Here is a 55,882-nt window from a genome sequence, read left to right as displayed (position 1 = left end):
GGTACAGGGACATGGTAGAAGGACATGGTAAGGACCAGGGTACAGGGACAAAGGAAGGACTGGGGTAGAGGGACATAGTAGAGGGACATGGGAAGGACTGGGGTACAGGGACATAGTAGAGGGACATGGGAAGGACCAGAGTACAGGGACATAGTAGAGGGACATGGTAAGGACCAGGGTACAGGGACATAGTAGAGGGACACGGTAAGGACCAGGGTACAGGGACATGGTAGAGGGACATGGGAAGGACTGGGGTACAGGGACATAGTAGAGGGACACGGTAAGGACCAGGGTACAGGGACATAGTAGAAGGACATAGTAAGGGACATGGGAAGGACCAGGGTACAGGGACATGGTAGAAGGACATGGTAAGGACCAGGGTACAGGGACAAAGGAAGGACTGGGGTAGAGGGACATAGTAGAGGGACATGGGAAGGACTGGGGTACAGGGACATAGTAGAGGGACATGGGAAGGACCAGAGTACAGGGACATAGTAGAGGGACATGGTAAGGACCAGGGTACAGGGACATGGTAGAAGGACATGGTAAGGACCAGGGTACAGGGACAAAGGAAGGACTGGGGTAGAGGGACATAGTAGAGGGACATGGTAAGGACCAGGGTACAGGGACAAAGGAAGGACTGGGGTAGAGGGACATAGAAGAGGGACATGGGAAGGACTGGGGTACAGGGACATAGTAGAGGGACATGGGAAGGACCAGAGAACAGGGACATAGTAGAGGGACATGGTAAGGACCAGGGTACAGGGACATGGTAGAAGGACATGGTAAGGACCAGGGTACAGGGACAAAGGAAGGACTGGGGTAGAGGGACATAGTAGAGGGACATGGGAAGGACTGGGGTACAGGGACATGGTAGAAGGACATGGTAAGGACCAGGGTACAGGGACATGGTAGAGGGACACGGTAAGGACCAGGGTACAGGGACATGGTAGAAGGACATGGTAAGGACCAGGGTACAGGGACATGGTAGAGAGACATGGTAAGGACCAGGGTACAGTGACATGGTAGAGGGACACGGTAAGGACCAGGGTACAGTGACATGGTAGAGGGACACGGTAAGGACCAGGGTACAGGGACATAGTAGAGAAACATGGTAAGGACCAGGGTAGAGGGACATGGTAAGGACCAGGGTACAGGGACATGGTAAGGACCAGGGTACAGGGACATGGTAGAGGGACATGGTAAGGACCAGGGTACAGGGACATGGTAGAGGGACATGGTAAGGACCAGGGTACAGGGACATGGTAGAGCGACACGGTAAGGACCAGGGTACAGGGACATGGTAGAGGGACATGGTAAGGACCAGGGTACAGGGACATGGTAGAGAGATATGGTAAGGACCAGAGTACAGGGACATGGTAAGGACCAGGGTACAGGGACATGGTAGAGAGACACGGTAAGGACCAGGGTACAGGGACATGGTAGAGGGACATGGTAAGGACCAGGGTACAGGGACAAAGGAAGGACTGGGGTAGAGGGACATAGTAGAGGGACATGGGAAGGACTGGGGTACAGGGACATAGTAGAGGGACATGGTAAGGATCAGGGTACAGGGACATAGTAGAGGGACATGGTAAGGACCAGGGTACAGGGACATAGTAGAGGGACATGGTAAGGACCAGGGTACAGGGACATAGTAGAGGGACATGGTAAGGACCAGGGTACAGGGACATAGTAGAGGGACATGGTAAGGACCAGAGTACAGGGACATAGTAGAGGGACATGGTAAGGACCAGGGTACAGGGACATGGTAGAAGGACATGGTAAGGACCAGGGTACAGGGACATGGTAGAAGGACATGGTAAGGACCAGGGTACAGGGACATGGTAGAAGGACATGGTAAGGACCAGGGTACAGGGACAAAGGAAGGACTGGGGTAGAGGGACATAGTAGAGGGACATGGGAAGGACTGGGGTACAGGGACATAGTAGAGGGACATGGGAAGGACCAGAGTACAGGGACATAGTAGAGGGACATGGTAAGGACCAGGGTACAGGGACATAGTAGAGGGACACGGTAAGGACCAGGGTACAGGGACATGGTAGAGGGACATGGGAAGGACTGGGGTACAGGGACATAGTAGAGGGACACGGTAAGGACCAGGGTACAGGGACATAGTAGAAGGACATAGTAAGGGACATGGGAAGGACCAGGGTACAGGGACATGGTAGAAGGACATGGTAAGGACCAGGGTACAGGGACAAAGGAAGGACTGGGGTAGAGGGACATAGTAGAGGGACATGGGAAGGACTGGGGTACAGGGACATAGTAGAGGGACATGGGAAGGACCAGAGTACAGGGACATAGTAGAGGGACATGGTAAGGACCAGGGTACAGGGACATGGTAGAAGGACATGGTAAGGACCAGGGTACAGGGACAAAGGAAGGACTGGGGTAGAGGGACATAGTAGAGGGACATGGTAAGGACCAGGGTACAGGGACATAGTAGAGGGACATGGTAAGGACCAGAGTACAGGGACATAGTAGAGGGACATGGTAAGGACCAGGGTACAGGGACATAGTAGAGGGACATGGTAAGGACCAGAGTACAGGGACATAGTAGAGGGACATGGTAAGGACCAGGGTACAGGGACATGGTAGAAGGACATGGTAAGGACCAGAGTACAGGGACATAGTAGAGGGACATGGTAAGGACCAGGGTACAGGGACATGGTAGAAGGACATGGTAAGGACCAGGGTACAGGGACATGGTAGAAGGACATGGTAAGGACCAGGGTACAGGGACAAAGGAAGGACTGGGGTACAGGGACATAGTAGAGGGACATGGTAAGGACCAGGGTACAGGGACATGGTAGAAGGACATGGTAAGGACCAGAGTACAGGGACATAGTAGAGGGACATGGTAAGGACCAGGGTACAGGGACATGGTAGAAGGACATGGTAAGGACCAGGGTACAGGGACATGGTAGAAGGACATGGTAAGGACCAGGGTACAGGGACAAAGGAAGGACTGGGGTACAGGGACATAGTAGAGGGACATGGTAAGGACCAGGGTACAGGGACATAGTAGAGGGACATGGTAAGGACCAGGGTACAGGGACATAGTAGAGGGACATGGGAAGGACCAGGGTACAGGGACATGGTAGAGGGACACGGGAACGTGGTGTGTTGTGTTGGAATGTATGAAATGTGGGAGAACCGGCTGCTCCGGTTGGGTGGGATTGGTGGGTGGGCGGTGCCGCGGCGGTGAACCGTTGAGGTTCATCACTCAGTACAGGATTATTATTTTCTGTTCTTTTCATTTCATATGAACTCATCGCAGGTCACATCCTCCTCTCCTCTGTAAATCCTGGATGTAGGGAATGGGAACCTACAGGAAGATAAAGCCATAAAGTGTCGGTTCTCTTTGTACGGAGATCTCATCTCCTCTTCTAGTACACACACACAAGGACTTTCCGACAACAAATGTTGGCTGTGAGCTTGTTGTCGGGAAGTCTGGCGGTGTGTGCGCTCCGTACAACATCTGCTGTCAGAATTTCCGACAAAATTTTCTCAAATTTTCCAACAATAAAACTTGTAGTTGGAAATTCCAGGCGTGTGCTCACAATTCCGACGCACAAACGTCCGCGCATGCTCGGGATCAAGCAGAAGAGCCGCACCGGCTACTGAACGTCGTTTTGCTGGTCGTCCGTTACCGCGTTCTTGGCGTTCGGAATTTCCAACAACATTTGTGTGACCGCGCGTGCGAGACGAGTGTGAGCTCAGAGGAATCTTAATATATCGCCGTCTTTCCCCGAAGGGTCCCCAACACACAACCCAACCTATAATACAAGCAGAGCCTCCTCTCCACCAGGTTCTCTCCATACAAGCAGAGCCTCATCTCCACCAGGTTCTCCCCATACAAGCAGGGCCTCATCTCCACCAGGTTCTCCTCATACAAGCAGGGCCTCATCTCCACCAGGTTCTCCTCATACAAGCAGGGCCTCATCTCCACCAGGTTCTCCCCATACAAGCAGGGCCTCATCTCCACCAGGTTCTCCTCATACAAGCAGGGCCTCATCTCCACCAGGTTCTCCTCATACAAGCAGGGCCTCATCTCCACCAGGTTCTCCCCATACAAGCAGGGCCTCATCTCCACCAGGTTCTCCTCATACAAGCAGGGCCTCATCTCCACCAGGTTCTCCCCATACAAGCAGGGCCTCATCTCCACCAGGTTCTCTCCATACAAGCAGGGCCTCATCTCCACCAGGTTCTCCTCATACAAGCAGGGCCTCATCTCCACCAGGTTCTCCTCATACAAGCAGGGCCTCATCTCCACCAGGTTCTCCTCATACAAGCAGGGCCTCATCTCCACCAGGTTCTCCTCATACAAGCAGGGCCTCATCTCCACCAGGTTCTCCTCATACAAGCAGGGCCTCATCTCCACCAGGTTCTCCTCATACAAGCAGGGCCTCATCTCCACCAGGTTCTCTCCATACAAGCAGGGCCTCATCTCCACCAGGTTCTCATCATACAAGCAGGGCCTCATCTCCACCAGGTTCTCCCCACACAAGCAGGGCCTCATCTCCACCAGGTTCTCCCCATACAAGCAGGGCCTCATCTCCACCAGGTTCTCTCCATACAAGCAGGGCCTCATCTCCACCAGGTTCTCCCCACACAAGCAGGGCCTCATCTCCACCAGGTTCTCCCCACACAAGCAGGGCCTCATCTCCACCAGGTTCTCCCCATACAAGCAGGGCCTCATCTCCACCAGGATCTCCCCATACAAGCAGGGCCTCATCTCCACCAGGTTCTCCCCATACAAGCAGGGCCTCATCTCCACCAGGTTCTCTCCATACAAGCAGGGCCTCATCTCCACCAGGTTCTCCTCATACAAGCAGGGCCTCATCTCCACCAGGTTCTCTCCATACAAGCAGGGCCTCATCTCCACCAGGTTCTCCTCATACAAGCAGGGCCTCATCTCCACCAGGTTCTCCCCACACAAGCAGGGCCTCATCTCCACCAGGTTCTCTCCATACAAGCAGGGCCTCATCTCCACCAGGTTCTCTCCATACAAGCAGGGCCTCATCTCCACCAGGTTCTCCTCATACAAGCAGGGCCTCATCTCCACCAGGTTCTCCTCATACAAGCAGGGCCTCATCTCCACCAGGTTCTCCTCATACAAGCAGGGCCTCATCTCCACCAGGTTCTCCTCATACAAGCAGGGCCTCATCTCCACCAGGTTCTCTCCATACAAGCAGGGCCTCATCTCCACCAGGTTCTCTCCATACAAGCAGGGCCTCATCTCCACCAGGTTCTCCTCATACAAGCAGGGCCTCATCTCCACCAGGTTCTCCTCATACAAGCAGGGCCTCATCTCCACCAGGTTCTCCTCATACAAGCAGGGCCTCATCTCCACCAGGTTCTCCTCATACAAGCAGGGCCTCATCTCCACCAGGTTCTCCTCATACAAGCAGGGCCTCATCTCCACCAGGTTCTCCTCATACAAGCAGGGCCTCATCTCCACCAGGTTCTCCTCATACAAGCAGGGCCTCATCTCCACCAGGTTCTCCTCACATAAGCAGGGCCTCATCTCCACCAGGTTCTCCCCACACAAGCAGGGCCTCATCTCCACCAGGTTCTCCCCACACAAGCAGGGCCTCATCTCCACCAGGTTCTCCCCACACAAGCAGGGCCTCATCTCCACCAGGTTCTCCCCACACAAGCAGGGCCTCATCTCCACCAGGTTCTCCCCACACAAGCAGGGCCTCATCTCCACCAGGTTCTCCCCACATAAGCAGGGCCTCATCTCCACCAGGTTCTCCCCACACAAGCAGGGCCTCATCTCCACCAGGTTCTCTCCATACAAGCAGGGCCTCATCTCCACCAGGTTCTCTCCATACAAGCAGGGCCTCATCTCCACCAGGTTCTCTCCATACAAGCAGGGCCTCATCTCCACCAGGTTCTCCCCACACAAGCAGGGCCTCATCTCCACCAGGTTCTCCCCATACAAGCAGGGCCTCATCTCCACCAGGTTCTCCTCATACAAGCAGGGCCTCATCTCCACCAGGTTCTCTCCATACAAGCAGGGCCTCATCTCCACCAGGTTCTCCCCACACAAGCAGGGCCTCATCTCCACCAGGTTCTCCCCATACAAGCAGGGCCTCATCTCCACCAGGTTCTCCTCATACAAGCAGGGCCTCATCTCCACCAGGTTCTCTCCATACAAGCAGGGTCTCATCTCCACCAGGTTCTCTCCATACAAGCAGGGCCTCATCTCCACCAGGTTCTCTCCATACAAGCAGGGCCTCATCTCCACCAGGTTCTCTCCATACAAGCAGGGTCTCATCTCCTGGGAATGTTCTGGGTGAGGAGTGGAAGAAGGGCCGCGCACTCGCCCACAAGCCATGCCGTCCTCATAGGAATGACAAGGGGGTCTCTCTGGAGCTCCTCAGAGTCTCATCCTCCTCCAGTCATTGGTGGAAATGTTGGGAGGATCAGACATACAGGGGGGGGGGGGGAGGGGGGTCAACAAATCTCCTCATTTTGGGGAAACATTTCTTTCTGCCTACAACAAAATGTGAATCTCTATTGTCACGGCTTCTGTCGCAGGGATGATATCGGGGTCCCTATCCAAGATGAAAGGATCACCGCTGGAACCCCCCACCTGTCTTCTCTACCGCCTGGTTTCTCTACTTTGTCTCCTGAGGGGGAAGATGCTGCCTACCTCACCTTATAGCTAGTAATAACCCGGGGCGTGCCTTGTCCTTGTGTATGACCATCGCGTCCAGTCCTCCTTCCACACCCCCCAACCCATCGCACTTCTTGGTTTGGTGCTGCATAAAATAGGGGTCTCCAAACAACAGCCCTCTACAAGATTTTATCTGGCCCATGGCGAGGGCCAGTGCCCTATCCTCCATGGGCATTCAGGGCAGCAGAAGCTACCTACTGTCTCTGCTTTGTCCCGATGAAAGGGAGATTCTGATGAGAACCCTGATGTTAGAGGGGGCTCTGATGTAATCGGCACTCTGATGGGGACCCTGATGCAAGGGGGGGCTCTGATGGGGACCCTAGTGTAAGGATGGACTGTGATGGAGGCTCTAATGTAAGGATGGACTGTGATGGAGACCCCCGATGTAAGGGGGGCTATGATGAGGACCCTGATGTAAGGGGGGCTATGATGAGGACCCTGATGTAAGGGGGGCTATGATGAGGACCCTGATGTAAGGGGGGCTATGATGAGGACCCTGATGTAAGGGGGGCTATGATGAGGACCCAAATGTAAGGATGGACTGTGATGGAGACCCCGATGTAAAGGGGGCTCTGATGAGGACCCTAATGTAAGGAGGGACTGTGATGGGGACCCTGATGTAAGGGGGGCTCTGATGAGGACCCTAATGTAAGGATGGACTGTGATGGAGACCCTGATGTAAGGGTGGCTCTGATGAGGACCCTGATGTAAGGGGGGCTCTGATGAGGACCCTAATGTAAGGAGGGACTGTGATGGAGACCCTGATGTAAGGGGGGCTATGATGAGGACCCTAATGTAAGGGGGGCTATGATGAGGACCCTGATGTAAGGGGGGCTCTGATGAGGACCCTAATGTAAGGGGGGCTATGATGAGCACCCTAATGTAAGGGGGGCTATGATGAGGACCCTGATGTAAGGGGGGCTCTGATGAGGACCCTAATGTAAGTGGGGCTATGATGAAGACCCCAATGTAAGGATGGACTGTGATGGAGACCCCCGATGTAAAGGGGGCTCTGATGAGGACCCTAATGTAAGGAGGGACTGTGATGGGGACCCTGATGTAAGGGGGGCTCTGATGAGGACCCTAATGTAAGGATGGACTGTGATGGAGACCCCCGATGTAAAGGGGGCTCTGATGAGGACCCTAATGTAAGGAGGGACTGTGATGGGGACCCTGATGTAAGGGGGCCTCTGATGAGGACCCTGATGTAAGGATGGACTGTGATGGAGACCCTGATGTAAGGATGGCTCCGATGAGGACCCTGATGTAAGGGGGGCTATGATGAGGACCCTGATGTAAGGGGGGCTCTGATGAGGACCCTAATGTAAGGGGGGCTATGATGAGGACCCTAATGTAAGGGGGGCTATGATGAGGACCCTGATGTAAGGGGGGCTCTGATGAGGACCCTAATGTAAGGGGGGCTATGATGAGGACCTTGATGTAAGGGGGGCTCTGATGAGGACCCTAATGTAAGGGGGGCTATGATGAGGACCTTGATGTAAGGGGGGCTCTGATGAGGACTCAAATGTAAGGATGGACTGTGCTGGAGACCCTGATGTAAGGAGTGACTGTGATGGGGACCCTGATGTAAGGGGGGCTCTGAGCCAATTTGGAGACCCCTTTAAGGCTGTAAATGTGAGAGATGGAAACATGAAGGGGTCTCTGTGATTGAACGATTCATTTCTCACTGTAACACATGAAGGAAGCAGCTCAGAGTCATCCTTTGAATTGAGTTTTTTAAAAGGGCCGACACAAAAGGCAACGCCGAGGGGCTCAGTAAGTTGCAGTGATGTCACAGACGCATCACATCAGAATGTAGAGGACAGGCGACCCGACTTGTATTGCAAACAGATTGCTAACCTTGTGTAGAAGACCTGGGAGGGTGCTGGGCTCTCTGGTCCATCATGTCTGGCTACATAACAATGTCCCTTGCCATATAATCCCCATGACTTTTTGCTGAATCCAATCCGGAGCCGGGGCCCTTGTCTGTAATGTTGTAACACACCCCAAACATCCAGTCCCCACACCCGCCACGTGCCCGCACAATCGCCCCGGAGGAAAATGTTCTCGTTATTATGGAACGTCTCTGCCTCACCGGAGGACTGATCTTTGTAGAACCAGGTTGTCATTTTTAAGTATTTTATAATCGGGATGTCGTTGGCGGCAGTGGTTACATCTGATAGTAAATAGGAAGCTTCCGGCACCTACAACCAATCATTTTCAGTAGTTATACTTTTAGATAAACCTGAATTGTCTCAAAGATTAGACCAGGGGTCTCAAACTTGCAGCCCTCCAGCTGTTGCAAAACTACAAGTCCCATCATGCTTTTGCCTATGAGAGTCATGCTTGTAACTGTCAGCCTTGCAATGCCTCATGGGACTTGTAGTTTTGTAACAGCTGGAGGGCCGCTATCTACGTCACCAGCACCATATCTCCAACTGTCTTCTGTATCTCCATCATCAGGACTGAAAGGACCCCGGATATCTGACCCTTGGTCTTTTAACCCAGTCAGTGGGGTGGATTTACTAAAATTGGAGAGAGTGCAAACTCAGGTGCAGCTCTGCATAGAAACCAATCGGAAGGAGACAACAGCAAGTGAGATGAAAAAAGACAAAACAAATTATACAGGGGTGATAACCCTTCCCTATGTTTTCCAAAAAGCTTAAAGATAGTTTTTTTGACTGGAGCTACACTTTAAAAATGTACCAGTTGAAAATGACAAACAGATTCAACTTAACACAACAAACCTACACAGTCCCTGTCTTGTTTGCACCGCCTGTATACTGCTGTTCTGAGTATATAGGGCCTGAGGGCCTCACGCCTTTCCTTTTTTTAATATGGGTACGGGGTTCCCCTTAATATGCGTACAAGACCCAAATAGGCTGGTAATGGGCAGGGAGGGCTACCCATGCCATTTTTCTCAATGATTTTCATCCATATTGCAGGAACCGGATATAACATTAAAACCGCAAGCAGTTGTAAATGGTGTTATTTCCATTTAATGTCATTTTGTGCAGGGACTGTTCTAAACACGGGAAACACGTGGCACTTCACAGGCATACTACAGACACCCCCCAGGCACCATATTTAAAGGAATATGACTTTTTTTTTTTTCACTTTAATCGTCATTAAAATCAGTGCTCCCGCCAAAACGGCCATTTAAAAAAAAATTGTTTGCATTGACCCATGTCCCCTGAGGCAGGAGGCCGGGTCCCCAAACCCTTTTTAGGACAATATGGGGGGGGGGGGGGAACATTAGAGTGTAAGCTCCTCTGGTACAGTGAACTCTGTACAGCACTGCAGTATGTGTCAGAGCTATATAAATGTATAATGATAATAGTGTGTGACTATGGGGGACATTAGAGTGTAAGCTCCTCTGGTACAGAGACTGATGTGACTGGCTCAGTGTTCTCTGTACAGCTATGCGGTATATGTCAGAGCTATATATGTTAAATGCAATGAATTCTGGGTATAGATCAGGTGGCCTGCAGGGTATTCTGGTATATTGGTGTAGACCACACATAGAAGCGAAAGTAGTAGTGCGGGTTAGTGACATACTAACTAGTGGCACCAACATCCCTCAATAAGGCACTGGATTTTTGGCAGTGCCTTAAACAAATAGTACCAGAATATATATATATATATATATATATATATATATATATATATATATATATATATATATATATATATATATATATTTATTTAATATATATATTTTTATATATATATTTTAAATGTAACATATTTTATTTTAACATCAATAAAAATCTTGCATGGACCCTGGTCTTCGACATGCTTTTACTTTGTTTTGTTTTTTCTTTCCTTTTCCTAAATAATGCTACTTAGGGCCGGTTCACACTGCGACGCGAGGCGAGGCGACACGGCTCGCCTCGCTCCCGCAAGTCGCCCCCGTTCAGTACTATGGAACCGTTCTGAGAGGAGCGACTCGAGTCGCTCCGACTCAGAAAAAAGGTTCCTGTACTACTTCTGGGCGACTTCGGGGGCGACTTGCATTGACTTCTATACAGAAGTCCTCTGCAAGTCGCCGCTGAGATCCCCGCAGGTCGCGGCGAGGCAAGTCGGAGACGCCTCGCCGCGCCTCGCTGTGTGAACCGGCCCTTACTGTATTTGTAATTGTTCAAGCCTACAAGGTCTAAACACAAAATGTTCCTATTATGGACACCGCTGCATCGTGTACCGTTGGTTTATCTGCAATGTTGGCAATATACTTGTTCCTGTATGTATGCTACCCTGATTATTACAATAAAATATTTTGAAAAAAAAAAAAATAAATAAATAAATAAAAATCTTGCAATATAAAAATAATTGGCAGACATTTAATCACATCATAGGTGACATTTTTGAGGTAGAAGATAACATGATCTTTTTATCCCGACATGTTTCGCGCGTGAGGGCTTCCTCAGGTAATATATTAAAAAGGTCACTGTTCAGAACAAGAAGAGAACCAATGCCATAATAATATCAGACAATATACAGTTAATAGTGCCTAAAACATACAAAAAGGAAATTATGCACTGATGAAAACAGTAATTACTTATATTAAGCATTTGCCATGCATAGCCAATCAATAGCTTACCCAGCGTGGTCAACCAAAGCATGCCAAACCAGGGCCACCAAAATGCTGCAGAAGACAGGACAAAGCGTGCTGCCACAGAGGGCACACAGAGACCAAGCTACAATATGTAAATAATGATATGATAATTAAACAGCGTCCAGTGGTGAACACCAAAGAAAAATATATATCTTGATGACACACCTAAACCAATCAACGGGTATATATATATATATATATATATATATATATATATATATATATATATATATATATATATATATATATATATATATATATATATATATATATATATATATATATACATATATACACATATATACACTCACAAAAGGGCTACCAATATAAGATTAAACAAGGGTGTCAAAGGAGGGACCTTTTCAATTAAGTCCCTGAGGAAGTCCTCACGGGTGAAACGCGTGGGGATGATAATATCATGTTATCTTCTACCTTGAAAATATCACCTATGATGTGATTAAATGTTTATCTGCCAATTATTTATATTGCACAATTTTTAATGATGTTAAAATAAAATGTGTTAAATAAAAAAATATTTTCTGGTACTATTTGTTGAAGGCACCGCCAAAAATCCCATTAACAAACCTCTTTCTGTATATGTATATAGCCTTGTTCCTGTTTGCCTCCAGTGACCCCCCCCCCCCCCCCCCCAAACTGCTTTAATCCACACAAAGCACAATGTTTTTTTTCTTTGTCTCCTTTTTATTAGGTAGCACAGCATTACATACAATTCTTTTATTATGATAACAATTTTCCTTTATATTGTTGTACAGTAAAGTTGGTGTCACGGTGTCCACAGCCAGAGGTGCAGAATCCAAGTGACAGTTGGTCTTTTCCAGAGCTCTTGATGGTGGAGATGGCCCAGGAATCCCGAGTGCTCCCAGTTTTCTTCTCTGCTAGCTGTCACCAGGTTGCAACCCTTTGGATCGACCCACCATGGAGGTAGCTGGAAGGGCAGGGCTATGTTTTGGAGACTACATGAAATGCTAGGAAGAGGAGTAGTCAGGTCCATGCAGAGGTTATGGGCACGTGGCAGGCAAGAGAATAGTCAGGACAATCCAGATCAGCAACAAGTAAAACAAACAATCAGTAAGTATATTAGGCTCTTGTTCACAAAAGGAGAGCTGGCGATAGAAGAACTGGGGCTTAAATAACCTTCTGGTTGGAGGACAGGCCCATAGTTGTTTCAGGAAATCCTTTACTTCTTGGTTCTGCGAGTGGCAGTGGAGGTCCTGGCAGGGCCTTTGTGAGCCCCACTGGAAGTCTTAGCATGGATTTTGAAAGAAGGTGTTCCGGAGGTCTTGGTAGAGGTTTTTACAGAAGGTGTTCCGGAGGTCTTGGGAGAGGTTTTTATAGAAGGTGTTCCGGAGGTCTTGGGAGAGGTTTTTACAGAAGGTGTTCCGGAGGTCTTGGGAGAGGTTTTTATAGAAGGTGTTCCGGAGGTCTTGGGAGAGACTTTGAAAGAAGGAGGTCTGGAGATCCTGGAAGGGGTTCTACGAGCACCATAACAAATGGTTTTAATCAGCGGATATTCTGGGGACCTTCTAAATAACATCAGGTTGGCAGAATTCTTTGTAAAAACAGGTCTCTGCACTGGAGGGAAACAGTCTACTCCTTCACAGCTGCTTTTCAAACTTGGGTCCACTGAGCCAGAGTAATCCCCCCGCCTGTCATATGACAAGGATATGTTTGGGTGAACCCCACCTGCCTGTCACAGGACAATGACAAATTGGGGTGACCCTCCCCGCCTGTCACATGATAGTGATACACTGGGGTATTCCCCCGCGTGTCACATGACAATGGTAAAAAAGGGTAACCCCCCCGCCTGTTACATGACAATGATACATGGGGGTAAATCCCCCGGCCTATCACATGACAATGACATAACAGGGTAATCCCCGCATGTCACATGACAATAGTAAAAAAGGGTAACCCCCCTGCCTGTCACATAATGACATAACAAGGTATCCCCCTGCCTGTCACATGACAATGATACATTGGGCTAATCCCCCCCACCTGTCACATGACAATGACATAACAGGGTGACCCCCCTGCCTGTTAAATGACAAAGACATAACAGGGTAACTTCCCCCCCACCTGTCACATGACAATAATACATTGGGGTGATCCCCCACCTGTCATTTGACAATGACATAACAGGGTAACCCCCCCCTGCTTGTCACATGACAAAGACATAACAGGGTGACCCCCCTACCTGTCACATGACAATTATATATTGGGGTGATCCCCCTGCCTGTCACATGACAATGACATAACAGGGTAATCCCCCAAGTGTCACGTGACAATGGTAAAAAAGGGTAACCTCCCCTGCCTGTCACATGACAATGATATAAACGTGGTAATCCCCCCTGCCTGTCACATGATAATGACATAACAAGGTATCCCCCTGCCTGTCACATGACAATGATACATTGGGGTAATCCCCCACCTGTCATATGACAATGGTATAACAGGGTAACCCCCCTGCTTGTCACATGACAAAGACATAACAGGGTGACCCCCTGCCTGTCACATGACAATTATATATTGGGTTAGCCCCCCGCCTGTCACATGACAAAGACATAACAGGGTAACTTCCCCCCCTGTCTGTCACATGACAATGACACATTGGGGTGATCCCCCCCGCCTGTCACATGACAATGATACATTGAGGTAACCCCCCACCTGTCACATGACAATGGCATAACAGGGTAACCCCCCTGCCTGTCACATGACAATGATAAATTGGGGTGATCCCCCGCCTGTCACATGACAATGATAAATTGGGGTGATCCCCCCTGCCTGTCACATGACAATGATAAATTAGGGCGATTCCCCCTGCCTGTCACATGACAATGACATAACAGGGTGACCCCCCCTGCCTGTCAGATGACAATGATACATTGGGGTGATCCCCCCCGCCTGTCACATGACAATGGTAAAACAGGGTAACATCCCCCCACCTGTCACATGACAATGACATAATGGGGTAATTCCCCTGTCACATGATAATGACATAACAGTGTAACTTCCCCCCGCCTGTCACATGACAATGACATAATGGGGTGATCCCCTGCCTGTCACATGACAATGACATAATGGGGTGATCCCCCTGCCTGTCACATGACAATGACATAATGGGGTGATCCCCTGCCTGTCACATGACAATGACATAATGGGGTGATCCCCCTGCCTGTCACATGACAATGACATAATGGGGTAATTCCCCTGACTGTCACATGATAATGACATAACAGTGTAACTTCCCCCTGCCTGTCACATGACAATGACATAATGGGGTGATCCCCCTGCCTGTCACATGACAATGACATAATGGGGTGATCCTCCCCACCTGTCACATGACAATGACATAATGGGGTGATCCCTCCGCCTGTCACATGACAATGACATAATGGGGTGATCCCCCCGCCTGTCACATGACAATGGTATAGATGATGTGGTCTGCACTGATGACTTCTAATACAGTCATAGTCTGTCAGACACTATTCACTGGAATCCAATGAGTAGTAGGGAGCACCGACCCCGACTACTCCGTACACCTAAAAATAAAAGCTTTTCTGTCATCTAGCTGATATTTAACACCATGTATTGTCCAACCTTGTCATCAACTGACAGGATGGCCAGAGGAGATCGAGAACTGCATTACAGAGGAGATCGAGAACTGCATTACAGAGGAGATCGAGAACTGCATTACAGAGGAGATCGAGAACTGCCTTACAGAGGAGATCGAGAACTGCATTACAGAGGAGATCGAGAACTGCATTACAGAGGAGATCGAGAACTGCATTACAGAGGAGATCGAGAACTGCCTTACAGAGGAGATCGAGAACTGCCTTACAGAGGAGATCGAGAACTGCCTTACAGAGGAGATCGAGAACTGCATTACAGAGATAGAGATCTGCATTAGAGGAGATGGAGATCTGCATTACAGAGGAGATCGAGAACTGCATTACAGAGATAGAGATCTGCATTACAGAGGAGAAAGAGATCTGCATTACAGAGGAGATAGAGATCTGAATTACAGAGGAGATAGAGATCTGCATTACAAAGGAGATAGAGATCTGCATTACAGAGGAGATAGAGAACTGCATTACAGAGGAGATAGAGATCTGCATTACAGAGGAGATCGAGATCTGCATTACAGAGGAGATAGAGATCTGCATTACAGAGGAGAGAGAGATCTGCATTACAGAGGAGATAGAGATCTGCATTACAGAGGAGATAGAGATCTGCATTACAGAGGAGATAGAGAACTGAATTACAGAGGAGATAGAGAACTGCATTACAGAGGAGATAGAGATCTGCATTTTCCTGTCTGAATTCTCTTCTGAACTCACTCCAGTGTTTCCCAAAAATTCACCGCAACCGCAGGTCAGGGAAGTGCATTGTGGGAATGTCTGCAGATATTCCATGTATAACGATAATTAATCACAATTAATATTCTACAACTACACCCTATACACCATACAACCCCTTCTATAGGGGGCAGAAGGCCCTGTTCACATCTGCACATTTTAGGTGTGTTAGAAAAAGTCATCTTGCCATGTCTTTGATTTGGTTTCCATAAAAATGCTCATTATATAGAGATCACTAGTAACACATGTAAAACACGCCTAAAACATGCAACATGCATAGCAGGCACCGCAATGTGCAGACATGAGGAGCCCTCTGTATGAATGATACCAACTATAGAACGAAAACCACAAAGGAATCTATAAAAATATGCAAGCAGAATTACAGCGTATGTAAAGATAAAACCTTCCATGGATGGAGTATGGAAGGGTTTGGTCCTCTGTCATGTTTTTATTGCTGTCTTGTGTGAGATTCACCCTTTCCTGTGAGATTCACCTCCTCTATCTGTCCTGGTGGCCATTGTTACAGAGACACAAAGTCATGGGAAATCCAACTGTTTTGTGTTGTCACCAGAAGAGGAAAAGAGGGAAGATCCTCCAATGGGACAACTGTCTATGAAGATATATCCTCTCACACCAAAGAGCCCTCCCCTTACTTCCTGCTGTGCATCTGGGACAGGAAGTAGATGGAAATCTCCCTCCTAGGACAGAGAATAAGAAAAAAAAATGAATGGGCTCCTAACCCAGATAGTCATGGGAAATCCAACTGTTTTGCGTTGTCACAGGAAGAGGAACAGAGGAAAGATCCTCCAATGGGACTTCCAGTGACAACTGTCTATGAGGTGGACATCCTCTACCTTCAAAGAGACCTCCCCTTACTTCCTGCTGTGTATCTGGGACAGGAAGTAGATGGAAATCTCTCTCACAGACAGAGAAAGGAAAAAAAAAAAAGACAGAGTCCCAACCCTTCCGTACCAAAACTATAAAACAATGGCTTTGGCTTACTTTACACATTAAATCTGCCTGATTTTAGGATTTCTCTATCCCCGGTAAGAGATAGACTAACAATCTGATCACATGAATTATACACCTACAATGATTACCATCCCATAATCCCATAATATTACCACCCTGCGAATGATTCCCAGCTCCCGCTAACAGCTACAGGTGGTAGGACTGGCACAGAGATAGGACGGTTTTACTGGAGAACATCCAGAAGGCGGGGAAGACGAGTTGGGTAAAGCGGGCATTAAATTTGTAAATCTGGCTAAATTTTTTGCCGATACAGTAGAAGGCCACATAGCCGTCGTCAATGTTCAGCAGCACCCCGTATTTGTTGGTGTTGGGGGTGGTGAGGTCGGTCTGCTTGTCATCGTGCCATGCCTGTAGCTTGCCATTGCACCACTCGATGCACCAGGACACTTTGTTGCGCCCGAGGCGGCTCTCTGTTCCGATGCGCGCGATGCTCTGGTAGGCCACGCCGAAGCCGCTGAAGTTCCCCACTTCCTTCTCCACCTCCCAGTAGTGAATGCCGCTAGAGAAACCATGGCGCCCCAGCACCTGGGAGCAGCTGACAAACCTTAAGGGGTCGTCCGGGTAGTTTAGGGGGACGTCGCTGACCATCATCTTGGTAAAATTGTCCTGCATGGCGATCTTCTTGTGCGCGGTGCGAGCATCGACAAACAAGACCTCGGCATCTGAGGAGGAAACAGACCAAGTGATAGATGAGGGGAGATCTGACCACACAAGGGGTGTCAGCGTGGAACTTACATTTCAGGAGTTGATCTCTGGAGTCCAGCACGGCAGCGGCAGCGGGGCGTGGAGCTCTTTGTGGCTTGGCTGAAACATAAAGGGGGTCTCATTAGGATCTTCATTATGTGTAACTGCTATAAAATAACAGAAGCTTTGGTGGCAGCAATAGTCACATGTCTCATACCCTCAAAACCAGGACCCCCCTGTTCTTGACCTGCTGGACCCTACAAGAGGTTCCACCATGAAATGACTGCCTTCTACAAACCTTCCTGCAAACACCGATCAACAAGTCACAACTTCTAAGCTGCATACTGAAGTCATTCAGAAAATCTCTGAGGAACGTTTCCAACACCTTGTTCTATCTATGCCACCAAGAATGACGGCCAAAGGGGGTCCAACCCGGGGTTAGCAAGGGGGACCTAGTAAAAGGGGTCCAACCCACTACTAGCAAGGGGGACCTAATAAAGGGGATCCAACCTGCTACTAGCAAGGGGGACCTAATAAAGGGGATCCAACCTGCTACTAGCAAGGGAGACCTAATAAAGGGGATCCAACCCACCACTAGCAAGGGAGACCTAATAAAGGGGATCCAACCCGCTACTAGCAAGGGGGACCTAATAAAGAGGATCCAACCTGCTACTAGCAAGGGGGACCTAATAAAGAGGATCCAACCCGCTACTAGCAAGGGGGACCTAATAAAGGGGATCCAACCTGCTACTAGCAAGGGGGACCTAATAAAGGGGGTCCAACCTGCTACTAGCAAGGGGGACCTAATAAAGAGAGTCCAACCCGCTACTAGCAAGGGGGACCTAATAAAGGGGATCCAACCCGCTACTAGCAAGGGGGACCTAATAAAGGGGGTCCAACCCGCTACTAGCAAGGGGGACCTAATAAAGGGGGTCCAACCCGCTACTAGCAAGGGGGACCTAATAAAGGGGGTCCAACCCGCTACTAGCAAGGGGGACCTAATAAAGGGGGTCCAACCCGCTACTAGCAAGGGGGACCTAATAAAGTGGCCAGTGACCTAATATTTTTAGCAGAGGCCCTAGAGAATAAATTGGTGGGTGTTTTTTTATGTCACATGGCATTTGGGCAGTATTTTTCCAAATGCAAATTGTTTGGAAAAATAGGATTTTTATAACAGCATACCTGTAAAATCCTTTTCTTGGAGTACATCACGGGACACAAGGCACCATTGTGATAACTATATGGGTTATACGCCACCTATAGGTGAATGGACACCGGTACACTCAAAAAACAGGAAGTGTCCCTCCCTATACAACCCCTCCCACACAGGGAGTACCTCAGTTTTTGTAGCAAATATATACACATATCCCAATAAGAGGGGAGGGACCTCTGTGTCCCGTGATGTACTCCAAGAAAAGGATTTTACAGGTAAGGTGTTATAAAAATCCTATTTTCTTTATTGTACATCACGGGACACAGAGCACCATAGTAATCACTAAGTGGGACGTCCCAAAGCAATGCCCTCTGAGGGGAGGGAGACACAAAGCAAAAACAGCTGCCGCCAGGCATGAGGACCTATACTGCTGCCCGCAGCACACTGCGCCAGAAGGCAGAGTCCTCCTGCCATCTTACATCCATTTGATAGAATCTCATGAATGTATGTACTTACGACCAAGTATCGGCCTTTCAAATCTGAGCCACAGAGGCTTGGTGATGCACTGCCCATGAAGCACGGACTGCCTGGGTAGAGTGCACTTTAATCTTAAAGGGAGGAACCTTTTTCAGACCATAAGCCTGACTAATCACCTGACGAATCAACGTCGCAATAGTAGATTTCAGGGCTGCCTGGCCCTTTCTAGGGCCTTCTGGCAACACAAACATCAGTTTTCCGTATCTGAGCAGTCGCTTTCAGATAGGCCTTAAAGCGGAGGCCCACCCTAAAGTGGACCTTCCGCTCATTGGAATCCTCCCCCCCTCCGGCGCCACAATTGGCACCTTTCAGGGGGGAGGGGGGTGCAGGTACCTGTACAGTACAGGTATCTGCACCCACTTCCGGGATAGCTCTCTGCAGAAAGGGGCGTAGATCTACGCCCCTTTCCGAAAGTCCCCCGCTGCCTGCTGGGAAACACACAGATCCCAGAGGCAGCGGGTCCATCCTTATTGCGCAGCGCGACTCGCGCATGCGCAGTAGGGAACCGGGAAATGAAGCCGAAAGGCTCCACTTCCTGATTCCCATACCCAAGATGGCGGCGGGAGCACCCCGAGAGACGATCGAGAGATCGGTTTCGGGTGCCGACATCGCGGGCGCGCTGGGCGGGTAAGTGTGCTTATTTTAAAAGTCAGCAGCTGCAGTATTTGTAGCTGCTGGCTTTAAAAAAAATAAAAAATGCGGAACTCCCGGCGGACTCCCGCTTTAACTGCTCTCCCTACATCAAGAGGATCCAATAAGTTTTCTTCTGCAGAGCGAGGTTCTGGAAAAAAGCAAAGTTGAGAAACATCTTGATTCAGATGAAAACCAGACGCTACCTTTGGTAAAAATACCTCCTGCCCCCTCTGGTTCCAATACCGGAAGGTCAAGGGTGAGAGAGGGGGATCTGACGCGTTTTCTCCCCCCCGGGAGGAAGATGTGAGCATATCAGCTATTTTCTCGTCCAAACCAGCCAGAGCTAAAGCCAAATCGTCCTTAGTGGTGTATGCAGAGGCTGAAATGTTGGAGGTAGCCACAATGCCTGAGAGTCTAGATGGCTCAGACTGGCCAGATGCTCCAGGTCTTCCAGGGGAGGACTGAACTGTGGAGGCGCGGCTCGGAGACTCAGACTCTGACCGCAGCGACCTTGCACTCCCCCCTGTTGTATTCCCCTTTTTTACGGGAAGACATAGTCCTAAGCACAAAAAGCAGAGGTACTAACACAGTGCATCTTCTGCCGAGCCTTAGTCCAGCAAACGAATAATGCCGCTATAAATGCCCAGTCTAAATGCTGAGTAAAATCTGCCCCCCGTATGCTCTGTGTTCCTCCAACAGCCAACCAGACACTTCCAGAGTCAAATGCTTTTAAAGCTAGTAATCTTTGCGCCTGCGCCATGTATCAGATGCACGCAGTTTCCATGTGCATGCCGGGGGGGCGTCTAAGCCACGCCCCGTGTTCTTAGGCCCCACCCCTTTTTTTAAAAGTCAACTTTTCCTGTACGTGTGTGAGAGGACAGGCCGGTCCCATGGTGGGGGGGGGGGGGGGCAGAACCCCTATTGATGGCTGACAGAGCTGGGAGGGAGCAATGCTGTCCGCAGAAACCTTTGCTGACACTGAGCCCAAAGCAGGGAAGCCTGGAACGTTGGAAGCCACGTATGTTGCTTTTACACCCTCTAGTGGCAAAACACAGGCAAGGCAACGCATAATCGCAGAAGAAAGTCCAAAAGTGAATATATATATTCCTTAGGATCTTTCTGATAACCATCCCACCGCAGGACTGCTGGAGACTTTCACAGACAGATCCAGCCTTCACCAATCACGGCGGGCCGTGTCATGACAGACCTTTAAGGACCGGGTCCACCTTTATGGGGTCCACTCCCTTGGACCTGTACAGCACCCTGCCGGAGAACTCTTTGGTTGTATAAACATGTCCGAGCTGCCGGATCCCGGGGTCCAGCTCTCAAAAGAGAATGTATTACAGGCAGAAACCTCGTTTCTTCTTCCACGAGGCCCGGGTACCATCCATTTTGGCTTTCAGGCACTTTGGATGGATCCGTTTGCACAGCTCCTTGATCCCGTCAGGGATTACTTAGCGGAGCTCTCTTAGCACTTCATCAACTGTGACCAACACCTCAGACACTGGCAAAAAAACGGAGGTACTCCCAGTATGGGAGGGGGCTATATAGGGAGGGGGACATTTTGAGTGTACCAGTGTCCATTCACCTATAGGTGGCGTATAACCCTCATAGTTATCACTACGGTGCTCTGTGTCCCGTGATGTACGATAAAGAAACATAAACATTAATGAATGTTAATGCACACAAAAAAGTTTTACATTTCTTTTCTTTTTTTTTTTTTACTTTATTGCTATTACAAAGGATGAACAACACCCCTTGTAAAAGGATGGGCCATGACAGATCCTCTTTATGGAAAGATCTAGGGGGTCGATTAGAATCCAGTGCAGCCAATCAGACACAGATCCACCTGATTGGCTGATACCCTGTCCAGGTAAACAAGCAACCGAAACAGGAAGTGACAAAATCATCATCACTTCCTTATTTCTGACATCACATAACGGGAGGGACAACATCCGTTCCTCTTTACGCATGCGCCTGGGACCAACGTGCGCGTTTCGCCTTTGTGTGCGTACATCCGGGGGGGGGACAGGAAAAATTAAAAAAATATTTTTTTTTCTTTTTTTTTCATTTTTACACTCTTTCATTATTATTTTTTTATCACTTTTATAGGCAGTGGCAGGGGTCTAATGTCTCCTCTCCTCTCAGATCGCACCAAGATCAGTGAGATACTTTCCAAATGTAAAAATGGCGCTCTTTACGGGGACACAGGAAGTGACCATAATACGCGTTGCTCCCGGTTTCCTATACCATAGAGGTCACCAGAGACCTTCCAGTCCTCAACGAGCTCTGTGTGGTAAGTCAGTGGAATCGCCGGCTTTCATTCTGGGCTCACCAGCGGGGGCAGTAGAGGCACCGGCAGGCGCTCGGAGAAGGGGGACAACCCACTCCTGCCATCCAGCAGCTAACCTGTAAAAGCAATCCTCCAAACATGGACCGGAGAGGAGAGAGGGCTTGATCTGGTCCTCCTCCCACCCTTACCCCTCTGTCTGCCCACTCACACTCCAATCCCCGATATTCTGTGCTCGGGAAAGGGGTGCATGGGCTGGAAATATGAAGCTCAGCACCCGGCAGATACATGGTGGATGAAAGGTGTCAATGCTTGAGCCTCCATCCTCAGGTGAATGAGCTCACCATCCATTTTCTGAAGTCCCCCCCCCCTCCCCCAACTCCCTTCTCTCTCCTGCCTATACTAAGATAAAAGGGACTCAGATATAAGGGGTGCCCTGTGGACTCTGATGTAAGGAGGGCTTTGGGAACTCTGATTTAAGGGGAAATACTGAGAACGCTAAAGTGGGAACATTTGGTGAGCAGAACCCCCCTCCCCCTTACATCAGAGTCCTTCTTTACACCAGGGTCCACAGGGTCCCCCCTTAACATAAATTGTGTGCGGTGCTAAAGTGTTCAGGTTTGGCTTGAAGAAAAGATGGTACGCGATTTGGTGGTGGCAGATGACTATTGGCAGATAGACTGGCCAATCGTCTTTTGTTCTTGGGTTCCACACACAACGAAGGGGGGGGGGCTGCAGATCATTATTGCCCCACCCTGTTATATGGCACGCCAGCACCACACTCCTTCCCCCTCCCAGGAAATGGTGGAAGTCCTCAGACCTCCGTTGTACGTACCGTCAGGTGGGTGGGGCTCGGCAGCGGTCGGCGGGACGTTTCCAAAAGGCGTCGGCTTACCTGGAAAACAAGGACACAAGTGATGGAGGGTCAGATAAGGGGTCTCCTCTAGGGGCCTGCCCAGGTTTGTCTCTAACCCCGCAGGAAGATCTTTCGTATGCCCTCATGTAGGGGCCACAAGGGTGGCATCTCCGCTAACTGGAAAGTGAACAGCACACATCCCTATTAAAGGGTCACTCCACCCAGGACTAATATCTCAGTGTTTTCTGTTAGATGCTGTACATCAGGGATATACAATTAGCGGACCTCCAGCTGTTGCAGAACTACAAGTCCCATGAGGCATAGCAAGACTGACAGCCACAAGAATGACACCCAGAGGCAGAGGCATGATGGGACTAGTAGTTTTGCATAATTGCTTATCCCTGCTGTGTGGGCACCCCAGGGAGAAGGACAGGACTGGGAAAGAAATTACTGCTAGAATCCCAACCAGTAGGTGTGTTACACACTCCTGACCCCTGCACTCAGTACATTACTCCCTCCTCACCCCTGTACTCTGTACGTTACACACTCCTTGCCCCTGTACTCTGTACGTTACACACTCCTGACCCCTGTACTCTGTACATTACACACTCCTGACCCCTGTACTCTGTACATTACACACTCCTCACCTCTGTACTCTGTACATTACACACCCCTCGCCCCTGTACTCTGTACCTTACCCACTCCTCACCCCTGTACTCTGTACATTACACACCCCTCGCCCCTGTACTCTGTACGTTACACACTCCTCACCCCTGTACTCTGGACGTTACACCCTCCTCACCCCTGTACTCTGTACGTTACACACTCCTCACCCCTGTACTCTGGACGTTACACCCTCCTCACCCCTGTACTCTGTACGTTACACACTCCTCACCCCTGTACTCTGTACGTTACACACTCCTCACCCCTGTACTCTGTACGTTACACACTCCTCACCCCTGTACTCTGTACGTTACACACTCCTGACTCCTGTACGTTAAAACACTCCTGACCCCTGTACTCTGTACGTTACACCCTCCTCACCCCTGTACGTTACACACTCCTGACTCCTGTACGTTACACACTCCTCACCTCTGTACATTACACACTCCTCGACCCTGTACTCTGTATGTTACACACTCCTCACCCCTGTACTCTGTACATTACACACCCCTCGCCCCTGTACTCTGTACATTACACACCCCTCGCCCCTGTACTCTGTACGTTACACACTCCTCACCCCTGTACTCTGTACATTACACACTCCTCACCCCTGTACTCTGTACATTACACACTCCTCACCCCTGTACTCTGTACATTACACACTCCTCACCTCTGTACATTACACACCCCTCGCCCCTGTACTCTGTACGTTACACACTCCTCACCCCTGTACTCTGTACATTACACCCTCCTCACCCCTGTACGTTACACACTCCTGACCCCTGTACGCTGTACATTACACATTCCTCACCCCTGCACTCTGTGCATTACACACTCCTCACCCCTGTACTCTGTACGTTACACACTCCTTGCCCCTGTACTCTGTACGTTACACACTCCTGACCCCTGTACTCTGTACGTTACACACTCCTCACCTCTGTACTCTGTACATTACACACCCCTCGCCCCTGTACTCTGTACGTTACCCACTCCTCACCCCTGTACTCTGTACATTACACACCCCTCGCCCCTGTACTCTGTACATTACACACCCCTCGCCCCTGTACTCTGTACATTACACAGTCCTCACCCCTGTACTCTGTACATTACACACCCCTCGTCCCTGTACTCTGTACGTTACACACTCCTCACCCCTGTACTCTGTACATTACACCCTCCTCACCCCTGTACGTTTAACACTCCTGACCCCTGTACTCTGTACATTACACACTCCTCACCTCTGTACATTACACACTCCTCGACCCCTGTACTCTGTACATTACACAGTCTTGACCCCTGCACTGTATAAGTTATGCCCCCTTACCCATGCACCCCAATATTGACACTTACTCTTCTTTTGCCGCTTCTTAGTCTTGTCCTCAAAGGGTTTTGGGGTGAAAGGAGGTTTCCATTTATTGAATTCCACTGTATGGAGAGAAAGGAGGATGAGAGGTTATAAAGTGGTGCCAGTCCTGACATATTCCCTATTAGGTGCCAGCCATGTGAGGGCAGCACATCGCCCCCTGTAGGCTGGTGACCGGTATTACATCGCCTTCTGAGAAGCTCCAATAGGAATGGATGGAGAACAAAGAAGAGATCCTATAAGAGGTGACAGAGATCTCCTCCCAGGAGGTGGAATCATCGTGGATGAAATGACGATTATAAGAATAAAATCAAAGATTTAGGATTTGTAGTGATATAGAGAATCCCCTCCCCCCCCCCCATATCACATCACAGTGCCCCTACCTGGCTCCGGATTGGGCCCCGGCTCCGGCGTCCTGGACGGTCTCCATTCTGGTGCTTCCTCTGTATGGAGGGAGAGGAAGAGGTCAGTGACCGGTATTATAGGATGGACTGTACCACAGTCAGCCCGACACCCCTTGGAAAGCGCCATTGTACAACCCACAACCAGGGATGGCAGGACTACAAGTCCCAGCCAATTAGAAGGGAGAATGGGAGAAAGGTGGAGGACGCTACAACTAGCTTAGGATGAGACCCGTTATCTGCAGAGACCGCCGATACAAAAATCTTCAACCTGATAGATCTGCCGGACACGTGCAACTCGCTGCCGTCCCAATTCAACAAATTCGAAAACTCAAAAATCTGAAATAATAACTAATAATAACTATTCAATTCTAGGTATTGGGATTTCCTTTCAAATTTGGCTGTTCATGAATGTAACCAATACGAATTTATCCGAAATAACGAATGCACTCCATGCGCTACTTACTCTTCACCTCTGCATTCCATCCATTGCTTAATCTCTAGACCTGCATTTTGTGCATTACATACTTCTGACCCCTGCACTCTATGCGTTACATACTCCTGACCCCTGTGCACTCTGTGCATTACATACTTCTTACCCCTACGCCATGTGCGTTACATACTTCTTACCCATGCACTCTGAGTTACACTCCTGCGCTCAGTGCATTACATATCACTGACCCTGCGCTCTGTGTGTTACATACTTCTTACCCATGCACTCTGTAAGCTACTTAATTTCGTTTAAGTTACTTAAGCTCCTTTAAGTCCCCCAACCCTCCACACACCCTTCTTATATCTTTATGAGGGGCTTCAAGGAGTAAGGTTAAATACCCCTTAACCATTTAGAGGAGCCCCCCTGGGAAGATCTCACAGCGGATTTACTGGTGACACTTACTCTTCTGGTAGGGCTTCTCATAGCCATCCTCAGACTTCTGGGGGGAAGGTCTCCATTTGCTGAACTCCGCTGTATGGAGAGAAAAGAGGATGAGAGTCCTGACATATCCCCTATTAGGTGGCAGCCGTGTGAGGGCACCACACCGCCCCCTGTAGGCTGGTGACCGGTATTACATCGTCTTCTGAGAAGCTTCAATATGAATGGATGGAGAACAAAGAAGAGATCCTATAAGAGGTGACAGAGATCTCCTCCCAGGAGGTGGAATCATTGTGGATGAAATGATGATTATAAGAATAAAATCAAAGATATAGGATTTGTACTGATATAGAGAATCCCCCCCCCCCATATCATATCACAGTGCCCCCCTCCCCCCCCATATCATATCACAGTGCCCCCCTCCCCCCCCATATCATATCACAGTGCCCCTACCTGGCTCCGGATTGGGCCCCAGCTCCGGCGTCCTGGGTGGTCTCCATTCTGGTGCTTCCTCTGTATGGAGGGAGAGGAAGAGGTTAGGTGGTTTCTGGGTTCTTGGAGAGAGAGTGAGGTCAGTGACCAGTATTATAGGATGGTCTGTACCATATTTACTAAAATAAGATAAGTTTATGGCGCAAACACCGCCAGCAACCACAGAACAGTTCATAAGTCCATATAATGACCGCTTGCTTGGCCCAGAGAGGCTCCTTACCAGACTGATGGCAGATGACGGGGACGTGGCTACGCGATTCAAGGCGGTGACACCTTTTTCTCAAGACTGTGGCAGGCTTAAGAAAGTGGCGTTACCACCTTGAAATGTGTGGCCACGCCCCCTCCATGCCCCCGACATCTGACATCATCCTGGAATACTACCTTGCAGTCCAACTGGCTCTGATGATGATGTAGCCCTATATTCTGCAGGCAGCTTCTGCCTGCACCTCCTGGATAGTGATGGACGAACTTCCGACGGGACGTTTCGCGAACGCGAAATGCGAACGGACCCAAACGTTCGCGAAACCGACCGTTCGCCGCGGGCCCCATTGACTTCAATGGGAGGCGAACTTTGCAAACCTTCATGTCGAATTTGCGGCCACGTGGTAATTATTAGGGGGTAAAACGTAGTCCCACCATCTGGACAATGACATAATACATGTATGAGGTGAATTTGGGATCGATAACTACAAGCATTTTTATTTTATTTGGGAAATTGTTCTAACAATTCAGGACTATGGAGTTAATGAAGGCAATGGAGGAGAGGGAAGGTCAGGGACCAGGGTAGGCAAAGAAGAGGGTGCAGGAGATGATCACCAGCAGCGTGACATACCGGAATGACACATGCACCGTGATAGAGGCATCTGACAGCAGCACCGTAATACAGAGCACTGACAGCAGCACCGTGACATACAGCGCTGACAGCAGCACCGTGACATACAGCGCTGACAGCAGCACCGTGACATACAGCGCTGACAGCAGCACCGTGACATACAGCGCTGACAGCAGCACCGTGACATACAGCGCTGACAGCAGCACCGTGACATACAGCGCTGACAGCAGCACCGTGACATACAGCGCTGACAGCAGCACCGTGACATACAGCGCTGACAGCAGCACCGTGACATACAGCGCTGACAGCAGCACCGTGACATACAGCGCTGACAGCAGCACCGTGACATACAGCGCTGACAGCAGCACCGTGACATACAGCACTGACAGCAGCACCGTAAGCAGCCCCAGGAGGAAGTCAGCACAGCACAGGGATGGTGTGATCCCCTCATAATAAGAACCCCCAGGAGGAAGTCAGCACAGCACAGGGATAGTGTGATCCCTTCATAATAAGAACCCCCAGGAGGAAGTCAGCACAGCACAGGGATATCATAAGCAGCCCCAGTAGAAATATGACACCGCTCAACCTCTTCAAAGAGGAGGGTAGGGGCATATAGTACGGTGTGCTTTTTTGGGTCAAGGAAGTGAGCCAAATGAATTAAGAAGGTCTGTGTGCTTGATTAAAAAAATAGTTTATAGACATATACATGGTCTACTGGTCACATGTGTTGAATTCCTCCGAGATCCATGCCTCATTCATTTTTAGAAATGTGAGGTAGTTAACACTGTGGTGAGCTAGGCGAGTACGCTTATCGGTCACAATCCCCCCTGCTGCGCTGAACGTCCTTTCGGACAGGACACTGGATGAGGGGCAAGCCAACAGTTCGATTGCAAATTGGGCAAGCTCTGGCCAGAGGTCAAGCCTGCCCACCCAGTAGTCTAGGGGTTCATCACTCCTCAGAGCGTCCACATCGGCCGTTAACCCAATGTAGTCGGACACCTGACGGTCTAGGCGTTCCCTGATGCTGGATCCGGATGACACCTGTCGATGGGTCGGCTGAAAGAATGACCTCATATCCGAAGTCACCAACACATCTTCAAACCGGCCTCTTCTTGCAGGCGCTGTTGGATTGGTACCCGCAAATCCTTCTCTGGGAGTGGGAATTGCTCCTCTGCCAGCGCACGCAAAAGCAGAATGCAGCATTTCTCGAAGCAAGGCCTGGAAGTGCTGCATTCTGACAGCCCTCTGCGACGGCGGTAACATTTCCGCCATTTTGTGTTTGTACCGGGGGTCTAAGTACGTTGCCACCCAGTACTGGTCCTTGACCCTCATGCTTTTTATACGGGGGTCCCTATTAAAACACTGGAGCATGAAGGCCCCCATTTGCACTAAAGTGGAAGCGGTGTGGTGGCCTGGCTCCTGCTCATCATCCAGGATAATGTCGTCCTCTTCATTCTCCTCTCCCCATCCTCGCACAACAGGGATCCCAGAAAGGTTTAAAGCATGCTCTTCTTGCTCCTGCTCATCCGCCCCGGCACCATCCTCCTCTGACTCCTCATCAGACTCCTGTTGTTGACTTGTCTCAGATAGAGTAGCCCCCCCTGGGAATTCATCCAGCATTGCGACTTCCTCATCTTCCCGCTCCTGCTCCTCCACAGCCTGATCAATGACACGACGCAATGCACGCTCCAGAAAGAAGGCATAAGGTACCATGTCACTGATGGCGCCATGGCTGCGACTGACCAGTTTGGTGATCTCCTCAAATGGCCGCAGAAGTCTGCATGTGTCGCGCATGAGCAGCCACTGGCGCGGTGAAAAAAAACCCAGCTCCCCAGAACCGTTTCTTTCGCAGAGTTCATACAGGTAGACGTTAACTGCACGTTTCTGCTGGAGCAGCCTATCAAGCATATAGAAGGTTGAGTTCCATCGCGTCGGGCAATCGCAAATAAGACGTCTGACCGGCAGATGGTGTCGCCGCTGAATGTCAGCAAGGCGAGCCATGGCCGTGTAAGATCTTCTGAAATGGGCCGAGATTTTCCTTGCCTGCCGCAAGATGTCCTGGACCCCAGGGTATTTGACAAGGAATCGCTGCACGACCAAGTTTAAGACGTGTGCCATGCACGGCACGTGCGTGATTTTGCCCTGTTTCAATGCGCTAAGCAGATTGGCACCGTTGTCACACACCACTTTACCAACTGTCAAATTGAGCGGTGTTAGCCACTCATCTGCCTGTGAACGCAAAGCTGAAAGGAGTGCCGGGCCAGTGTGGCTCTTTGCTTCCAGGCACAACAGACGCAGCACGGCATGGCAACGTCTCACCTGGCATGTGGAATAGGTTCTGGGGAGCTTGGGCGGTGCAGTGGAAGAGACGCTAGCAGCGGAAAAGGAGGAGGCAGCTGAGGAGGAGAGGGAGGAGGATGGAGTAGGAGGAGGAGAAGAAGAGTCAGGCCTGCATGCAATCCGTGGCGGTAAAACCAAATCTACACGGGTGCCACGGGTTACATGCTTGACGGCCGTCAGAAGGTTCACCCAGTGGGCAGTAAAACTGATATACCTTCCCTGCCCGTGTTTGCTAGACCACGTGTCTGTGGTCAGATGTATCTTGGCACCGACACTGTGTGCCAGAGATACATTCACTTGCCGCTGAACATGGCCATATAGCTCTGGGATGCCCTTCTCTGAGAAATACTTCCTTCCTGGGACCTTCCATTGTGGTGTTCCAATGGCCACAAATTTGCGAAAGGCCTCCGAGTCCACCAGTTTATATGGCAGTAGTTGGCGGGCTATGAGTTCTGACAAGCCAGCCGCCAACCGTTGGGCAAGAGGGTTATCCGGCATCATCATTTTTTTACGCTCAAACATTAGGCCCACGGAAGCCTGCCTTTTTGCAGAAAAATGTGAGCTTGGCGTGATGGAAGGTGGAGTGGAGGACAATTGTGAGGAGAGAGGAGAAGGAGAAGTAGAAGACGAGGCTGGACGGTGAGAGCCTGCAGTGTGGCTTTGTGTGTTCCGTTGCTCCCACTGGGCTCGGTGATGGCTGCTCATGTGCCTTCTTAAGGCGGTCGTCCCTAGGTGAGTATTGGGCTTACCGCGACTAACGCGTTGACTGCAAAGATTGCAGATGGCAACGCTATTGTCAGCAGCGGACACGTTAAAAAAAGCCCACACTGCGGAGCCATGTGCCGGTGTCCTGGGAGCGCCAGATGTGACCGTACATGGTCGATGACTCGCTCCTGATACATTTGCAGTCTGCTTTGTCCCTGCTGTGCAATGTAAGTCATTGCTGCTTCTCCTCCCTATCTGCTGGTCCATATCTCCCTCTGAACTCCCCTCCTCTTCCTCTCTTGTGGGCACCCACGTGACATCACTAGACACGTCATCATCAACGTCACCTTCCCCACCGCTATAAGTAGAGATCTCGGAGTAGGCAGCAACACCGGGGACCAACCTCCTCCTTGGGCTGATCTGGGTACTGGCGTCAGACTGCTGAGTAGCGCTTGTTGCTACCTCCTCTTCCTGATCCAATACCAAGAGTGGCTGCGCATCAGAAATGTCCTCTTGATATGGATCGGAATATAATTCCAGTGACTCAAGCGGAAGGTATGTGGTGGTGGTGGTGGTGGTCGTGTTGTTGGTGGTAGTGTCTTTGGGGGTGCACATAGCAGAGAGTGAAGAAGAGGGTGCAGATCGAGAGGATGAGGAGGGTGCAGAAGAGTAAGGCTGAGCGAGCCACTCAACCAAGTCTGGTGCATCCTTTAAAGTAATTGAACGCACCTTCTGCAACTTCCCACTTTGGCTCAAGCCTGTTGCTCCTGCCCTACCCCTACCACCCCTGCGGAAGGGCCTGCCTCTTCCTCTGCATGTCATTTTTTAAATGACCCTGTGACAAAACTCTTAGTCCCTATACCGCTGAAGGACTGCTGCAGTATAGGTGAGCGGTCAGCAGTGGTGCACGTCAACCCTATCTATTGTGGACCTATAGCGGTCCTTACAGAACAGCAGACTGTACCGCACTCAAGCCTATGTACCGTAGCACCCTATACCAAGTTACCAGTCCTTATAAGAACTTTTGTGGACCAAGCAGGTTGTGTATTAGTGTTTAGCAGACTGTACGTCAGTCCCTATACCGCTGAAGGACTGCTGCAGTATAGGTGAGCGGTCAGCAGTGGTGCACGTCAACCCTATCTATTGTGGACCGATAGCGGTCCTTACAGAACAGCAGACTGTATCGCACTCAAGCCTATGTACCGTAGCACCCTATACCAAGTTACCAGTCCTTATAAGAACTTTTGTGGACCAAGCAGGTTGTGTATTAGTGTTTAGCAGACTGTACGTCAGTCCCTATACCGCTGAAGGACTGCTGCAGTATAGGGCAGCGGTCAGCAGTGGTGCACGTCAACCCTATCTATTGTGGACCGATAGCGGTCCTTACAGAACAGCAGACTGTACCGCACTCAAGCCTATGTACCGTAGCACCCTATACCAAGTTACCAGTCCTTATAAGAACTTTTGTGGACCAAGCAGGTTGTGTATTAGTGTTTAGCAGACTGTACGTCAGTCCCTATACCGCTGAAGGACTGCTGCAGTATAGGGCAGCGGTCAGCAGTGGTGCACGTCAACCCTATCTATTGTGGACCGATAGCGGTCCTTACAGAACAGCAGACTGTACCGCACTCAAGCCTATGTACCGTAGCACCCTATACCAAGTTACCAGTCCTTATAAGAACTTTTGTGGAACAAGCAGGTTGTGTGTTAGTGATTAGCAGACTGTACGTCAGTCCCTATACCGCTGAAGGACTGCTGCAGTATAGGTGAGCGGTCAGCAGTGGTGCACGTCAACCCTATCTATTGTGGACCGATAGCGGTCCTTACAGAACAGCAGACTGTACCGCACTCAAGCCTATGTACCGTAGCACCCTATACCAAGTTACTAGTCCTTATAAGAACTTTTGTGGACCAAGCAGGTTGTGTATTAGTGTTTAGCAGACTGTACGTCAGTCCCTATACCGCTGAAGGACTGCTGCAGTATAGGGCAGCGGTCAGCAGTGGTGCACGTCAACCCTATCTATTGTGGACCGATAGCGGTCCTTACAGAACAGCAGACTGTACCGCACTCAAGCCTATGTACCGTAGCACCCTATACCAAGTTACCAGTCCTTATAAGAACTTTTGTGGAACAAGTGAGTTGTGAATGTTTAGCAGACTGCAGCAGAAGGGCAGCAGTCAAGTATAATATCCTTTCTATATTTGGAAGAAAGAATATTATACATGTACAAGCCTATTACTGTACCACTGATACCAGTCCTGAAAAGAACCTTTGTGGAACTAATAATAACAGCAAGTCTTTAAAATTACCCTCACTGCCTGACAACACTGCTTCCTTCCTGTCCCTATACAAATTGGCAAAAAAAGAGAACGATTAGTGGTTACTGGAACAGCTCTTTTGTGGACCTTGATAGTAACAGCTAATGATGATGATGATGATGATGATGATGAAAGACTAATCTGGCTGTCCCTGTAGCATACACCGTCCTTTCCCTTTCTCTAAACTAACAAAAGACACTCAGGCTGCTGCAAGAATCAGCAGCACAGCAAACCTATCAACACCTAACACCTATACCAGTCCTGAAAAGAACTTTTGTGTACCAAATAGCTAGTGGTTTATCTCTCCCTACTCCACACAGGAACCTGTCCCTATCTTAACAGAAGAAAGAATGTAAAATGGCCACCGGATCGGGTGTATTTATAGGTTAGGGGGAATGTACAAGTGTCCATGTGCTGTCATGTCTCAATTGGCTGTCCTGTATCACATGATAAACGTGTCACCAAAGGTTAAAGCTCTTGTATACATTAAACACGTAAGTCCGCCGCGGCGAACGACGGAAAAAGGCGTTCGAACGTGCGGACCGCGAATGTCGGAAATTCGCCGCGAAACGACCGCCGGGCGAACCGTTCGGCCATCACTACTCCTGGATTGCTGCACTCCGGCCTGGGTCCCCGAGAGGTCTTCCCTTAATTTTAGGATGTGCCTTCTTTCATCTAACTAAATGTGATGTGTGTCAGAGGGACACACCAATGTCGGGGTTACTACCAGACAGGGATGGTCAGAGGGACACGCCAATGTCGGGATTACTACCAGACAGGGATGGTCAGGAGAACAAGCCAAGGTCGGGATTACTGGCAGACAGGGATGGTCAGGAGAACAAGCCAAAGGTCAGGGTCACTGGCAGACAGGGATGGTCAGGAGAACAAGCCAAGGTCGGGATTACTGGCAGACAGGGATGGTCAGGAGAACAAGCCAAAGGTCAGGGTTACTGGCAGACAGGGATGGTCAGGAGAACAAGCCAAGGTCGGGGTCACTGGCAGACAGGGATGGTCAGGAGAACAAGCCAAGGTTAGGATTACTGGCAGACAGGGATGGTTAGGAGAACAAGCCAAGGTCGGGGTTACTGGCAGACAGGGATGGTCAGCAGAACAAGCCAAGGTCGGGGTCACTGGCAGACAGGGATGGTCAGGAGAACAAGCCAAGGTTGGGATTACTGGCAGACAGGGATGGTCAGGAGAACAAGCCAAGGTCGGGATTACTGGCAGACAAGGATGGTCAGGAGAACAAGCCAAGGTTAGGGTCACTGGCAGACAGGGATGGTCAGGAGAACAAGCCAAGGTCGGGATTACTGGCAGACAGGGATGGTCAGGTGAACAAGCCAAGGTCGGGATTACTGGCAGACAGGGATGGTCAGGAGAACAAGCCAAGGTCGGGGTCACTGGCAGACAGGGATGGTCAGGAGAACAAGCCAAGGTCGGGATTACTGGCAGACAGGGATGGTCAGGAGAACAAGCCAAGGTCGGGATTACTGGCAGACAGGGATGGTCAGGAGAACAAGCCAAGGTCGGGGTTACTGGCAGACAGGGATGGTCAGGAGAACAAGCCAAGGTCAGGGTCACTGGCAGACAGGGATGGTCAGGAGAACAAGCCAAGGTCGGGATTACTGGCAGACAGGGATGGTCAGGAGAACAAGCCAAGGTCGGGATTACTGGCAGACAGGGATGGTCAGGAGAACAAGCCAAGGTCGGGGTTACTGGCAGACAGGGATGGTCAGGAGAACAAGTCAAGGTCAGGATTACTGGCAGACAGGGTTGGTCAGGTGAACAAGCCAAGGTCGGGATTACTACCAGACAGGGATGGTCAGGTGAACAAGCCAAGGTCGGGGTCACTGGCAGACAGGGATGGTCAGGAGAACAAGCCAAGGTCGGGATTACTGGCAGACAGGGATGGTCAGGAGAACAAGCCAAGGTCGGGATTACTGGCAGACAGGGATGGTCAGGAGAACAAGCCAAGGTCGGGGTTACTGGCAGACAGGGATGGTCAGGAGAACAAGCCAAGGTCAGGGTCACTGGCAGACAGGGATGGTCAGGAGAACAAGCCAAGGTCGGGATTACTGGCAGACAGGGATGGTCAGGAGAACAAGCCAAGGTCGGGATTACTGGCAGACAGGGATGGTCAGGAGAACAAGCCAAGGTCGGGGTTACTGGCAGACAGGGATGGTCAGGAGAACAAGCCAAGGTTGGGATTACTGGCAGACAGGGTTGGTCAGGTGAACAAGCCAAGGTCGGGATTACTACCAGACAGGGATGGTCAGGAGAACAAGCCAAGGTCGGGAATTACTGGCAGACAGGGATGGTCAGGAGAACAAGCCAAGGTCGGGGGGTCACTAGCAGACAGGGATGGTCAGGAGAACAAGCCAAGGTCTGGTCAGGAGAACAAGCCAAGGTCGGGATTACTGGCAGACAGGGATGGTCAGGAGAACAAGCCAAGGTTGGGGTCACTGGCAGACAGGGATGGTCAGGTGAACAAGCCAAGGTCGGGATTACTACCAGACAGGGATGGTCAGGAGAACAAGCCAAGGTCGGGGTCACTAGCAGACAGGGATGGTCAGGAGAACAAGCCAAGGTCGGGGTTACTGGCAGACAGGGATGGTCAGGAGAACAAGCCAAGGTCGGGATTACTACCAGACAGGGATGGTCAGGAGAACAAGCCAAGGTCGGGGTCACTAGCAGACAGGGATGGTCAGGAGAACAAGCCAAGGTCGGGGTTACTGGCAGACAGGGATGGTCAGGAGAACAAGCCAAGGTCGGGGTTACTGGCAGACAGGGATGGTCAGGAGAACAAGCCAAGGTCGGGGTTACTGGCAGACAGGGATGGTCAGGAGAACAAGCCAAGGTCGGGATTACTACCAGACAGGGATGGTCAGGAGAACAAGCCAAGGTCGGGGTCACTAGCAGACAGGGATGGTCAGGAGAACAAGCCAAGGTCGGGGTTACTGGCAGACAGGGATGGTCAGGAGAACAAGCCAAGGTCGGGGTTACTGGCAGACAGGGATGGTCAGGAGAACAAGCCAAGGTCGGGGTCACTAGCAGACAGGGATGGTCAGGAGAACAAGCCAAGGTCGGGGTTACTGGCAGACAGGGATGGTCAGGAGAACAAGCCAAGGTCGGGGTTACTGGCAGACAGGGATGGTCAGGAGAACAAGCCAAGGTCGGGAATTACTGGCAGACAGGGATGGTCAGGAGAACAAGCCAAGGTCGGGAATTACTGGCAGACAGGGATGGTCAGGAGAACAAGCCAAGGTCAGGGGTTACTGGCAGACAGGGATGGTCAGAACAAGCCAAGGTCGGGGTCACTGGCAGGACGCTGCACCAAAAGCCTAAACACAACTGTTGCTCGTGCACAGCTGGCTTGCAGTGCATGGCGTTTAATAGCGTTTCCTGTTAGACGGTGGGGGTGGAGCCATGCCGAGAGAAGATTACTTAACACGAGGGTCCTTTAGGCCCCTTTCACACCGGGGCGGTGGCGGCGGTAAAGAGCCTCTGTTTTTAGCGACGCTTTACTGTCGTATTCGGTGAGGTATTCAGCCACTAGTGGGGCGCTTTAAAACCCCGCTACCGGCCGAAAAAGGGTTAAAACCACCTGCAAAAGAGCTTTGCCGGCGGTACAGCCGCGCTGCCCTTTGATTTCAATGGGCAGGAGCGGTGGAGGAGGGGTATACACGCCGCTCCTTCACCGCTCCAAAGATGCGGCTGGCAGGACCTTTTTTAGCGTCCTGCCAGCGCACCGCCCCGGTGTGAGCCCTCGGGGGCCTTCACACCGGAGAGACAGGAGCGGCTCTTTCAGGGCGCTTTGCAGGCGCTATTTTTAGCGTTGTATCTCCTGCAGAGCGCCCTCGTGTGAAAGGGGTCTAAAGGGGTTGTAAACCCTCATGTTTTTTCACCTTAATGCATCCTGGCAGTGATCACCCCCCCCCCCCCCCATATTTCCCTCTGCAGAGAAGCGCTGTCCCTCTCTGCACGGAGTCCTGGCTCTTGATTGGATAAATTGATAGCAGCACCGCCATTGGCTCCCACTGCTGTCAACCAAATCCAATGAAGCGGGCACCCCGGGGGCGGGGCGGAGTCCGGGATTCGTGTCTATGGACACCCTCAAGGTAACCCCCGCCAGAGCGCTTCTCCCAGGGGGTTATCTGATGTGGGGAGGAGCTGCCGGGGGACCCCAGAAGAGGAGGATCGGGGGGGCACTCTGTGCAAAATGGAGGGAAGTGTGACATGTTTGTTATTTTAACCACTTAAGGACCGAGCCTCTTTTTTAGATTTGTTGTTTACAAGTTAAAATCCGTTTTTTTTTTTGCTAAAAAATTACTTAGAACCCCCAAACATTATACTTTTTTTTTTTTTCGAACACCCAAGAGAATAAAATGGCGGCTGTTGCAATACTTTCTGTCACACCGTATTCGCGCAGCGGTCTTACAAGCGCACTTTTTTTGGAAAAAATACAGATTTTTGTAATTAAAAAATAAGACAACAGTAACGTTAGACCAATCTTTTTTTATATCATGAAAGATAAAGTTATGCCGAGTAAATTGATACCCAACATGTCACGCTTCATAATTGCGTCCCGCTCGTGGAATGGCGACAAACATTGACCCTTAAAAATCTCCATAGGCGACATTTAAAAAATTCTACAGGCTGCATGTTTTGAGTCACAGAGGAGGTCTAGGGCTAGAATTATCGCTCTCGCTCTACCGATCGCGACAATACCTCACATGTGTGGTTTGAATGCCGTTTTCATATGCGGGGCGCTGCTCACGTATGCGCTCGCTTCTGTGCGCGAGCTCGGCGGGACGGGGCGCATTTAAAAAAAATATAATTTTTTTTCTTAATTATTTTACATTTTATTTTTACACTGTTTTAAAAAAAAAGAAGTGTCACTTTTCTTCCTATTACAAGGAATGTGAACCTCCCTTATAGAAAATAATAGAAAAAGGCATGACAGGTCCTCTTTAATATGAGATTTTTTTTGGGGGGGGGGGGGGGGTCCTCACATCTCATATTTACACTAAAATGCAATAAAAATAAATAAAAAAAATGTCCCTTTCAGAGCTGTGGGCGGGAGTGAGGTTTTGACGTCACCTCCGCCCTGCAGTGTCATGGATACGGGTGGGGGCCGTCTTCCCCTCACTCGTTGCCATGCAGGGCCACGGGATGGACCCAATCGCCTCCACCGCTGCCGACGGCTCCGGTAAGTGGCGGAGGGCACCAGAGCGTGGACAGGTCCCCCTCCTCAGGAAAACACATGTACAGGTCCCCCTCCTCAGCAAGACACATGGACAGGTCCCCCTCCTCAGGAAAACACATGGACAGGTCCCCCTCCTCAGGAAGACACATGTACAGGTCCCCCTCCTCAGGAAGACACATGTACAGGTCCCCCTCCTCAGGAAGACACATGTACAGGTCCCCCTCCTCAGGAAGACACATGTACAGGTCCCCCTCCTCAGGAAGACACATGCACAGGTCCCCCTCCTCAGGAAGACACATGCACAGGTCCCCCTCCTCAGGAAGACACATGCACAGGTCCCCCTCCTCAGGAAGACACATGCACAGGTCCCCCTCCTCAGGAAGACGCATGTACAGGTCCCCCTCCTCAGGAAGACACATGCACAGGTCCTCCTCCTCAGGAAGACACATGCACAGGTCCCCCTCCTCAGGAAGACACATGTACAGGTCCCCCTCCTCAGGAAGACACGTGTACAGGTCCCCCTCCTCAGGAAGACACGTGTACAGGTCCCCCTCCTCAGGAAGACACGTGTACAGGTCCCCCTCCTCAGGAAGACACGTGTACAGGTCCCCCTCCTCAGGAAGACACGTGTACAGGTCCCCCTCCTCAGGAAGACACGTGTACAGGTCCCCCTCCTCAGGAAGACACGTGTACAGGTCCCCCTCCTCAGGAAGACACGTGTACAGGTCCCCCTCCTCAGGAAGACACGTGTACAGGTCCCCCTCCTCAGGAAGACACATGTACAGGTCCCCCTCCTCAGGAAGACACGTGTACAGGTCCCCCTCCTCAGGAAGACACATGTACAGGTCCCCCTCCTCAGGAAGACACGTGTACAGGTCCCCCTCCTCAGGAAGACACATCTACAGGTCCCCCTCCTCAGGAAGACACGTGTACAGGTCCCCCTCCTCAGGAAGACACATCTACAGGTCCCCCTCCTCAGGAAGACACGTGTACAGGTCCCCCTCCTCAGGAAGACACATGTACAGGTCCCCCTCAGGAAGACACATGTACAGGTCCCCCTCCTCAGGAAGACACATGTACAGGTCCCCCTCCTCAGGAAGACACATGTACAGGTCCCCCTCCTCAGGAAGACACATGTACAGGTCCCCCTCCTCAGGAAGACACATGTACAGGTCCCCCTCCTCAGGAAGACACATGGACAGGTCCCCCTCCTCAGGAAGACACGTGTACAGGTCCTCCTCCTCAGGAAAACACATGGACAGGTCCCCCTCCTCAGGAAGACACGTGTACAGGTCCCCCTCCTCAGGAAGACACATCTACAGGTCCATCTGAAGTCTTCGAATGAACATCTAAATGATTCAGAGAAGGATTGGAAGAAAGTTCTGTGGTCAGATGAGAACAAAATGAAGCTCTTTGGCATCAACTCGAGTCACCGTGTTTGGTCACATGATGCTTTGGGGCGGTTTCCCTGATAAGGTACAGACCGACTTTTCCGCACTGAGGGTCCAATGGACGGGACCTTGTTTTGTAAAATCTTGGGTAAGAACTTTCTTCCCTCATCCAGAACACTGAAGATGGGTCATGGATGGGTCTTCCAGCATGACAATGACCCAAAACATACCGCCAAGGCAACAAAGGAGTGGCTCAAGAAGAAGAACATTAAGCTCATGGAGTGGCCTAGCCGGTCTCCAGACCTTAATCCTATAGAAAATGTATGGAGGAGCTGAAACTTCGAGTTTCCAAGAAACCTTCAGGATTTAGAGAAGATCTGTAGAGAAGAGAGGAGAAAATCCCTCCTGAGATGTGTGGAAACCTCATCACCACCCACAAGAAACGTCTGACCTCTGTGATCACCAACAAGGGTTTCTCCACCAACTACTAATGCCGCGTACACACGGGCGGACTGTATGAAGTACTTAGTCCGTCGAAACACATTTCAGCGGACAGTCCGCTCGTCAGTATGCTAGTTGGACGGACTAAGAATGGCGCATGCCCAGAAAGGATTTACACGGCGGAAGGTTGCATTGCTGTGTATTGGACTTCCTATTTCTAGTCCCGTCGTACGTGCTGTACACGTCATCGCGCAAACTTTCGACGGACTGTTTGTGTATCCGTGTGTGGTCAAGTCCGTTCAGTGGAAAGTACGACGGACTGTCCGTCGGATTGTATGACGAACTAAGTACGCCATACAGTCCGCCCGTGTGTACGCGGCATAAGTCATGTTTTGCTTGGGGATCAAATACTTATTTTACTCACTGAACTGCAACTCCATTTATAACATTTGTGTGTTTTCTGGATTTTGGTTGATCTTCTGTCTCCATCATATAAAACACACCTCTGATAACAATGATAGACCCTTCATTTCTATGTTAGTGGGGAAAACACTTCCACCATCTGCAGGGGAGACGATCGTTATTTCCCCCACTGTATGGTCACCCCATGTAAAGATATATTTTACACACGACACAAAGATGAGAGGTTTATAAAACATAAAGATGAAAACTTTCTCTTTACCTGGAGCTCAATGTTTTAGAGAACTGTAGACACCTGTATTGGCCGTGGTGCCGTGGTGCCGTGGTGCCGTGGTTGGTTGATTGGTGGAGAGGATACAGATTAGCTCTATTTAACCCCATTCCTAAACAACAGCCACGTTTTCATCTGAGCCATGTGGTTCTGCAGGCCAAAATCAAGTCCACTGGTGCCCAAGGTGTTGTAGCCCCAGTAATGCCCCCTGGAGGGGTGTCACAGAAAGGTGGCGATGAGCAGAGCCCTTACCTGGGTTGGCGATCTTATATTTGACGGTCTGTTTGAGGGATTTGGCGTTGTTATATATTTGTTGCAGCAGCTTCTCATCGAAGACGATCTTTGGCTTGTATGGCTCCTTGGATACGGTATCTGTCATTTTGGTGACTCTCTGCCATAAAAAAAACACAATAAAACACATAATCCAGTTTGGTTTATAGGGTTCACCCCCCCAAAACTGCCATTTATAGGAATTTGGGGGTGGGGATACTAAATCACTCGCTGGCTTCTTACATCTCCCATGTCCTCAATTAATCAGACCTCTGCAGCCAAGTACCCACGCCGGGGGCAACTTTAACCGCTGGACTTTTCCTTTACAACCTGTTTAAGGGGAGACCAGTAAAGAGGGAACAAGGCTTGTGGGGGTAAGAGATACAGTATAGGGAAGGGACCGACAAAGAAAATGTGAGTCATTGGAGGACAGACATAGAGAAGAGGACTCCTGGGGGGACAGACAGACAGAGAAGAGGACTCCTGGGGGGACAGACAGACAGAGAAGAGGACTCCTGGGGGGACAGACAGACAGAGAAGAGAAGAGGACTCCTGGGGGGACAGACAGACAGAGAAGAGGACTCCTGGGGGGACAGATATACACAGAGAAGAGGACTCCTGGGGGGACAGACATACAGAGAAGAGGACTCCTGGGGGGACAGAAATACAGAGACGAGGACTGCTGGGGGGACAGATATACAGAGAAGAGGACTCCTGGGGGGACAGACATACAGAGAAGAGGACTCCTGGGGGGACAGACATAGAGAAGAGGACTCCTGGGGGGACAGATATACACAGAGAAGAGGACTCCTGGGGGGACAGACATAGAGAGACGAGGACTCCTGGGGGGACAGACATAGAGAGACGAGGACTCCTGGGGGGACAGACATACAGAGAAGAGGACTCCTGGGGGGACAGACATAGAGAAGAGGACTCCTGGGGGGACAGACATACACAGAGAAGAGGACTCCTGGGGGGACAGACATACAGAGAAGAGGACTCCTGGGGGGACAGACATAGAGAAGAGGACTCCTGGGGGGACAGATATACACAGAGAAGAGGACTCCTGGGGGGACAGACATACAGAGAAGAGGACTCCTGGGGGGACAGACATACAGAGAAGAGGACTCCTGGGGGGACAGATATACACAGAGAAGAGGACTCCTGGGGGGACAGACATACAGAGAAGAGGACTCCTGGGGGGACAGACATACAGAGAAGAGGACTCCTGGGGGGACAGACATACAGAGAAGAGGACTCCTGGGGGGACAGACATAGAGAAGAGGACTCCTGGGGGGACAGACATACAGTTGGCAGTGCTCATGGAGGGACAGATGTACAAAGAATGGGACTCACCAGTGGACTGGCATATAGAAAATGGGACTCAAAGGAGAACAGACATGCAGAGGTCAGTATTTCTGGGGGAGGGGCAGACATTAAAGTGTATGTTACCCCAACATATCATATTCCTGATATGTGTCTGTGTGTACCACATACTTGTATGAATAAATCTCCTGTTCTATTTTTATTGCTTCCTTGGTGTGAAATACCTGCTAGTCTCTCTGTATTCCTAATACAAACTGACCACACTAAGCATGGAAGCACATCCATCCCAGTGTGGTTAGTTTTCTTCTTTGCATTCTACTTGGGAGCAAAGCATGCATGTCCTCCAATGGTCAGACTTGTACTGACATGCCTTCTTCACAGCTCTTCACTTGGAAGATCAGTGTACTGCTGTTTCTCTGCCTCCTTCTGACACGCCTCCCCCACAGTCTCCACACCCAGCTTTCTAAGCCCCTTATGCAGCTAACAACAGAGGTCATGTGATCCCCTATAAATATTTTTTCTTAACAAAGTACATATATATATATATATATATATAGATGTAGCACCCTGATGTTTAGGAAGGGTTGCTCTTAAATGTATACGCCGAGTGATCGTTGCCTTGTCCAATTATTAGGAGGTCAACTGGCTTTGCCCTAATTCTGGAATTGCTGCACTTCTCTCTTCTGTCACTAGGTGGCCGGGTATCTGCTGCCATTAGATAAGACAAGGGCATTGCAAGGACAGATTAGGAATGAATGGGGTGTCTCAGCCAATGATGGGCAGGGATTTTCCTGAGTCCCTTGACCTGCTAGGAGAGCCTATATATTTGGGTGAGGTCAGGTGATCGGGGTCCTGTGCCACCTGGACGGCTGTCTGGGTGGGCATGTGTTATACTGCCCCGGGCTGCTAGGCCAGAGACCTGAGGCCTATCCTGGGGACATCTGGTTGCCAGGCTGTGTGAGGGCCTATTCAGAAGTAAGAGGGCAGCACGGGGTTGGGATTGCGGCTTGCAGTCCAACCAAAAGTGACGGTTCTGCCGGCCGGAGAACCTGTCATGGTCGGAGGTAGAGGGGAAGCTGTCGCCACTAAGGGACCGTCCACCTTTTTACCGGGGGCCACTGTGAATAGCTGAGGCAAGTACCGGAGCAGAATTCCCACCAACTGAATTGGGAAACTTCAGCAGATGTCAAGCCAGGGACCCAATCAGAAGAGGGGACGCTTGCAGAGCAACATTGTTTGCCAAGCCAGGGACCGAGGAGGCCAGTGGGGTGACACTTGAGGAAGATACTGAATGAGGAGATTGGAAGAGCTCAGGAGATCCAGTGGCGAGTGGATCAGCAAGTCTAGTAAAAGACTGGGAGCTCAGGTGAGTGAAGACCTACAAAAGGAGATTGTAGAAGAAATTCATTACAACCTTTGTTAGAAACTGTTTCAAGATTGTTGCCATAGGAGACGGCGGTCCTACTCATGCAGATGTGGTGTCTGGCTGGATGCCTTTCCCTGCAGGGCTGTCTGCCTATAGAACTCTCGGAGTCTGCTAAATTGACATTGCAACTACTTAAAGGGTGTCCTGGCCCTAACCCTCTCTCCCACAGTTCTGTTAAGAGACAATAAATCTATCTGCATTCAAGAAGTGTCTGGTGCCCATTAATCTACTTTGCATAGCACCCAGCATGCCTCGTAACCCTACATAGAAGGAAGTCAGCTGTCCATAACCCTGGAGGTCACCATTAGGCCTGGAGAGGTCCTGGACTTTGCTCTCTCTCTCTCTCTCTCTCTCTCTCTATATATATATTCACAGATGCGTTGCCTTGTATGTCTTTATACGATAAGGGAGGAGATTGTTACCTTCAGGAACTGTAGGTCGTCTTGCTCCTGCAGAAGATTATCGATTTTGCTGCTCATGGACTCAAACTCCTTTTTTTTCTTGCTCAGGACTTTCTTGGTGAAGTTAAACTTGCTCTGAAGCTTCTTCTCCTCCTCCTCAATCTTTGCCATGGCCTTCACCCGCTCATCTTCAATCAGGGCCTTTATTTCCTCAAACTCACCTTCCAACAACTCCTTCTTCTTCTTGGCATTTTCCTGCATGTGAAAAAGTGGAAGTAAAAGCTAATTAGAAGGGTTCTAAAAATGCGACCTCCCCCCTCCTCCCACCTACGCTGCATGAAACATCTCTGGAAATGTTTTAATCTGGTCCGTTGTGGTCATGTGATGGAGAAGCTCTGACTACCCTGTGTCAGGATCCTCTACATTGTGGTCACGTGATGGAGACGCTCCGGCTTCCCTGTGTCAGGATCCTCTACATTGTGGTCACGTGATGGAGACGCTCCGGCTTCCCTGTGTCAGGATCCTCTTCATTGTGGTCACGTGATGGAGACGCTCCGGCTTCCCTGTGTCAGGATCCTCTACATTGTGGTCACGTGATGGAGACGCTCCGGCTTCCCTGTGTCAGGATCCTCTTCATTGTGGTCACGTGATGGAGAAGCTCCGGATTCCCTGTGTCAGGATCCTCTTCATTGTGGTCACGTGATGGAGAAGCTCCTGATTCCCTGGGTCAGGATCCTCTACATTGTGGTCACGTGATGGAGCCGCTCCGGATTCCCTGTGTCAGGATCCTCTACATTGTGGTCACGTGATGGAGAAGCTCCTGATTCCCTGGGTCAGGATCCTCTACATTGTGGTCACGTGATAGAGACGCTCCGGATTCCCTGGGTCAGGATCCTCTACATTGTGGTCACGTGATGGAGAAGCTCCGGCTTCCCTGTGTCAGGATCCTCTACATTGTGGTCACGTGATGGAGACGCTCCGGATTCCCTGGATCAGGATCCTCTACATTGTGGTCACGTGATGGAGACGCTCCGGCTTCCCTGTGTCAGGATCCTCTTCATTGTAGTCACATGATGGAGAAGCTCCGGCTTCCCTGGGTCAGGATCCTCTACATTGTGGTCACGTGATGGAGACGCTCCGGATTCCCTGTGTCAGGATCCTCTACATTGTGGTCACGTGATGGAGACGCTCCGGATTCCCTGTGTCAGGATCCTCTACATTGTGGTCACGTGATGGAGACGCTCCGGCTTCCCTGGGTCAGGATCCTCTTCATTGTGGTCACGTGATGGAGAAGCTCCGGCTTCCCTGTGTCAGGATCCTCTTCATTGTGGTCATGTGATGGAGAAGCTCCGGCTTCCCTGTGTCAGGATCCTCTACATTGTGGTCACATGATGGAGAAACTCCGGATTCCCTGTGTCAGGATACTCTACATTGTGGTCACGTGATGGAGACACTCCGGCTTCCCTGCGTCAGGATCCTCTACATTGTGGTCACGTGATGGAGAAGCTCTGGATTCCCTGTGTCAGGATCCTCTACATTGTGGTCACGTGATGGAGAAGCTCCGGCTTCCCTGTGTCAGGATCCTCTACATTGTGGTCACGTGATGGAGAAGCTCTGGATTCCCTGTGTCAGGATCCTCTACATTGTGGTCACGTGATGGAGAAGCTCCGGCTTCCCTGTGTCAGGATCCTCTTCATTGTGGTCATGTGATGGAGAAGCTCCGGCTTCCCTGTGTCAGGATCCTCTACATTGTGGTCACGTGATGGAGAAGCTCCGGATTCCCTGTGTCAGGATACTCTACATTGTGGTCACGTGATGGAGACGCTCCGGCTTCCCTGTGTCAGGATCCTCTACATTGTGGTCACGTGATGGAGAAGCTCTGGATTCCCTGTGTCAGGATCCTCTTCATTGTGGTCACATGATGGAGACGCTCCGGCTTCCCTGTGTCAGGATCCTCTACATTGTGGTCACATGATGGAGACGCTCCGGCTTCCCTGTGTCAGGATCCTCTACATTGTGGTCACGTGATGGAGACGCTCCGGCTTCCCTGTGTCAGGATCCTCTTCATTGTGGTCACATGATGGAGACGCTCCGGCTTCCATGTGTCAGGATCCTCTACATTGTGGTCACGTGATGGAGACGCTCCGGCTTCCCTGTGTCAGGATCCTCTTCATTGTAGTCACATGATGGAGAAGCTCCGGCTTCCCTGGGTCAGGATCCTCTACATTGTGGTCAGGTGATGGAGACGCTCCGGATTCCCTGTGTCAGGATACTCTACATTGTGGTCACGTGATGGAGACACTCCAGCTTCCCTGTGTCAGGATCCTCTACATTGTGGTCACGTGATGGAGAAGCTCTGGATTCCCTGTGTCAGGATCCTCTTCATTGTGGTCACATGATGGAGACGCTCCGGCTTCCCTGTGTCAGGATCCTCTACATTGTGGTCACATGATGGAGATGCTCCGGCTTCCCTGTGTCAGGATCCTCTACATTGTGGTCACGTGATGGAGACGCTCCGGCTTCCCTGTGTCAGGATCCTCTTCATTGTGGTCACATGATGGAGACGCTCCGGCTTCCATGTGTCAGGATCCTCTACATTGTGGTCACGTGATGGAGACGCTCCGGCTTCCCTGTGTCAGGATCCTCTTCATTGTAGTCACATGATGGAGAAGCTCCGGCTTCCCTGGGTCAGGATCCTCTACATTGTGGTCACGTGATGGAGACGCTCCGGATTCCCTGTGTCAGGATACTCTACATTGTGGTCACGTGATGGAGACACTCCAGCTTCCCTGTGTCAGGATACTCTACATTGTGGTCACGTGATGGAGACGCTCCGGATTCCCTGTGTCAGGATCCTCTACATTGTGGTCACGTGATGGAGACGCTCCGGCTTCCCTGTGTCAGGATCCTCTTCATTGTAGTCACATGATGGAGAAGCTCCGGCTTCCCTGGGTCAGGATCCTCTACATTGTGGTCACGTGATGGAGACGCTCCGGATTCCCTGTGTCAGGATCCTCTACATTGTGGTCACGTGATGGAGACGCTCCGGCTTCCCTGGGTCAGGATCCTCTTCATTGTGGTCACGTGATGGAGAAGCTCCGGCTTCCCTGTGTCAGGATCCTCTTCATTGTGGTCATGTGATGGAGAAGCTCCGGCTTCCCTGTGTCAGGATCCTCTACATTGTGGTCACATGATGGAGAAACTCCGGATTCCCTGTGTCAGGATACTCTACATTGTGGTCACGTGATGGAGACACTCCGGCTTCCCTGCGTCAGGATCCTCTACATTGTGGTCACGTGATGGAGAAGCTCTGGATTCCCTGTGTCAGGATCCTCTACATTGTGGTCACGTGATGGAGAAGCTCCGGCTTCCCTGTGTCAGGATCCTCTACATTGTGGTCACGTGATGGAGAAGCTCTGGATTCCCTGTGTCAGGATCCTCTACATTGTGGTCACGTGATGGAGAAGCTCCGGCTTCCCTGTGTCAGGATCCTCTTCATTGTGGTCATGTGATGGAGAAGCTCCGGCTTCCCTGTGTCAGGATCCTCTACATTGTGGTCACGTGATGGAGAAGCTCCGGATTCCCTGTGTCAGGATACTCTACATTGTGGTCACGTGATGGAGACGCTCCGGCTTCCCTGTGTCAGGATCCTCTACATTGTGGTCACGTGATGGAGAAGCTCTGGATTCCCTGTGTCAGGATCCTCTTCATTGTGGTCACATGATGGAGACGCTCCGGCTTCCCTGTGTCAGGATCCTCTACATTGTGGTCACATGATGGAGACGCTCCGGCTTCCCTGTGTCAGGATCCTCTACATTGTGGTCACGTGATGGAGACGCTCCGGCTTCCCTGTGTCAGGATCCTCTTCATTGTGGTCACATGATGGAGACGCTCCGGCTTCCATGTGTCAGGATCCTCTACATTGTGGTCACGTGATGGAGACGCTCCGGCTTCCCTGTGTCAGGATCCTCTTCATTGTAGTCACATGATGGAGAAGCTCCGGCTTCCCTGGGTCAGGATCCTCTACATTGTGGTCAGGTGATGGAGACGCTCCGGATTCCCTGTGTCAGGATACTCTACATTGTGGTCACGTGATGGAGACACTCCAGCTTCCCTGTGTCAGGATCCTCTACATTGTGGTCACGTGATGGAGAAGCTCTGGATTCCCTGTGTCAGGATCCTCTTCATTGTGGTCACATGATGGAGACGCTCCGGCTTCCCTGTGTCAGGATCCTCTACATTGTGGTCACATGATGGAGATGCTCCGGCTTCCCTGTGTCAGGATCCTCTACATCGTGGTCACGTGATGGAGACGCTCCGGCTTCCCTGTGTCAGGATCCTCTTCATTGTGGTCACATGATGGAGACGCTCCGGCTTCCATGTGTCAGGATCCTCTACATTGTGGTCACGTGATGGAGACGCTCCGGCTTCCCTGTGTCAGGATCCTCTTCATTGTAGTCACATGATGGAGAAGCTCCGGCTTCCCTGGGTCAGGATCCTCTACATTGTGGTCACGTGATGGAGACGCTCCGGATTCCCTGTGTCAGGATACTCTACATTGTGGTCACGTGATGGAGACACTCCAGCTTCCCTGTGTCAGGATACTCTACATTGTGGTCACGTGATGGAGACGCTCCGGATTCCCTGTGTCAGGATCCTCTACATTGTGGTCACGTGATGGAGACGCTCCGGCTTCCCTGTGTCAGGATCCTCTTCATTGTAGTCACATGATGGAGAAGCTCCGGCTTCCCTGGGTCAGGATCCTCTACATTGTGGTCACGTGATGGAGACGCTCCGGATTCCATGTGTCAGGATACTCTACATTGTGGTCACGTGATGGAGACACTCCAGCTTCCCTGTGTCAGGATCCTCTACATTGTGGTCACGTGATGGAGAAGCTCTGGATTCCCTGTGTCAGGATCCTCTTCATTGTGGTCACATGATGGAGACGCTCCGGCTTCCCTGTGTCAGGATCCTCTACATTGTGGTCACATGATGGAGACGCTCCGGCTTCCCTGTGTCAGGATCCTCTACATTGTGGTCACGTGATGGAGACGCTCCGGCTTCCCTGTGTCAGGATCCTCTTCATTGTGGTCACATGATGGAGACGCTCCGGCTTCCATGTGTCAGGATCCTATACATTGTGGTCACGTGATGGAGACGCTCCGGCTTCCCTGTGTCAGGATCCTCTTCATTGTAGTCACATGATGGAGAAGCTCCGGCTTCCCTGGGTCAGGATCCTCTACATTGTGGTCACGTGATGGAGACGCTCCGGATTCCCTGTGTCAGGATCCTCTACATTGTGGTCACGTGATGGAGACGCTCCGGATTCCCTGTGTCAGGATACTCTACATTGTGGTCACGTGATGGAGACACTCCAGCTTCCCTGTGTCAGGATACTCTACATTGTGGTCACGTGATGGAGACGCTCCGGATTCCCTGTGTCAGGATCCTCTACATTGTGGTCACGTGATGGAGACGCTCCGGCTTCCCTGGGTCAGGATCCTCTTCATTGTGGTCACGTGATGGAGAAGCTCCGGCTTCCCTGTGTCAGGATCCTCTTCATTGTGGTCATGTGATGGAGAAACTCCGGATTCCCTGTGTCAGGATACTCTACATTGTGGTCACGTGATGGAGACACTCCGGCTTCCCTGTGTCAGGATCCTCTACATTGTGGTCACGTGATGGAGAAGCTCTGGATTCCCTGTGTCAGGATCCTCTACATTGTGGTCACGTGATGGAGAAGCTCCGGCTTCCCTGTGTCAGGATCCTCTACATTGTGGTCACGTGATGGAGAAGCTCTGGATTCCCTGTGTCAGGATCCTCTACATTGTGGTCACGTGATGGAGAAGCTCTGGATTCCCTGTGTCAGGATCCTCTACATTGTGGTCACGTGATGGAGACGCTCCGGCTTCCCTGTGTCAGGATCCTCTTCATTGTGGTCACATGATGGAGACGCTCCGGCTTCCCTGTGTCAGGATCCTCTACATTGTGGTCACGTGATGGAGACGCTCCGGCTTCCCTGTGTGAGGATCCTCTTCATTGTGGTCACATGATGGAGACGCTCCGGCTTCCATGTGTCAGGATCCTCTACATTGTGGTCACGTGATGGAGACGCTCCGGATTCCCTGTGTCAGGATCCTCAATTCTGGTCACATGATGGAGAAACTCTAGTTCCCCGTGTCAGGGAGCGTGCAACAACAGTTCTGAACTCCCGGAGCCGTGACATCACCCACCAACTCTCATCTCTTATTTCTTGTTGGCCCTTCTCCATCAAAAAGGAGGTCAAATGCCCCGGTCACTGAGCGATGAGTGAGGAGAGATGCATTTCAAAGGCAAGAAATATGCAGCTGCCTATCAACACAGACCCCTATGGTGTTGCCGTTGGGGAACTGACCCCGTAGGTTTTGTTGTTTTGCAAAATGGTAGCAAAGGATGAGCAAGCTCAGTGATGGGTGGCCCCCCGCACAAACACATTTGGAGTATTTTGCTTCCTGTCACTGTGACAGGAAGGTACAGGGATAAAACATATATGCGGTCCAAGGCCCAGGGTACTGTGGCCTCATGCTTGGGGCAGCTGTAACCTTAGAGGAGAGACCGGTGCTAGGACCTAGAAGAACGTCCAGTGGGAACACTGACCTGAGGAGCGGGTTATGGGGTGAAATATTGTTATCCATCCGATTGGCTGGACACAAAGGAGGTTCTATGAGTTCCTCGCATCTTCCAAAAGTCAACTCACCATTACTTTGCGTTGCTCATAATTCACATCTTCAGAAGTGTTGGTGACTTTTTCCATCTTCTGGTTCAAAGATCGCAGCAGCTCTGTGTAAAAAAGCTGAAAAAGAACATTATTTAGTGGAAGCAAATATCCTACAAAACTGACGTCCATCAATATCCCCACCTCTCAATACACAACCAACCAGGGCTGGACTGGACTGGGACAAAAATTTAGCCCTGGACATCATCCAGACTGGCCCACTTTGATCACAGTGTCCCCATCGGCGCCCCCTTAGATCAGCGTGTCCCCATCGGCGGCCCCCCGTAGATCAGCGTGTCCCCATCGGCGCCCCCCATAGATCAGCGTGTCCCCATCGGCGGCCCCCCGTAGATCAGCGTGTCCCCATCGGCGCCCCATAGATCAGCGTGTCTCCATCGGCGCCCCCGTAGATCAGTGTGTCCCCATCGGCCCCCCGTAGATCAGCTTGTCCCCATCGGCACCCCCGTAGATCAGCGTGTCCCCATCGGCGCCCCCGTAGATCAGCGTGTCCCCATCGGCGCCCCCTTAGATCAGCGTGTCCCCATCGGCACCCCCGTAGATCAGCGTGTCCCCATCGGCGCCCCCGTAGATCAGCGTGTCCCCATCGGCGCCCCCGTAGATCAGCGTGTCCCCATCGGCGCCCCCGTAGATCAGCGTGTCCCCATCGGCGCCCCCGTAGATCAGCGTGTCCCCATCGGCGCCCCCGTAGATCAGCGTGTCCCCATCGGCGCCCCCGTAGATCAGCGTGTCCCCATCGGCGCCCCCGTAGATCAGCGTGTCCCCATCGGCGCCCCCGTAGATCAGCGTGTCCCCATCGGCGGCCCCCCGTAGATCAGCGTGTCCCCATCGGCGGCCCCCCGTAGATCAGCGTGTCCCCATCGGCGGCCCCCCGTAGATCAGCGTGTCCCCATCGGCGACCCCCCGTAGATCAGCGTGTCCCCATCGGCGACCCCCCGTAGATCAGCGTGTCCCCATCGGCGCCCCCCGTAGATCAGCGTGTCCCCATCGGCGCCCCCTTAGATCAGCATGTCCCCATTGGTGCCCCCCGTAGATCAGCGTGTCCCCATCGGCGGCCCCCCGTAGATCAGCGTGTCCCCATTGGTGCCCCCCGTAGATCAGCGTGTCCCCATCGGCGCCCCCTTACATCAGCGTGTCCCCATCGGCGCCCCCTTAGATCAGCGTGTCCCCATTGGTGCCCCCCGTAGATCAGCGTGTCCCCATCGGCGCCCCCTTAGATCAGCGTGTCCCCATTGGTGCCCCCCGTAGATCAGCGTGTCCCCATCGGCGGCCCCCCATAGATCAGCGTGTCCCCATCGGCGGCCCCTTAGATCATGGTGTCTCCACCCCCCTCCCACGTGTACTCACAGTACTGAAGGCAGCTTCTCGTTCCTCTCTCCAGCCACTGTGATAAGGGGAGAGAGGAAAGAAAGTCTGCCGGCCGTCTTTCTCCCCCAAGAGGGAGCAGAAATCTTAATCCTCTCTACAGCAAGGGTTGGTGACAGGAGTGAAATCGCGATCACTCACTGTCAGGAGTGGCTCCAGGACTGCACCTGACTGGCCCACTGAGCAATCGGCCCACCGGGAAACTCCGATGGCCAGCACACGGCTGCATACTACCCTCCTCCAGCGTGTGGGCCTGCCACCAGTGCCAGGACATGGCCATCCAGTGCCTTCTCTTAGGGTTAGGGTCAGGACACCCATATCCCTACAATAAACCAATGCCCAGGGCAGTCTCCCCTCCTGCCCACCCCTTGTCCCGGCCCTGCCTGACACCATATGTGACACACACTATGTGATATACAGGGATAGTCTCAGTCAGGTAACATGTGTGATAGAAAGGGATAGTCTCACTTCTTTTCTGCTCTAGCTCTCCTCCAGGGTGTAGGTCCGACCCAATACATAACATATACATAGTTACATAGTTAGTAAGGTTGAATAAAGACACCAGTCCATCCAGTTCAACCTGAGTGTCTACAATTGTCCCTATTCCTGTACCCATATAATGCCATCAATTTACACATACATTGCACACTCACATCGGTCCCGACCCTCAAGGAGCCCACAATCCAAGGTCCCCATTCATATTCTAGGGGCCAATTTTGGACAGAAGCCAATTAACCTACCTGCATGTCTTTGGAGTGTGGGAGGAAACCGGAGTACCCGGAGGAAACCCACGAAAACATGCAAACTCCAGGCAGGTAGTGTCCTGGTCGGGATTCGAACCAGCGACCCCTTTTGACTGCTATGGGGAGAGTGCTACCCACTACACCACTGTGCTACCCACTACACCACTGTGCTACCCACTACACCACTGTGCTACCCACTACACCACTGTGCTACCCACTACACCACTGTGCTACCCACTACACCACTGTGCTGCCCCAAACACCACTGTGCTACCCTATACAAGGTTACATACCATGAGGTTGGTCTGTCCTCCTTCCTCCTCCAGTGTGTTGGCCTGGTGCCATGTGTGACATACACTACAGCGCCTTGAAAAAGTATTCATACCCCCCGACATTCCCCACATTTTGTTGCAACCAAAACCATAAATGTATTTTATTGGGATTTTATGTGATGGACCAACACAAAGTGTCACATAATTGTGAAGTGGAAGGAAAATGATAAATGATACAAATAAATATGTGAAAAGTGTGGGGGAGGGGCATTTGTATGGCGCCCCCTTTACTCTGATACCCCTAACTAAAATCTAGAGGAACCAAATGCCTTCAGAAGTCACCTAATTAGTAAATAGAGTCCACCTGTGTGTCATTTAATCTCAGTATAAATACAGCTGTTTTGTGAAGCCCTCAGAGGTTTGTTAGAGAACTTTAGTGAACAAACAGCATCATGAAGTCCAAGGGGAAGCTGATCAGCTCATCAATTCCCTCTACTTGCCCCCCTCCGGGGTATACACCTGGCACCGCACAGGACATACACAACATGACACACAGGGATAGGCTCACCTCCTTCTTCTTCTTGCCCTCCTCCAGGGTGTAGGTCTGGCACTTCTTGTGGTTTAGGACACAAAAGCAGCAGATGCACCGGCTGTGTTCCCAGCAGTAGTGGTCCATCAGCTTATTGTGCTCCGGGCATTTCCTCTGCTGCAGGTCCCGGAGGGGCTGGCTGAGCTGGTGGTCACTGAAGGCCGGGCTCTCCAGGTGGGGCAGGAGGTGGTCCTGGCAGAAGGAAGCCATGCAGGTGAGGCAGGTTTTAGCAGCGGGGTTCTTCATACAGCTGTCACACAGCACGGTTTCCTCCCTGACCCTCTCCTCCTCCTCTTCTTCAGGCTCTTCATCGCTTTTCACCTCCTGCTGTTCCTGGTCAGCGGTGCCCACTTCCCCCTGGGCAGCCTGTGCCATGCTCACCAGGTTACTTAGCAGAGTGTTCTTCTTCAGCTCAGGCTTGCTGGGGAAGGGGTACCTGCACTGGGGACAGGTATAAGAATTTTCCTTCCAGCAGAGCTCCAGGCACTGGGAGCAGAAGTTGTGGCCACAGGGTATGGTGACCGGGGTGGAGAAGAGACTCAGACAGATGGAGCAGGTCAGCTCTTCTACCATCTCATCCAGAGACTGAGCCATGGTGAGGGCAAATGTGGACCCCGGAGAGAAGACGGTGTTCTTCTGTATTGCTTTGTCACTCTGCACTCTACGAGAGGACGCTCTGCACTCTATGACAGGATGCTGTGCAGTCTACGAGAGGACGCTCTGCACTCTATGACAGGATGCTGTGCAGTCTACGAGAGGACGCTCTGCACTCTACGAGAGGACGCTCTGCACTCTACGAGAGGACGCTCTGCACTCTACGACAGGATGCTGTGCAGTCTACGAGAGGACGCTCTGCATATATACTGCTGGACAGTTTCGTTTCCTTGTTAGAGGTGGAGCCATCCAGAAAACCAATAAAGGGAGGGGGAGCAACATTCTCAACGTAGGAGAGAGCAGCCATGACACCAACTAGAAACAGAAAGTGCAGCCATGACTAGGGATGAGCCGAACACCCCCCGGTTCGGTTCGCACCAGAACTTTCGAACGGACCCCAAATTCGTACGAACGTTAGAACCCCATTGAAGTCTATGGGACTCGAACGTTCGAAATGAAAAGTGCTAATTTTAATGGCTAATATGCAAGATATTGTCCTAAAAAGGGTTTGGGGACCCGAGTCCTGCCCCAGGGGGACATGGGTCAATGCCTAAAATGTTTTTAACCACTTCAATACCGGGGGGCACTTTCGCCCCCTTCCTTCCCAGCCCAATTTTCAGCTTTCATCGCTCTCGCGCTTTCAGTGACAATTGCGCGGTCATGCTACACTGTACCCAAATGAAATTTTTATCATTTTGTTCGCACAAATAGAGCTTTATTTTGGTGTTATTTATTCACGACTCCGTTTTTTATTTTTTGCGATATAAGCGCAAAAAAGCGGAAATTTGGGAAAAAAACTATATTTTCTTTTTTCTATTTGAAAAGAAATCCAATAAAAAAAAAATTTTGTCATAAATTTAAGCCAAAATGTATTCTGCTACATGTTTTTGGTAAAAAAAATTCCGTTAAGTGTATAATAATTGGTTTGTGTGATCACGGACATATGTACGCAAATGATCATGTACATATGTGTGCAGGTGATCATTGAGACATGTGACTTTAGTGGGACATATGTGGGGGACATGTTTTTATTATTTGGGGACATGTGTGTTTTGGGGACATATGTGGGGACTGTGTTTACACTGTGTGGTGTGTATTACACTAGACTGATGATCAGTGAGTAAAAAGCTGTAAAAACAGCTCATACTCACTGATCATCAGCCGGCTGCAGCGATCTGCTCTCCTCTCCTCAGCGATGACTTCCGAGTGAGGAGAGGAGAGCCGATTGCCTAGCAACCGGCTGTTTGTTTACATCACATGACGGCCGTGATTGGACACGGCCGTCATGTGATCAGGAGGGCCAATCACAGAGCCCTCCTGCTGATCTGAGATGTGCCGTGTCCGGGTGACACGGGTGCATCGGGATCGCGTCGCTGCGCGGGCACGCGCGCGATCCCGCTCCTTCTGAATGACGTTCCTGAACGTACTATCAGAAGTAGACGGCTCCCACCCGGCCGT

At 50.9% G+C, this 55,882-nt stretch overlaps 1 protein-coding gene across 10 annotated transcripts; it reads right to left on the bottom strand.

Annotated features, from left to right (window-relative positions):
* Window positions 1–12,008: 12,008 nt before the first annotated feature.
* Window positions 12,009–54,853, bottom strand: TRIM25 (tripartite motif containing 25). 10 transcript variants are annotated; one of them, XM_077460681.1, is made up of 14 exons: window positions 53,750–54,805; window positions 50,766–50,861; window positions 44,048–44,281; window positions 40,856–40,994; window positions 26,640–26,699; window positions 26,211–26,279; window positions 25,298–25,357; window positions 24,902–24,976; window positions 22,868–22,927; window positions 17,471–17,539; window positions 17,280–17,397; window positions 12,782–12,820; window positions 12,698–12,745; window positions 12,009–12,625 (listed from the first exon to the last, which is right to left on the bottom strand). In XM_077460681.1, exons 1-14 carry the CDS (start codon window positions 54,362–54,364, stop codon window positions 12,526–12,528), a joined length of 1,782 nt encoding a protein of 593 aa, XP_077316807.1. In that variant the 5' UTR covers window positions 54,365–54,805; the 3' UTR covers window positions 12,009–12,525. The 10 variants fall into 10 exon arrangements, 5 of the variants coding, with proteins under 5 accessions (XP_077316807.1, XP_077316805.1, XP_077316803.1 ...); XM_077460679.1 differs by having other exon boundaries at window positions 12,698–12,820; window positions 53,750–54,797; XM_077460677.1 differs by having other exon boundaries at window positions 12,009–12,820; window positions 53,750–54,679.
* Between the last annotated feature and the right edge of the window lie 1,029 nt (window positions 54,854–55,882).

The sequence above is a fragment of the Lithobates pipiens genome, unplaced genomic scaffold (genome assembly GCF_037356315.1).
Source record: "Lithobates pipiens isolate NorthernLeopardFrog02 unplaced genomic scaffold, aLitPip1_a1.2 Scaffold_28, whole genome shotgun sequence".
Taxonomy (NCBI): domain Eukaryota; kingdom Metazoa; phylum Chordata; class Amphibia; order Anura; family Ranidae; genus Lithobates; species Lithobates pipiens.
Note: the sequence above shows the minus strand (reverse complement) of the source record. Positions and strands in the feature narration are given on the sequence as shown.

What these genes read in the sequence shown, in the direction of transcription:
- TRIM25 (XM_077460676.1), bottom strand. Translation starts at nt 54,364, where the DNA reads ATGGCTCAGTCTCTGGATGAGATGGTAGAAGAGCTGACCTGCTCCATC. An exon ending in CGAGCCCCACCCACCTGACG is followed by an intron (nt 17,540 to 22,867) that starts GTACGTACAACG and finishes TTTATGTTTCAG; the next exon opens with CCAAGCCACAAAGAGCTCCA. An exon ending in CAGAGATCAACTCCTGAAAT is followed by an intron (nt 17,398 to 17,470) that starts GTAAGTTCCACG and finishes TTTCCTCCTCAG; the next exon opens with ATGCCGAGGTCTTGTTTGTC.